Source organism: Gossypium hirsutum, chromosome A09 (genome assembly GCF_007990345.1).
Source record: "Gossypium hirsutum isolate 1008001.06 chromosome A09, Gossypium_hirsutum_v2.1, whole genome shotgun sequence".
NCBI lineage: Eukaryota > Viridiplantae > Streptophyta > Magnoliopsida > Malvales > Malvaceae > Gossypium > Gossypium hirsutum.
Genome location: NC_053432.1, coordinates 58,266,550 through 58,327,497, shown reverse-complemented (window position 1 = coordinate 58,327,497; position 60,948 = coordinate 58,266,550). Strand labels below are relative to the sequence as shown.

The 60,948-nt window shown below is 36.6% G+C and overlaps 1 protein-coding gene and 1 long non-coding RNA gene across 18 annotated transcripts; both read right to left on the bottom strand.

Annotated features, from left to right (window-relative positions):
* Positions 1 to 1,738: 1,738 nt before the first annotated feature.
* Positions 1,739 to 10,669, bottom strand: LOC107888981 (enhancer of mRNA-decapping protein 4). Of its 4 annotated transcripts, XM_016813259.2 has the most exons (14): positions 10,459 to 10,640; positions 10,152 to 10,260; positions 9,000 to 10,031; positions 8,850 to 8,899; positions 8,613 to 8,769; positions 8,285 to 8,503; positions 7,686 to 7,814; positions 5,973 to 7,535; positions 5,448 to 5,807; positions 4,754 to 4,873; positions 3,859 to 4,029; positions 2,538 to 2,702; positions 2,328 to 2,456; positions 1,739 to 2,211 (listed from the first exon to the last, which is right to left on the bottom strand). In XM_016813259.2, exons 3-14 carry the CDS (start codon positions 9,801 to 9,803, stop codon positions 1,906 to 1,908), a joined length of 4,173 nt encoding a protein of 1,390 aa, XP_016668748.1. In that variant the 5' UTR covers positions 9,804 to 10,031; positions 10,152 to 10,260; positions 10,459 to 10,640; the 3' UTR covers positions 1,739 to 1,905. The 4 variants fall into 4 exon arrangements, with proteins under 4 accessions (XP_016668748.1, XP_016668747.1, XP_016668749.1 ...); XM_016813258.2 differs by lacking the exon at positions 10,152 to 10,260 and having other exon boundaries at positions 10,459 to 10,669; XM_016813260.2 differs by lacking the exon at positions 10,152 to 10,260 and having other exon boundaries at positions 2,328 to 2,453; positions 10,459 to 10,669.
* Positions 10,670 to 20,587: 9,918 nt separating this feature from the next.
* Positions 20,588 to 26,111, bottom strand: LOC107888979 (uncharacterized). 14 transcript variants are annotated; one of them, XR_005901801.1, is made up of 8 exons: positions 24,888 to 26,081; positions 24,496 to 24,587; positions 24,237 to 24,333; positions 23,513 to 23,615; positions 23,253 to 23,320; positions 23,008 to 23,093; positions 21,961 to 22,081; positions 20,588 to 20,857 (listed from the first exon to the last, which is right to left on the bottom strand). It is a non-coding gene; the product is annotated as an uncharacterized lncRNA (long non-coding RNA). The 14 variants fall into 14 exon arrangements; XR_005901807.1 differs by having other exon boundaries at positions 21,961 to 22,076; XR_005901799.1 differs by having other exon boundaries at positions 21,961 to 23,093; positions 24,888 to 25,088; positions 25,491 to 26,080.
* Between the last annotated feature and the right edge of the window lie 34,837 nt (positions 26,112 to 60,948).

The following is a 60,948-nucleotide window of genomic DNA, read 5'->3' as shown; positions in this document are numbered from 1 at the left end:
AAATCCCACTTCTCGCAAGTAATTCTCGATCAACGGTGATGGAGGACCAAACATATTACGGGTGTAGCATTGCAACACCCGATCTATAGACTATTATAAAAATTTATAAAACAAAAATTAATAAAAATTGCACAAATTAATTAATGCAAACATCATAAATGAAAAAAAATCAAACAGTATTGAAATTGTAATTATAATTGCATAAATGAATAAAATATCGAATAGTATTGAAAATTTAAAATTATCACTTACCATTATCATTTGATCAACGGAGATGTGCTTACTATCCAGACGGATTAATTCTCCGGCCATTGCTAACACGATCGGATTTTTCTAATTTAAAAAAATTAAATTCAAAAAAATTTTAAACAAAGAATTTTGATAGAAATTTGATAGAATTTTGAGAAAATTTTAATGAAATTTGATAGATTTTTGAAAGGAATATTGAAAGAATGTTGAGAATTATGAGAGAATTGTATAAAAAATAATTAAAGGGAAAGGAATTTTGAGAGAATTATAGGAATTTGAGAGATTTGTGTGAAAAAATGATTTGGGAGAGTTTTATAGGTTTTTTTTTGGACCGTTGGAAGCCAACGGTCAAATTTTTGACCGTTACACTGGCAAAACGTTTCCCTGGGGGAGCGTTTTGCTGACACGTACTCTGAAATCGCGCTTACGTGGACGCATTTTCGTGGAAATTGGCCTAATCCAGTAAATAATGCAAAAAATGGCCCATTTCCATAATTATATTATTTAAATGGCATATTTGGGTAAAATGCCCAAAAGAAAGTATCTTTTACTTTATATATTAAAGAGATATTTTTTTATTTACAAATTAATTTTTTATATTTTAATATAATTTTTATATAATTGTAGAAGAGCAAATAAATAAAATTTATATTTTTTTCTAAATAAAATGTTGCTAACCCATTCATCTCGTGAAAAAAAAATTAAAAAATTGAAGAAGTTACTTAAATTTTCTAAAAAGAATATTGAAAATGAAATTACAAAACAAAATGAGTTTTTTTTAAAGCTTTTTAGATTTATTATCTTTTCATATTTTTGAAGATTTATGTTTTTTTATGTTTAAGATGAATAGCTTATTAAATAAACCAAAATTTGAAAAAATTAATTTATCCATTAAAGTTAACATATATAACTAAATTACTTTTAAATTATCTTTAAAAAATTATAAAAAATACAAAAAATAGATAAATATATATGATATGAAGATCTAAGTGTTCAAAGAAATTTCACGAAACTTCCACATCAAGTTAATGAAAGGTTAATTTTTATCATGGGCAACTTTTAAATGGTAAAAATTAAAAGGGTAAGTCAAGCAAAAAAAAAAGGTAAAAAAATAAATAAAAGATAACTATATATATATTTTTTTAAGAACTGAGCCAAAAATCATTATCCCTAAATTATTTTAAAAATTAATTTTATACTATCAATTAATTATATCATTTTAGTGCAAAACAACAACGAATAGCGAGATTTAATCAAAATATAATTGAAAATATCAAAAGTTCGTTTAAAGATAAAAAAATTAATAATTTATATTAAAATGTAAACACTTAAATGTTGTAGATGTAATTACAATTAACGTAAAAATAAATCGGAAACTGAACAAAAATAAACTCAAACCCAAAATAACCTAACCCAAACAAAATTGAATATGAAAAATTTCGAGCCATAAAGACCTGAACCCAAAAAAGAAATTCAAAACCAAAAAAGATTGAGAAGTAAATACGCTCTCAACTATTTCACACAAAATGGAACATACAACTGAATATACGAAATAATCCCCCATTTGTCTTTCCACTGCAAGTACCTAAATTTCTATATTTAAAAACAAAAATGACAAATAAAAAAAGGATGATATTCTAGCAAATTTGAACAAAATCATTTACCGCTTAACACACTGTTTATGACAAACTTAAGAACCCTGATGCTGGCGGATTCTGAGGCAGATGTAGTGGACATGCTTTGTAGATGATCCACTATCTGAGACACCTGCCTAAAGATTGGTACCACATGCACTGCAATTGTTGGATCTGATGGGATTATGGCAACTGCTACATCAGTCATCCATGCCAGCTTTCTACTTGTTTCCCTGTTGATATCACAAGCCAGTTGCTGAAAAAGTGCCAGCAATACTCCTTGGCTCAGTGAACATGGTTTCATTGACAATATCCCTTGTAGATCAACCTGGTTAATTCAATTCAAACCAATGTCAGGTCTCAAAGTAGAGCTTTCTTGTTATGTACAGTAAGGGTTGCAGGAAAATAATGTCAAAAGAGTACAACTGATCATTGGAACCTTACCTGAGAACACAACCAGGAAACTATTGAGACATCACTTCTATGCAAGGCAGAGGTGAATGCTTCATCATATTTCTTCTCAGCTATCATTCTTGACAACTCTTTTGTTGGATCTAACTGTGCCTCAGGCTGCTGTACACGTAAAACAGTCGGTGTGAGGCAGATAAACATGGACGATGACTGTCAGATTTACGAGAAACAGAGAGAGAATACCATCTCATGCAGATGAGCCAATGGCCCATTACTCAATTGTGTCACCAAGGGATTTCCTGCCTTGGAGCTGCCACCTGCTGCTGCTATAGCTAGAAGTTTTTGTTGTGCATTGGCTATTTCTCCACTTAAGCTTTGTGTGATTGAACTTGCAGAATTAATAGCATCCTGTAAATATAAAGCAGATTATCTTAAAAGACTTAAGTTGTACCAGCAAAGTCTATAATACAGGCAACACTTTACATAAATGTGAAAAATTGTCTTTGAACATTTCACCACCTTATTGGACATCATTAAAACTGGCTGTTGACTACCGTACATTACAAAACAACCATCCATTAATGAAGTGAAGTTCGACGGCTCATTCTATGCATGTCAGTATAACAGAACCAGGTTATGATCAGTGTTGTCAAGGCTTGTGCCTAGGCACACCTGTGCCTTGAGCTTTAGCATTATTCAACAAAAATGCCTCAGACCCTTCCAAGCAAGGCCCTTTTGATTAGGCACACGAGGCTTGTACCTAGGAACGCTTGGCAATAGCATAAAAAATCCACTTGATTGAATCTCCTTTAATTTCTTTTATTTTTCACGATCTCATTTGATATCTCTTTACTAGTTACAAAAGGAATCATGTCAAACTATATACTTCTCAATATTTGAGCATTCAGCAACAAACATTGACTATAAGGAAATCATGCATAGTGATCAATAAAAAATTTGCATGTTCTGTAGATAAACTAGACCATAATTTAGAGTTTACTATATATCTTAAGCTTTATATATCATATATACAGACTTGCTAAAACTAAATACATATATTGCGCTTTACTTCACTCAGGCTAGCACTTTTCTTGCACCAATTTAAGGGTTCTAGCAACTAGAGTGTGCCTTGCAGCCTTGACAACACTGGTTATGATATTATCTCAGTAGCAATCTAGAAATCTCCCATTCAAGCACAAATCCTAATATTGAGCATATATACCTACATTCAGATATTATCAAAGTAGTAGCAATCTAGAAACAAGATATTGCAGAAACATGTTCAGTCAAAGGCACCTCTATAACTGTATGAAACTCATTATGCAACATCATTTATTCTATGGCTATAAAAAATTGTAAACAGATATACTACAACTTATCCTAGAAAAGATATCAAGTCAGGAACATCTATAAAGTGCAGTAAAAATTATAAAAAAATGAGAATACTCAATTACATTTTATCATGATTAAGCTACTAAGGAAGGTAACCTTCGACAGTTTTAACACGCTAAAGTGAGAATTAAGTTACAATAGAAACCACCAAACTCTCACTAATCTACCATACCTTTAAAGCAAGGGCAAGGGAAGAATGTGAATTTTCAAATTGCTGCTGCGCAGTAGCTGTGTGTTCCATTAGCCCTTTCTGAAATGTGACATCAATTTGCTCGAACATAGATTTGCATGACATCTCAAATGCTGGAATAACAGAAGTTTCCAAGCTAGACCTTAGTGCATCCTGTGGATGAATACAGCATTTCTCTAATCAGCAGAACAACTTTATCTGACGTCAAATATTAAGATATATGAACATTCGTTCCAATAAAAAAAAGGTTAGCAGAATGTCACCAGGGAGGATGACCATTAGAGACACCAGAAACAATAAGAAATAACTAGAGAACTCAACAAGTTTTAGGACATTCATCTGATGGATTCTGTTATCTTCTTTAGGAGACACTAGGCAGGTATCAATTAACCCCCCCCCTTTTTTCCCCTCCTTTTCTATCAACTTTAAATGCAGACCAGTGTAAGTTCAACAACCTATATCCGCATAAACTAGAGAGAAAAATAGGAACAAGAGTTTCATGCAGAATGGAATTTAGAGTTATTTAGAGTTAATACCAATCCATAAAGGAAGCTTATACATTCGGTAGGGTACAACTGATATATTGAATTAGGTGATATTGGAGAGTACATGTAATAGTATTTGACAATAAGGGTAAACATCCCCACGAAGGCTATGAATTTCATTTATAACTGTCCATGAGACATTTGAATGCTTATTTGTCAAAGGAAAATACATTCACCAATCCCACTGATCTAAATTTTTATTATCTAGAAATAAGTTATTCTTATCAAACTCAAAATGACAAAAAGAAAAGCATTGGAAGAATCAAATGAATTTAATAAAGAAAAACACATAATGTAAGTTTTAAAAAAAGGATAGATGAACAAGAAGTCACCTGAAGTGCTTGCTTTCCAGAAGTTTGAAATTGTGCTTGAATTTGCCTGGCCATTGTCACCTCAAGTTTTGAACTGACTGACTTCTCTAAATGATTCACTGCCCTCTCTCCAACTCCTTTCTGCAAATACCCAATTAGAAACCCCATAATATAACTACCACAATTTTAGTGGCATAAGGGAATTATATACCATATTTGACTTCATTTAGAGGAGAAAAATTCACAACTATAGAATAAATCCGATTGATGAAAGAAAGCTACCACAGCAACAAATAGTGTAGAAACATCTGAGGTTTCACCAAATTTTACCCAGAAAGTAAAAGATAGGACAAGATGGAAAGAGATCATTACAGCATATTTCAATAATAAGATAAAGTACGTTTAAGATCACTCAGATTACCATTTAGCATTTGTGTTTTCCCAAAAAGTAAATATTTAGCAGTATGATATTTTTATTGTATTATTTCCTTTTCAAGAGATAACAAATACACTAACTACGAAATTCTTCCTATAAATATCACATTGACCCATGCCAAGAGCACCTGCTAACATTTCCCACAAGAAGATATAGTTGCTACATTTCCTATCATGTCTTCATTTATAATGGTGCATTTGTCCAAATAAATGAACACTTCACTCTTATAGGGCACCAAACAATCTAATATGCAAACAAAATTTGGATTTTTGGTTTTACCTGGAATGACTCTGTAATAGCAGAAGATATACTTTTCTCCAGAATAGGACTAATAGCACGAGCCACAACAGGGCCAACTGCAGCTATTTCCTTCTTTAAGGATTTTTCAAACATGGCTGGCAAGTCCTTATTTAAACAGTTGGTGATCAAGTTTGTTATCTGCTGCATGCGGTCTCTTTCTAACTTCTCTTGCTTTGCATTTTCATCCTGGAAACGGGCCCACAAAGCATCTGTATTTGCCTTTACAGCTTTCTCAATGCTCCTACCCAAGGATGCTTCCAATCTTTTCCCTTCTTTGTTAACAGGAGCAGAGACAATTGTGTTCATCTGCTTCTGCATTTCCTTCTGCATGCTAAGGGACTGCTTGGTGCAACAAAATCATTATATTAAGAAAATTATATCAAAAATGTTAACACGCACATGAATGCACATGTATAAAGAAGAGGCTCTATAATTTTTTTTTCTAAAAGAAAATTTTTTCTTCAAAAATTTGTTTATGTATTCTTTTTATTAAAAAAACCCTACCTTCTCAAGCAAGTCCTGCATGGCTAGCAATTGGGGCAAAAAAGCATCAGCTGACAGAGCCTTGGAACTACACCCTGGTTCATTAGACGTATCTGTGGAATTATATGCGCTTGCTGAAGGGGAAGATGCGATAGATACTTGAGAATTTTTCTTTTGCTGCTTTTTCCCTTTAGCAGAAGCTGGAGATGCAGAAACAATGACAGCAGTGTCAGTTTCACTGACCTTTGGAGGGACATCTTTAATCACATTCTGGTCATCCCCATCACCAGTATTAGTAAGTTTATCTTCTTGAACTGAAACACCCATGAGATTAGCTTGTTGAGCTCCCTCAACGCCATAACTTTTGGCACAAAAATCTCTGGCCATCTGAATGCCAAGATCCGATGCCTGAGAGTAGAATGCCTTTTCTTTGTTATCTGTAACAGTAGTATGAGGGCCTTGTGAACATTTAGTTTCATTAGTTTGACAAAGCCTTGTCTCACCAAGATTGTCAACTTCTACCTCTACGCTTTCAGCATCATTCTCGACAACATCTTCAACTGTTGCCTCACTGTCATTAATAACCTGACTAATCTGAGCATTCTCTGTCGATGAAGCCATGGTAGACAGTATCTCTGATGGTGTTACCAGATGGGTTGGATGTTTGAACACTGTATGAGGACCAGGAACAGTTGAAATGTCATTTTGGGTAATATCTTCACCTTTCTGCAGGTGACCACCAGAGTAGGGCATTTCAGCCTTATTCTCTTTGACTGTATCTACCTTGTGGTCAACAGAATCATGTGCTGAGTGGTTAACATGATCAGCACTTGGATTTCTAAAACCAGAAGACTTTTGTGATAACCCTGTAAGAGATGCACTGTGCATATTTTCGGCACTACTAGAAGACAGCAAAGCACTTGGCTTACTTTCAATGCCAGACACAGCACTCTCAGATATGAAATTAACATCTGAAGAAGCTAAATTTTGCATACAGCTCACGACTGCTGCACTTTCAGAGCTACTGGGGCTTATACACGACACTGAAATTGAAGGGCTTGGTTTATATCCATGAGATAATTCCAGAGAAGCAGAAACATCAGAGTTCATGGCATCAAAAACATGAGCAGCATTAGAATCAGTTTTATCCAAGTCTGCATTTTCCAGGGGTGGTGGCAGGCATTGAGACAAGTCCAAAGCATATTGCTGAATGGCCTGTGTTTGAACACAGTAGACTTGGACAGTATAGTCTCCACCTGGCAAACTATCACTTGTTGCAGTGAGACTCAATATGGGCATTGTGACAGTGAATTCAGCTATATAATCCATGCAAGTTGCAGCTGGATTAGGCCCATAGTCTATGTGCACAGCATATATGGCATTCTTCTTGGCATTTGCAAGCAGAAACAGGCCTGCATGGGGCAGTGCCACAACTTGATTAAAGAATGCATTGTCAACCTCAGACTCAGCAGAACACCTCAATTCCAATGTTTGGGTACACTGCCATAATTCACCATCACTGGGTAACAACCAGCCCTCTTCACCTGAAGAGGCCCATATCTTCACTTCACGGTTTAGTGGGCCCTAAAAGATTTCAAAATAGACATTTGGCATAATGAAAAGTGAATTTATGGCGCAGTACTAACACAAACGCACAAGTAATTTTCTAAATCACAAAAGCTTAAAATGGACATAGAAAATGTTCTATAAAAAGGAAAAGAAAAAGAAGCCTACTCCTGTGATAAGAACTATATGGTCAGGGCGATGCGGGGCAGTCAAGAATGTTGCTGAGTAAACAGGATGTCCATCATGTGGCCTCAACACTGCAAGTGGTAAGGGCTTACGATCTTCCCAAATTTTCACCTGTCACAGAGTTTACGGTTTCCACAAATATCATTACCTGATTGAAGAATGAATACAGATGGTCTGCTCGGAATTTAAGCACACTGCCTAATGGAACAACTGCCACAAGTCAAACCAAAATCTTTAATTTTCTAGGCCTTAAAAAGGCCAACGGCTGTCAACTACTTGATTTACAGTATTCCCACATCAATAATAGTTAATAGTTATAATGAGAAAATCGCTTTGGACAACCAAAAAACTTACATTAAAAAGGCTCAATATCCATAACTATAGTGATCATGTTAGCTGGAAATAAAACATTATCAGCTTTACATGTCATGTACAGCCACTATAGGAAAATCTTTGAAGAGGTTTTCTGTGTTCTAGATATGACCATCACTCAGTTTTCATTTCTGTTTTCAGAAGCAACTATATTAAGAACCAAAAGAGAGGAAATAAACCAGCAAATAAGAAAAAGTGTTTGTACAAACCGTGCCATCTACTGAAGCTGAAGCTAAACGGGTAGTCAACCATTGGCACATTGACAACTCTGTAACCTCACCATCATGTTTACCAACTGACTGAACCCCATCAATAAGCTTATCAACAGAGCAATTAAGAGGTTCCTCTGCTGTAAACCCTTCAAGTTTTCCAACTTTCATTGTATCAATTTTCAGGATACGATTTCCAATAGCAACCATCAAAATCTCCTGTTGGATAACATTTGTTGAACCTTTACGACAAGGAACAGAAAGTATGGACAGGACAAGCACATAATAGTTACTATTTGATAACATAAAATACAAACCGATTTATTACTTGTTTGTGAGGATGCCAACAGACTCGTGGATGTTTCAGTTCTTCTTGCCCCATGATCTGAATGGCAATAACAACTTTGCCTAAAATTTGCTGCTTATCTTCATCATCAGGGCCTTCATTGATCCTCCATGCAAAAACCCGGCCATCAACACTTGCACTGCAGAAAATGAAAGATGAGCACTTTTTGATGACACAAATGAAGTCAATTTATCCCATGAAATAGGTAGAAAGGAGTACCTGGCCAAAAGGTGGACATCCTCAGCAAAAAAGGCCATATCTGTCACTCTCTATATTTGGAGAAACAAAATGAATGAAAAGGTTGAGCTGGTAATAAGATGTTTCATAATAGGAACTTGATAATAGAAAAGTGGGTATAAAGAGATATACCTGAGTGTGGCCACGAAGCAAGGACCGGAGGGCGGTGTTGATGTTGAGGATACGGATATTCCCAAGCTTAAGACCATAGCAAATGTAATTCCTATTAACAGCAATCTGACGACCAAGAACAAGGCCAGGATCAGAAGCATACTTGGTAATGGGAGTGACCTCAAGTTGGGGCTGTACTTCACTGGGCAGCCTGACATGAATATCGTAAAGGAGATTGGTCCCAAAAAGATGCCTTCCCTTGGGGGCCTTGCTGCTCAACAGTCGGGCAGGTGAGGGAGAGGGCGAAGGGGCAGATGGGTTGACATTCATATTAAGAGGTGGGGCAGAAGGGACAGGAGCAGGAGCTTGTGACTGAGACTGAGTGCCAAAAAAGGCCATCAAAATGTCATTTCCAGAAGTAGGAGTGGTGGGTAGTTGGGGTTGGAGATGATAAGGAATAGGTCCAGAAGGATTAGGATGAGGATGCAAGGGGTGTTGGTGTTGAGGAGGAGAAGGGTAGTGAAGGTACTGGTGATGGAAAGGGTAAGGCCCAGTAGGAGGAGGGTAAGAGGAGGAAGGCGTTAAATAGGGAGGTGGAGGCGGCGTTGACAGTTGGGCTGGGAAAGCTGGGGATGTAGTCAGGTTGGTAGTGTTAGGACTTGGAGGAGTTGCCATGACGTTCATGTCTTGGAGATGCTGATGCTGCAGCATTGGGCTGGCACTGGGCTTAAACAGTTTGTTCAAATCGAACCCTCCACTGCCGCCTCCGCCTCCACTTCCACCGCCAATTTGTGGTTGAGGATTGGGATTCCCAGAGGAAGCCATCCAATTCAAATTCCAATTTCAAAAACAATGAATTAAGGAAGCGGGAGGACAGACTTGTATAAGATCTTACTTTATGTGGAACACAAGGAATAGGAGGATTTCATGGACCTGCCTGCTTCAATTCAGATTAGAATAGGAACTTTTGATATCCAATTTTGAATCTCTTGCTCCCACTCTCTTCTGGTGTGGGTGGCCCAGACTGGATGATAACTCAAAGGCGCCAATAACCTATAAAAATGAAACAACAAAGGTTTTCAGTTTTATCAGTTCAGTAATTAACTAATAAACCATTTCAGAACTGCTACAGAACCGTGAAAGAGCCCTACTACTAGCAAAAACGATACATACATTCAGTTGTATCAAGTACGCAATTTCCTCTTCATCTCACAACAATCAAAAGTCTTCTTCCCCTCAAACTAAAAAGCACTCTTCCTATACAGTCGCTTCAGGCTAACAACTTCAACAGATAAAATCTCAAAACATTTCTCATAATCTCATAAGCTCAGTATTTTAGGTAATATGGAAATTATATCAGAACAAAAGCTTATCAATTCGACTGCAATACGATCAAAGACAGTGAATAAAAGGCAATACATTGAATTGAAAGAAGGAAACATATTGAAATGAATAAATTAAAACCGATATCTTTTGCTACCTTATTTCCAGCGATTTGACCAGTGGAAACTGGACGTCGATCAGCCCACTGATAAATAATAACCCAAAAGGCAAATTAATCTGGCGGCCACTTTATTTCAGTTTCTTCTTTCAGCCGCCCCCCTTTGCAGATCCTTCTTTTCTTTTTCTTTTCTCCTTCTCCCAATTGCCTCTAGAAGCTTCTTTATGGCCTTTTGTCTTTTAATTTCACATAGTTAAAACATAAAAGTAAAACTAAAATAAAATTTGAACCAATTAAGAGCAGGTATTTTTTGTAGGTTTCTTTTTACTCGAATAATTTAGTTTTTTTTATATTAATGCTAGCAGTATTATTTATTTAATATTTTAATATATAAATTAGTAATAAATTAATTTTAAAGGGTAATTTTTAGGATCAAATTTTGTTACTAAATCAAGTACTTCCTTATGAATTTATTACTTTACTTTGATTTAATTATATTTAATCTTAGTGATTTTCAAATTTTAAAAAATTTGTCATGTTCAAATAATAGCAATTAAGTTTGTTTGTTTAAATTTTATCATTAGTCTTGTATTATGCATAAAGTTAGAAATTTAGTCCATGTTCTTCACTGGATCATTCTTAGCCATCTTAATGTAATAGCAGCCATTAAATCTATTAGCTATGTTTTTGCAAGTAATATGTGAGGATGGCAAATGGCATTACACATGCAATAATATGTTTCACGCATCGAATTTTGAAAATAACATAACTTAATGAACTTAGTAGTTACCATTTAATCAGGACTACAATTTTTAAAATTTTAAAGTACAAAGATTGAACATAACTAAATTAAAGTATATGTACTAAGTCCACAACTTATTCAAAGTATAGGGTCTAATAGCATAATTTGACCTAATTTTTAGCTACTCACATGACTTGTTTGGAGGAAAAGAAAATCATTTTCTTTTGCTTATTTTGAAAATGTTTTATTTTTTATTCATTTGTTAGTTTCAAGTTTAAATTTGTATTGATTGTTCTTTATTGGCTTAGTTCACGATTTAGTCTTTGAAGTATATCTATTTTCTCACTTTGATACCTAAATTTTTGTTTGTCCCAATTGATATCTAAAGTATCATTCACTTATGTTATTGACCCAAATTATTAACAAATGTTAAAAAAATTGTTGGCTATTTTGACGAATCAAATAACACCATGTGGCATTTTTAATAAAAATATATAAAACTTATTTTATTAAATATATGTAAACTTTAAATTTTTATAAAAATACAAATAAATATATAAAAATCAATAAATGAATATAATTAATAATTATAAACTCTAAATATATATATACATATATATTGGTACAAAATGAAAAGCATTACAGCAACTAGCCTACTCTAGCAATCTTTTTGCCATTAGCATCCTGATCAATTAGCAAAGATAATAAGTGTTGGAATATTTTCAAATATTTATAGTATCCCAATAACTATAAATGAATGGGTGTAATTAATCAAAAGATAAAACTTTTGGTCATTGGTCAAAAGTTATATCATTTGATTTTTTAAAAAAGAATTATAACTATTCAAAAAATATTATTTGAATAGTTACAAAATTAAATGAATAATTATTATTATTTATTTATTCATAAAGACACCTATTGAAAGATGTCTCTATGAAGAGACATGAAAATTCCTATAAATAGGAATGAGATTTCATTTGGAAATCATATCAACAAATTCTAATATTATTTCTTCTCTTCCTTCATTTTCTAATATTATTAGATTATTCTATAAAGTATTGCTGCAGAAATCCTTTGTAGAAATTGAGTTTTTGTTATACATTACTCAGTGCATAGTGGACTATTCTCGTCATTGCAAAACGCAAATAGTCATTGGCTTCATTGTATCTTCGAGGTTAATTTGCTTGGAACTCATTTGCACACTGAAGATAAGTGGGGGCGAATATAACCTTAAAGATAGTGGCTTGATACACGCCTTGGAGCCTGTCCTATTTCTTCTTTTTCTTTTCGAGTTCTGATCGTGTGTTCGAGTTTTTTCCTTACCGGAGTTTTGTAATAATAATTTTAAGGTTATATTTTATGATGACTACCACAACACATGAAAGTGGAACACTAAGGGAGTTGGCTTCCAACTTTGTTAAACTTGATCGTTTTGATGGTGGCAATTTTCGACGATGGCAGAAAAAGATGCACTTTTTGTTATCAACTTTGAAGATTGCTTATGTTTTGGATACTCCAAGACCTGAAGAGAATGAAAATGAATCTGTTGCTGCAACCCGAGAAAGACAAAAATGGGACAATGCTGATTACATGTGCATGGGCCACATATTGAATGGTTTATCTGATGGTTTGTTCGACACCTACCAAAACGACGTCACCGCTAAAGAATTATGGGACAAATTGGAGGCAAGATACATGACCGAAGATGTTACAAGTAAGAAATTTCTTGTCAGTCGTTTCAATAATTATCAAATGGTTGATGGTCGTTCTGTTATGGAACAATTTCGTGATATTGAAAAGATGCTGAATCAATTTAAGCAATATGATATGAAAATGGATGAAATGATTGTGGTATCCTCCATAATAGACAAACTTCCTCCATCTTGGAAAGACTTTAAAAGAAGTCTAAAACATAAGAAAGAGGAAATATCTCTTGAGGCTTTGGCAAATCATCTTCGTATTGAAGAAGAGTATCGAAAACAAGATCAGAACCTAAATTCTGAAAATGCCAAAGTACATGTTACGGAGGAAGTACAGACTACTAAACCATTCAAGAGAAAGTTCAATCAGACTGATAGAGCACCTAAGTTCAAAAAGAAACAAAAGGGCTCATGCTATCATTGTGGAAAGCCGGGACATTTCAAGAATGAATGTCGATTTTTAAAGAAGAAATCATCTTCTAAGGCTGATAATAACGAAAAGTTCGTTGCAATGATATCTGAAATTAATATGGCACAAGATGATAATACATGGTGGATTGATACCGGAGCAACCAAACATGTGTGCAAAGACAAAAGCATGTTCACAAAGTTCACACAATGTGAAAATGACAATGTCTTGTACATGGGAAATTCTTCCACCGCAACAATTAAAGGCAAAGGGTCTGTTGAACTACAATTCACTTCTGGAAAGGTTTTAACCTTAAATGATGTATATTATGTACCAAAAGTTAGGAAAAATTTAGTGTCTGGAAGTCTGTTGAATAAGTTTGGTTTCAAACTTGTTTTTGAGGCAGATAAGTTTATTTTGTCTAAGGAAGGAATTTTTGTGGGAAAAGGGTATATGTATGAAAGCATGTTCAAACTTAATATTATTAATAAGAATAAAAATACTATTTCTGCTTATATGGTTGAATCATTTTGTTTGTGGCATTATAGATTAGGTCATTTGAATTATAGAAAATTGAATGACATGTATAAATTAGATTTAATTCCTGTTTTTAATAATAATATTGAAAAATGCAATACCTGTATGTTGACTAAAATTACAAGAAATCATTTCCCTAAGGTTAAAAGGAAAACAAAATTGCTTGATTTGATACATAGTGATTTATGTGACTTGCATAATACTCCTACATTAGGTGGAAAGAAATATTTTGTTACTTTTATTGATGATTGTTCTAGATATTGTTATGTATATTTATTGCATTCAAAAGATGAAGCGCTTGATAAATTTAAAGTTTATAAATCTGAAGTTGAACTTCAGTGTGAATCATTTATCAAGTGCTTAAGATCGGATAGAGGTGGAGAATACTATAATCCAAGTTATTTTGAACTCACTGGAATTGTCCATCAAGTTTCAGCCCCTTACACACCACAACAAAATGGTGTAGCTGAAAGGAAAAATAGAGTCTTGATTGAAATGGTAAATTCAATGTTATCATATTCAGGTCTTGGACAGGGTTTTTGGGGAGAAACTGTTCTAACAGCTTGTCATATATTGAATAGAGTTCCTAATAAGGAAACTAAAATAACCCCCTATGAACAATGGAAGAAAAGGAAACCAAACCTTAATTATTTAAAGGTTTGGGGTTGTAGAGCTATTGTAAAAGTTCCAACACCTAAACGTAAAAAGTTAGGTGAAAGAGGAATTGAATGCATATTTATAGGTTATGCACATAATAGCAAGGCATATAGGTTCATAGTAATTGAACCAAATGATTCAATTTCAATTAATACGGTTATTGAATCAAGAGATGCTATTTTTGATGAAAATAGATTTAATTCTATATCAAGACAATTACAACCACAACAATTGATTCATTCTTCAAATGAGAATGAGATTCCATTGAAACAAATTGATAATAATGATGAATCTTGTCAAGAATTAAGAAGAAGTAAGAGGATTAAAAAGGTCAAAGATTTTGGACCAGATTTCATTATGTTTCTTGTAGAAGGAAAAGGTGAAAGTATATGCAATAAGATACCTTATTGTTATAATACCGAATCTGATCCTATTACATTTGAAGAAGCAGTGAAATCTCAAGACTCTGCTTTTTGGAAAGAAGCAATAAATGATGAAATGGATTCAATAATGGGAAATCAAACTTGGATCTTAGTTGATCTTCCACCAGGTTCCAAGCCAATAGGTTGTAAATGGATCTTCAAAAAGAAAATGAAGGTCGATGGAACCATTGATAAATTTAAAGCAAGGTTGGTAGCAAAAGGTTTTACACAAAGACAAGGTATTGATTACTTTGATACCTATGCTCTAGTAGCAAGAATTGCTACAATTAGACTATTAATATCACTTACCTCTATATATAATTTGGTTGTTCACCAAATGGATGTTAAAACTGCATTTTTAAATGGTGAATTGGAAGAGGAAGTGTACATGGAGCAACCGGAAGGATTTGTTGTTCCAGGACAAGAGCATAAGGTATGTAAGCTTGTTAAATCTTTATATGGGCTTAAACAAGCACCAAAACAATGGCACCAAAAGTTTGACAAGGTTGTTTTAGCTAATGGCTATAAAATAAATGAATCCGATAAGTGCATATATAGTAAATTTGATAATGGAAAGGGTGTTATAATTTGCTTATATGTAGATGACATGCTCATTTTTGGCACGAATTTGGAACAAATAGAAAACACAAAGAAATTCTTGTCAAACAACTTTGCTATGAAGGATATGGGTGTAGCAGATGTTATTCTTGGGATTAAAATAACCCGAGATGAAAGCACTATAGCTTTATCACAATCACATTACATTGAAAATGTGCTTCAAAAGTTTGATCTTTTCAACTGTATACCAGCATCTACACCCATGGATCCTCAATTAAAATTAGTATCTAATGCTGGTAGGAAAATTGATCAATTGAAATATGCAAGTCTAATTGGTTGTCTTATGTACATAATGACTTGTACAAGACCAGATATTGCATATGCTATTGGAAAATTGAGTAGATACACAAGTAATCCAAGTAGTTTGCATTGGCAAGCTTTAAATAGAGTACTTAGGTACTTAAAGAAAACTATTAACTATGGATTGTGTTATAATGGATATCCTCCAGTTTTAGAAGGGTATTCGGATGCTAGTTGGATTACAAGTTTGGAAGATCATGCATCTACTAGTGGGTGGATCTTCATTCTTGGTGGAGGAGTCATTTCTTGGGGTTCCAAGAAACAAACATGTATTACTGATTCCACCATGGCAGCAGAATTTATTGCATTAGCCGCTGCATCTAAAGAAGCAGAATGGTTAAGAAATTTGCTTTATGATGTACCTTTATGGCTTAAGCCAATTTCACCTATTTCTATCCGTTGTGATAGTGAGGCTACTCTAGCAAAGGCATATAGCCAAGTATATAATGGAAAGTCTAGACACATTGGATTAAGACATAGTTATGTCCGACAATTAATCTCTGATGGAGTGATCACTATTAATTATGTGAGGTCAAGTGAAAATTTGGCAAATCCTTTAACAAAAAGTCTTGCTAGAGATGCAATAAAAAGGACCTCAAAAGGGATGGGACTCAAGCCTATTAATTAGAGTCACCCATGATGGAAACTCGACTCAACGCTTGGTATAACGTCAAGTCTTGAGTTCAATGAGACAAAGTACATCATTAGTATGTGACTGTTAGCACTATAAATAAATCCATCCTAAGATTAAAGTGCTAGGTATCCGTAATGATAAGGGAAGGATGAGTAATGTACTCTTAATGGACCCATAACATAAATATGTTAGAGTGTTATAATTACGGGAACACTTTTGATGGGATCTACCTATGTGAGTGGAAGTGTGGCCGCTTCTAGGAGCTTAAGGGCTTGGCTCTGACAGCACTCATGAAAAGAAGACATAGACACATGGTTATAATAGTGTCCCTAGATACTATGCATTGACTGATGTTGAAATCATTGTGTGAGATGTGTTCAGTTAATCAAATGGAATAGTTGGTTCAAAGCTTAGTCTACCATACAATTTCGATTAACTTTAACATGTTTTCACTAAGTGAAGGTTCAATCGTAAGACACCTTTATTTATGCAAATTGATTTCCAAGAATATCAAAATCTAAATATTTTGAAAATGGGGGGAGATTGTTGGAATATTTTCAAATATTTATAGTATCCCAATAACTATAAATGAATGGGTGTAATTAATCAAAAGATAAAACTTTTGGTCATTGGTCAAAAGTTATATCATTTGATTTTTAAAAAAGAATTATAACTATTCAAAAAATATTATTTGAATAGTTACAAAATTAAATGAATAATTATTATTATTTATTTATTCATAAAGACACCTATTGAAAGATGTCTCTATGAAGAGACATGAAAATTCCTATAAATAGGAATGAGATTTCATTTGGAAATCATATCAACAAATTCTAATATTATTTCTTCTCTTCCTTCATTTTCTAATATTATTAGATTATTCTATAAAGTATTGCTGCAGAAATCCTTTGTAGAAATTGAGTTTTTGTTATACATTACTCAGTGCATAGTGGACTATTCTCGTCAGTGCAAAACGCAAATAGTCATTGGCTTCATTGTATCCTCGAGGTTAATTTGCTTGGAACTCGTTTGCACACTGAAGATAAGTGGGGGCGAATATAACCTTAAAGATAGTGGCTTGATACACGCCTTGGAGCCTGTCCTATTTCTTCTTTTTCTTTTCGAGTTCCGATCGTGTGTTCGAGTTTTTTCCTTACCGGAGTTTTGTACTAACAATAAGCTGTCTAGCGGTGCAGATAAAAGAATAACCCCAAGTCAAGATCTTGTGCCAAGTTAGCAAAGATGATATACACATCGATTTCCCTTTCTATGTATGTGTCTTATTTCAATCACCCTACTCTTGTTGACCTGCAAGTTCCATGCAATCTCAAACCAATGAGCCAAGTGGGTGAGTATCAACCACGCCATGTTTCAAAGTCATTACCCTGATCACAAAATCAATTTCAACTATTATATTAGATAACCTCTTCGCTTAGCTACATAATCCTTCTCTTACAGCCCAAAGCTCTGCATGTAAACTATTAGCACTTCCAATCTTACACAAGAAACCAGCTAACCAACTACCATGTTCATCTCGAATCAAGCCACCTGTTGCAGCACTTTGTGTCAACATTCGAATTTTGCCATCGATGTTAAGAATGTATGCATTTGAAGGTGGTTTTCTCCAACTAGCCTATCGCACAACAGTAACAAAGCATGTGATATAAATTTCTTCCAAACATTATAGATGTCCAAGGCGAGCCTCCTAACATAACCCACCACTTGCACAGCAAATTGATTTTGTCCTTGAAAAATCTCTATATTTCTTCCCTTCCACAGTCCCTATAAATGGCCACAAAAAATTCCTCCGAGGAAGCAGCAAACGCATTAGTTGTTCAAACCTACTGTTGTTTTTTACCCATTACTTGAAATCCATAATGAAGAAACTCAAATCTTATGAGAGAGCTTGAACCACACTCTAAACTTCCCTGGCTGCTAAACAATCTCTAAGAATATGATCTATAGATTCGATTGGATCACTACATCATATTCTTTCTATATCTTACTTGAAAAATATATATAAGAAATACTTAAAAACATTTAAATCCAATAAATTAGAAATGTAGTGACCCGATTTTCAATGGCGTCGAAAAGTGCGGTTTTTTGAATATCATTTTCATAAACTGTGTCCGTAAATATTAAATAGGGATATTTACAGAGTTAGTATATAGATATATTGAAATTCGGTTAAGTAAATAAGCCGAAATTGTAGTTAATTAAGACCCAAGTACTAAATTGTAAAAATTTAATCGCTATAGAGTTTTAATTAGAGAAAGGCTTAAGAACTTAGATAGCAATTATCAAGAGGACTAAAATAGCTAATAAACCAATTTAGAATTTTTTTTTAGTAGTTGAAGTAGGTGAATGTCGTTAAATTAAGTTAACTGAATATTAGTGCTTAATTAAGTAAGATTAAACTAATTAATTAAGCTTAATTATAAACTAATCTAGTGGGAATGGATGACAAACATCACCTTCTTCATCGTTTCTTGTCGTCCTCCATAGAAGAAAGAATGAAAAAGCTTGAAAAACCTAGTTCGATATTAAGCCACCGATTTCAAGTAAGTCTCTAGTCAGTTTTCTTTGATTTTTATAGATTTTTTTTGATCATGGGAGCTCTATTAGGCTTGTTAGAGTATGCCCAAAGACCAATCATAAAATGATTGTAATAACATACTTGTTTTACCTCGTTTATTAATATAAGGCATTGCAATTATTATTTCAGTTTCTTTTATGTGTGTATAAATAAATTGTTTTATAATAATGTCATAATTGTAAAAAAAAGCCCTCAACCTTTGGGGGCTTTTGGATATATGCCCCTAACCTTTTTTTTCTGAAATCGACCCTTCAGGTCAGATTTTTCAGACGTCAACCCAGTTGAAACAGTAACCCTCAGCTGACCGTTAGTCAACAGCTGGTCAAAAAAATTGGTCTACATGGCGTTCTAGTTGACTGATGACGTAGCTAACATTAAAATAAATAAGTTGACGTGGCAAAAAAATTAAACAAATTTAATAATCATAAAACAAAAAAAACCTTAAATCCCCAAACCCCTAAATTTGAAATTGTTTTCTCAATTTCTAAAATCCCCAAATTGTGAAATTTCCCAAATTCATAACCTCTGAAATCTTCATTGAATCCCTAACAATCTTCAAATCCTTAAATCTTGAAATCCCTAAATCGTTAGCATTTCAAAATATTCTTGAAATACTTTTACGAATCAAATCTTTGAATCCCTAAAACTATTAGAAATGAAAAAGCTTCAACAATCGTGAGTAGTTTTCGTAACCCAAAATCGAAAGGTAGGTGTTTTCTTATTTGGTTTGTTGAGAAAATAATTTTCTTTTTTGGTTTGATTTGTTGGTTATTTGTGATTTATTATTGCAATTTCAGTGCCACAATGTAGGGTTTGTTTTGTCGATTTTTTATGCGATAGTTGTCTTGATGTTGTTAATAAAACTATTGTAAAAATTGTAGATGGTTAATTGTGATTTATTATTGCAATTTTAGTGCCAGAATCTAGGGTTTGTTTTGTCGATTTTTGATGCGCTGTGGTCCAGATGATGTTGATTTCTGTTATCGAAGCAAAAAGATGTTAAAATTGTAGACGTGTTACTATTTTGTATTGTATTCAAAGAAGTGGTCCCAATGTAGGTAATGAGTTTTGTTTCACTACAGCAAAACTGACTTTTAGCGGCGTTTTTTAGGCCTTTAGCGGCGCTTTTAAGTGCCACTAAAACTATTTGCGGCGTTTCTCCCAGCGCCGCTAAAAACGCCGCTATTTCCAACGCCACTAAAGTTTGCGGCGTTTATTTGAAAAAACGCCGCTAAAGATCATGACCTTTAGCGGCGCTGATCCCAAAAACGCCGCTAAAGGTCCCACAAACGCCGCTAAAGGTCATGAAATTCAAAAAAAAAAAATATAAAAGTTGTGAAAAATATAAAAAATTTAAAATTCATTATCAAAATATTGAATGATATAAATACAAAAATTTTCTATTAAAATTTTAACTTTAAAACTAAATACAAAAATAAATCAATTTAAATTTAGAATTTAAAATAATAAATTAATAACACAATTAAAATCTAAAAGTTAGAACTCAAGTTATCTTAAATATTAAAATAAAAATAAAAATTTAGAATCAAAACTAAAATAAATAATAAAAACTAGATTAAATATAAAAATATCAATAAAATAAGACATTATAATGAAGTTACTTAAATGAAATAAGGAAATGCATTAGATTTGGCGACCTTTTCTCTCCACCCTTTCTGACGAGCTCTTATTTCCCACATTGCTGTTAATTTCATTTGAGCCGATAGTGCTTCTTCAGCTTTCTCCCTTACTTCTTCACACGTCTCCATACCCGAATTGCATTTGTCCGCTTCCTTTTGATATTATGATGCTAACTTCTTAGCCTCGAGTAAAAAAAAAACATTTATGTAAAAAATTATAACAATTAAGCATTAGTGACATACAATTAACGATTAAAATAAAATAAAATATATATGTAACAAATAAATTGTTGGTCAGAAAAAGTTGTAAAAAATGAAAAAAGGCATTTGCAATCAATCTTAAAATTAGAGGTGATCTAAAAGGCATAGAAAATCAAATGTAAAATTTCTTTGTATTAAGTTACTTTGTCCCATTTTCCAATAAATACATCCATCCATGACAAAGAAACAGGAAACTGACCTGTAAAGGAAGCATTGCTCAGTCATGCATTAATTAAAGATAGAACCATAAAATTAGCTTAATTCTGCTGGGCAAAATTGCCAAAGATCAGATAATTAACATTTCCAAATACCCGATTGCCATCTTTAATAAAAATGGAAACTTGGAACTTTGCAGGGCAAGTAGCATAGAGAATGCTAATACAAAGCAACAAACATAATAGAAAGAAAGGCTAACAACAGCTTGCCATGCATGTAAGCATTCATAAAACAGGCATGAGTTTCAACTTTCAATAAATAGCTGCATAACTACCAAGCAAAACCCCATAGCCAAGGAAATGCATAAAAAAAATGACACCTGGGACAAGTGGCTTTGGCAAAAAAAGAAAAAAAGAAAAAACAAAACAAAGGAACTAATAGCATAACAAGGGACAAAGAATTGATTGACACTACTATCATCTAAAAATTCAAAATGAAAGACATAAATGTAGAAGTTCGACATTAAATGACATAAATGCCAATGTTAAAGAAACTGGACCACAGGTTAAACCAGTTGGTTTGATTGTTTCTTATTTTATTTTTTATGTTTAAACATTAATTTAATGTAAAATAAATAGTTAATATAATTAATAGTTAACAATAATATGCATTTACCTTAATGGCATGGTCTTTAATTTAAGAAAAAGGGAAAAAAAATAATTGGTTTTTTACCTGTTCAATAAATAATGGCATGGTCTGTTTCATATTTTGTATATACTATATGGTATTACAGTGTTCTAGCCTCTAAAACCCTCCACTATATAAACATAATAAGGACAAAAAAGAAAACGCAAGAAAAAGATAAAAACCTTTTGTAATGTAATTCCAGCAGCTTCTCTTCTCTTTCCCGTTGCTTTTTCAGCTCAACCTCTGCCTTCATTTTTGCTAATGCTTCAGCAGCTAAGATTTGAGCTTCAATCTTTGCCTTTTCTTTGAAGGTTCAATCATCATCTATAAGATCTCAGGGCACACTATTGCCTCACAAATACTTAACCAACTTAAAACTACTACTACTAATAGAAACCCTGTATGCACCAGAAGGACTAATATTCCTAATCACTCAAAACATATCTCCAATTACCATTAAATATAGATATATATAAAGCCAACCAAACAAATCATTTCATTTCTCTCATTCAAAGATAACCTAAAGATACTAGCACATCAAACATGAAAGAAAGTGAAACTGTGGAATTTGGTTTCAAATTTATTATCACATAGGAAGGCACATATTGTATCATCCTGATAAGATTGGAATGGCAGACACAAGCAAGAAAACAAGCTAAGTTTTTTAACAGTTCAGAGATTAAAGTAGTTCAAAATCTATAATGGCAAGTAAAAAGAATTTAAGTGAACAAGTTATTTGATAGAGAGCTTCACTTCATCTTTTTAATTCCATTTGATGAGAGAATTAGAAGACCTTTTCGTTGTTAGCAGCCAAAATAAAACTTTACATGATCCAGTAGTGCCTTCTTCTGAGCTTTCAGAATATATAAAAACAGGGTTTATCATATTTCATGAATTAATGTTATCAAATTTCATTCCTGTGGAAACCACGTATATAAATAAAACAAAATAAGAATAAATTGTAATAGATTAATACATGTGATTAAAACAAAAGTACTAATGTTGAGGAAATAGATTGAGTCAATGATTGTTTTGAAACAGAAAGAGTTCGATAAGGACGATGTACAGGAGGTAAGATTAAAGTTGATTGCCTATCCATTGCCAATAGCGGTCTGCATTTGTTGTACCAAAGGGTTCATCGTTTTATTACCAGAGAAGAATACAAGCTAAGGAGAATTATTAGAGAAAGAGAAAAAAAAAATGAAAGAGATCATGAAAGCAAACCATACTTGCAGACTTTGGTGAATAAAATTTGGTAGCTGCATATCCAATGCTACAAAAGGAAATGCATACGTACATCATTAGCACGAAATAGCTGCAAAAAATTGAATAATAGTTCAGACATTTATACAGAGACCATACCAAAAGAGAATGCAATGCTGTTTTACTTTAGGAAAAGTATTCAGTCCTTTGCTGTAAAAGAACTGCAGAAAACCAAAATGTAGTACTATAGTAAAATACGATAATAGCATACCGCAGATCGTTGCTGGTTTAGACCACCATTGGCATCAACAATCAAGTAACCGCTAGAACCAGGAGACTCTGTATGTCAAAAAAAAAACTATCAAATAAACCGGAGCTCATTTCCTCCCTCTCAAGAAATAAATTTTATGTTCAACCCTACCCTTCATTTGTTATCCTTAACATGTAGGAATAATCATACAATAGCTGTTCCTAAACTCCAATATAAGTATCATGGAACTTTAAGAGAGAACCAATCTCGGTAAGAATTACCCATTATGCTCGTTCTGTACATGGAGAAATGATTTCTAGCCGTCAAATTTGGACAAGGTTTCTATACTTTCACCCTTCTTTTGTATTTCCAGACAGAGGACAACTGCAGCAAGAAGCAGCATTTTGAGCTTATTGAAGAAAGAAACATCTCATATTTAGATCCTATTAAAGGGACTGAAACCTGAAGGAGAAATTTATTTCCTAATCCAATGTCCCTCTTGTAGGAGGGCTTTTTATGTAGATCATTGATACAATAAACAAAGTGTGTCAAATTAGCTCTATCTAAGTCACCATATTATGATTCTGAAAAACCTAGAGTGGTCATTTTCAAAAACAAGTTTTTGCTATCTCTGTTGTGAGTTGTAACCGACACTAGCCTAATATAATTGAAGTGGAGAAAAAATAAAGGCATTAGCAATAAACATACATAAAGGCAAAATTTCTTATCAACATCATTTTCCATGTAGAATGTTCAAAACACCAACATTCATTATCCCCATCAAGCTTCTTTGCTTTCTAATTTCATGATCAGTTTCCTTATTACTACCCCTTTCTGCCTTGTCCAAGAAACAAATTTATTTTATGACAACTTTTTAAGAATTATGATTAAAGAAAAACCCATTCTAACTAAAAGCCAAAATTGTAAAAGAAAATCTAGTTTCACTTCACAAGCGAAATAAAAATAAAAACACTCCATTAACATAAAATTTAAGATTATTTTTACCAGCATTAATTTCATTCATTGCACGTTTCACATGCTCGTCAGGTTCTATGTCCACAATAAGTGTTTGAACAATCTCATACCCATAGGCAGACATAGCCTGGAAGAAAAACAAGGGGGTAACAGAATTCAAAACATATTTAAATGTCTGCTTCAAGATTGCAACAATTTAACATAACAAGGCCTTAGACCAACATGTGGGGTAAAACAACATGTGGGGTTGGCTTTCACAGAATGTGATGTACTTAATCAAATTGATTACCTTCTCAAGTTCTTCTTCAACAGCTTTAGCAATTTCAGTCTTTTGTTCAAAAACATCATCCAGATTTAGCTTCGGAACACTTGCTCTAATAACTAAATGTATTAAAGATCAGAAGAAGGGAAACGTTATAACAAGAATATTTATAGAAGTATTCGACCATTTTATTTCTTCATAATCACGAATTTTCCCTTCACCTCAAACAACATATCCTCCTCCACTTAAATTCCACCAGAAATAGAGTAACTGACAAAAGCATGAGTATTTATGCTAAAGTTGGAGAAACTAATAGAAGTACACAAAAACTGAAAGGCCATTTATATTCATCATCCTAAAACGTCTAAAAGTTATAAAGCAAATAAGTCAATAACTGAAAATTTACAACATATACAGACCTTAGTGTTGGTTTCACAACGAACATCCAACTGCTGCAATCTTAGCGACAGGTGGCCAGCGAGTTGACTTCCAAGAAACCAAGGTAGGCAATGGCATCCAGGTTCAAGAACATCCTCAAACCTACCAAATCTCTCCTTAATGGCTACTGTAGACTGGTCAACTTGTACACAACAGAAAAGATTACCCATTTGGATTTTGCTCTGAGAGTCCAATAGTGTATATATCAGTCTAAAAGAACTCAAAACAAATACCAGTACTATCTATGAATTAGCATATTCCAACATGCAACATAAGCGACAATCAATGGTTTTCTCCATTTGTAGGGCATAAATATAAACCTTATAACATGAAATTAAGATCATAAAAAAGGGTAACCTAAAAACAGAAAATACATCCAACAAAGTCATGAGAACAAAATAACCTTCCCAACTCAAACCCAATCAGCTTCAAGTGGCAATTTACAAGAAAAAATAAGCTTGGCAGATCACCACCTCAATTCATAAAAACCAACCCAATTCTCAAAATTCATGAAAACGGACCGACACACATTAACAAGCCGGAAATGTACAAAAGTGGCAGCAGCAACAAGTAACGGAGATTACGCCGGAAGTTCAGGCCGGAACCAAGGTTTTCACGGCGGACGAAGGACTTGGTCTTGGAACGCAGCCGACGGCGGCACTGCGACAGGGACAGAGTAAGACGAGGCTTCGGTGGCGATGGAGGTGGGCTTGGAGAGTTGTTGTCGCTCCCGTTACTGACATCGCTGCTGTAGCCATTGCTGCAACAGTTGCTGTTGTTGTTACTGTTGCTGTTATTGTTCTTGGGCTTCATTGCTGTGGCAATGTGAGCTGCCATGTAAATAGACACCCAGCAAAAAGGAAGCAAAGCTGATTCTTCTTCTTCGTCTTCTTCCTTTTTTCTTTTCTTTTTTCTTTTGTGGAGATTTTTAAAGTTCCTAAAGTGAAACTGGGAAGATTGTGGACTGATTTCAGGAGCTTTTCCAGGAAAAGTATGACAAATTTTGGAGGGTGTATTTGCAGATACGGCACTTGAACGATTCAACTGCAAACCAAAAGAAAAAGAAAAAGAAATTGAAGAACAACTGTATTAATAAAAAAACCATCGACAATTAGTGTAGGTGTATTGACTTTGTGTTGCTGGAAATGAGAAATTTGGGGGCAAATTTTGAGAGTTATTTGGGGGATTTAGGAATTAACGAGCGGGTAATCAAAAATTGGTGATTTTTTTGCGGCGTTTTTAGTAAAAACGCCATTATAACTTAATTTTTTGTGTTGATTAATTTTAAATTTTTTTTATTTTTAACATTTTTTTTATTTTTCTCTTTTTGAAATTTATTTTAATTTTGAATATTTAACTTTTTAATTGAAATATGGACTAAATTATTAAATATTAAATTTTTAATTTTTTTAAAATTTTTTATTTTTAAATTTTAAATTTTAAATTTTTAAATTTTAAATTTTTAAATTTTTAAATTTTATTTTTTGAGTTTATTTTTTATTTCAGTTTAATGTGTAATTGTAGACGTGAAATTCTAATTGTGGTTTAAATGTATAGTTGAAATTTTAATTTTGATTTAATCATACACATTTAAAAATATAAATACATCAATATATTTTTATATTGAATAAATATAAATATTTATGTATCCATGCAATATATAAATATAAAATGATGTTATATCAATAATTGTATAAAAGAAAATGAAAAAACGTGGAGACACAAATATATATTTTAAAAAGAAAATGAGTTACAATTAAAAAACGTGAAAACACAAATGAGTGTAGAGAATTTTCGTTCATATAAATAAATATATATTTTAATTAATCAGTATAGATAAATATCAAAATAGTATAAACAAAAAACTATAAATAAAATTTAAAGGTAAACTTATCATTTAAAACATTTTCCACAAAATATCCATTTAATCCATTAAACAATATAACACCTTATTAATATATAAAAAATATTTTTTATCAAAATCAAGATATCTATTATCGATAACAATAATTAATTATAGGGTTTAGGATTTAATTATTGAATATGATTCACTTGAAATTAACATACTATATACCCATGGCTATTAAACCTAAAACCATAAAACCCTAAACCATAGACCTTAAACCTTAAATATTAAACCGTAAACCAAAAAATAAATTTAATCAATATTAAGTATTGCTTCCATAATTTATTATGAACATAAGCTTTTACATTAATATATATGTATATACACATCAACATCCATGTGATGTTTTTTGGTTTAAGGTTTTAGAAGTTATAGTTTAGTGTTTAGGGTTTAGGGGTTTAGTATTTTAGGGGTTATAGATTAGTGTTCATAATTTTTTTGGGGTTTAAGGTTTTAGAGGTTATATGAATTTTAGCGGCGCTTTACCAAAAGCGACGCTATTGCTCCGACTTTTAGCGGCGTTTTACCAAAAGCGCCGCTATTACTCTGTGTTTTACAATTTTTGCGGCGTTTTTTGATAAAATGCCGCTAAAAACGTCGCTAAAACCCTATTTTCTTGTAGTGTTTTGTTATTTTTTAATGTTTTTTGCTTAGAAAATTGCTTGTTTATTCAAAGCAAATTATTTTTGCTCAGAAAAGATGTTAAAATTGTAGACTTCTGTTACTGCTTTGTTTGTTTTTTTAATGTTTTTTGCTTACAATGTGTTACTGTTTTTTGTAGATGTCATTAGATGATGAATATTATATTATTTTGCATGTAGGTGGGCACTTTGTAAAGGACCCATATGTTAGATATGTAGGTCGGGAAGTGATTAGGCTTAAAGAGGACCCAAATACAATATCTTTGTAACAGCCTAATTTAGACCCTAATTGGAACGGTAGTTTCGGGACTTCGAATCCAAGTCAGAAAAATATTTTAAAATTATTTTCTGTGTTTATTATGTGTGAATTTGTAACACCCCAAACCTGACCTAGACGTTATGGCTGAATCTGGCGATGTCACATTGAAGTGTTTTTCGTAAAGTGTGATATTGATGAAAACCCTCTATTTAACCTCTTTGTTTGATCTTAATGATGATTCTAAGACATGTCATTCATTTTCAAAATGTGAGTCATTGTCTAAAACTTATTCACATTAAAACGTTATTAATTTTTGAAATGTCGTTTACTGTGGAAGCTCTTATAACAGGTTGCGTATTCGTAGTATCTTTGATAAAACATTTATCTTTTTGAAAACCCATGTCTTTTCTTATTGCTAGTAGTTATAAACAAAAACAAATAAAAATCCCAAATTAAAAATAAAAATCCAAAGAGGCCATTATTACAGTAAAATACCCTAAATATTAAATTGAAATCATGAAGTACCATTTAAAATTAGATAGGTCATGTGGCCACCGCTGAGTCCTCCGTTGCATCGATCCGCCTATGTCTGGGAATTACCTATACAGTTAAAACAGGAGGGTGAGTTTATGAAAAATCAGTGTGTAATCCCATATAAGTAAACAGTCAGAAAACAAGTACAGTTTGGGCCTAAGCCCTTTTTAGTACAGTGACAATATCAGTTTGGGCTTTAGCCCATCTCAATACAGAAACAGTCATGTGTTTGGGCCTTGGCCCATTACAGTAACAATAATTATTGTAGTAACTGTTTAAATAGTATAAAAGTTCTACCCATCCAGCCTCTACACTTCATCACTGTCCAACCCTACACTCCATGTGAGGATATAATCAACCCACCCATCCCTACACTCCAGAAAGTACCGAATGTGACACTATACAGTAATATGCAGCTGGGCTGCCAATAATATAGTGTAACATCCCGATTTTTGGATTTATTCACGGTTTTCAATATTTTGTAAAGATTTTAAAATTTTGTATTTGGATGTGGAATTAATATTTTTAGTAGGTAAATGGGCTTATGGAAGGCCCATGTGTTGGCCAAAACCCGTTGAATTTTTGAATTTTTGGACTTAAGAGTTAGGGGTTCTGGCTAAGTGGCCCTTAAGTGGAGTGATGGGTAAATTGCATCACAAAAAGAGCCTTGGTAAAGTGGCCAGGGTGACGCCACTAGGCTCCTAAAAAGGTGGCGTGTGGAGCTTTGAGGGAGGCATGGGATCGATTCCCTGTGTTGACAATTAGATGCATTTATTTTTTAAGTGCAGGAGGGGTAGTGTTGGAGTCCAGGTGGATTCTGCTAAAGGAGAGTTTGGATCAGTCCAAACGCTTGGATTAAGGAGTGATAAGGGGAGAGATTTAAAGGATTAGGAATGAGGTTAGTATTTCGGCACCTAGGGTATTGAGTGGTGCCGTTTTCTTCTGCTTAAACACCTTAAGGTTTTTCTTTTCTCTCTTTTCCTCTCTAGCCGAAACCACCACCTCCCCTATTCTTCTTTTTCTATTTTTCTTCTTCAAAACCATTCATCATGCCTGCTATTCATCAGCACCTTTGCGGAAGTCGCAAAAGCCGAAATCCTGTGATCACTGCTTGTGCCGATTTCTTCAAAGCCAGGTCCTTCTATGTTCTTTTGTTTTTATTAAATCTACGATTATCTTTTCTTAGTCCTAGATACCTGACGGCAATTTTACTTCAAGGTTATAGTTCCATATTGTCATCTCCTTCATCACCCAAAAGCCGAAAAACCACAAATTTGGGGGCTTATAGCCGAAACTTCAAGACTTTGGGAGTCGAGTTCTACCGTCGTTTGATAGATAAATCTACACCAGATTGTGTGGAGATCAAAAAGGAGCAAGGGGTAAGTGTTCATCATCTCATATCTGGTCATATTTTACAAAGTTAGGAAAAGCCGAAGTCCCTAAAATCTAGGGAGGCTGTCGACTTGGGCATGTGGCTCTAAGGGTTTTTAACTGACGTTTTCTGTCAATGATTAGTGTCTTCTTAAGTGTTGGATTGAAGGCGTGGGTTGTTAGAGCAATCGGATTCGGAGCTAGCTATTGATTTTGGCAAAAGGTAAGGTTTCAAAGGCTTTTAGGGACATGGTTCGACCATGGATAAGTAGGTTGTGGGTTTAGTGAATATGGTTTGTAAATAAGAACTGTGCTAATCAATTGTAGGACATCAGAAGAGATCTCAGTAGCAGTCGTCGCGAATCAGGTGTGTACCGAACACTCTTCCTTAGTTCAACTCGGCAAAAGCCGAAATGCCGAAATTCCGGCATTTCATAGGCTTGTGAGTATGCGAATGCTCTCAAGACATAGAGTAATTGTTAGATCTAGCACCGCAAAGTGGTAAGTAAGTTCGTGTGACATTTTAGCATACTTTGGAAGAAGGGGCCAGATGGGCCAAAACTGGGCCCAATGGGCTTACGGACCAATATGGGTAAGAGATGGGCAAAGTAGCATGTTAGTTAGATGGTGGAACCAAATTGCATAAACCTGCTAAAAATGACTGAAAAAGCTTGTGTAGTTGCGTAAGTACGAAAGTACCCTTAAAGAGCATAATTACCGAAATACCCCTAGGGTTTGAATTGGCTAAACTGCATGATTGATTAATACTGTATTGTACATGATATGCTTTATTAATATCTGTTGCATGGGATTGGGGTATTGATGGAGGAAGTATTGAAAGTGGTTTATCCACGTACAGGAGGCTTTGCCTCAACTCACTGATATTTGAGCAGCGTTGCTGCAACTGTGGAGTGTAGGGCTGGGTGGGTTGAGATATTCCCCACATGGAGTGTAGGGCTGGTACGGGGCAGTGTAGCGGTTGGTGGGTTGAGTAGTCTCCCCAGTTGGGCTTGCATTCATTACTACTATTGTTACTTATGTTACTGAACTGGGCCTATGGGCCACACTGTTATGTTAAAAAGGGTTAAGGCCTTGCTACTGTATTCTGAAAAGGGCTTCGGTCCACTGTGTACTGTTATCTGAATAGGGCTTAGGCCCACTGGGCTCGAGCTGATTTGGGCTTTGGATGGGTTTTTGTATACACTGAGTTTTCCCAAACTCACCCCTTCCTTTTCCATCCTTGCAGGTGAGCCCTAGTTGGTGGACTTGGAGCTGGGCGGGATTTAGAGTGGCCATGAAGATTGATTGCCGATTTTAAATAAGTTTAGCATTTAATTTGGATTATTTTTATTATGCTCAAAGTTGTAATAAGGCCGCTCTTTTTAATTAATTTTATTTTGGGGATTATTAAACTGGTTAGCACTAGGGTTCATTTTATAAAAACTACTTGTTTTTAAAAGATCACGATGACGCGCAAAGTTTCCGCAAAGTAAATGTTTCTCCAAGAAAATAAATATTTTAAGCAAACGTTTTTCAACCTTAATCATTTTCTTAAAAAGGACATAACCAAACGGTTTTCTCCAAATTATACGAGATGTTAGAGTGTGGCAATGGCGGTGTGCATGTCTAGGATTGGATTCGAAGGGAGCTTGGTACTTAAGCAGTCCGACGGACTCACCTCCTCTCCTTCCTGGTTTCCTACCTGGTGCATAGCTTCCGTTCACTTTAACCTACTTTTAAAAGTGTCTTTTACAACACCAACTAAGTTTTTTCCAAACTAAGTAATACGGAATGTTTTGAACGCTTCGATGTGGCGTATCAGATCCGGTCATAACGTCTAGGCCGGGTTTGGGGTGTTACATATAGGCTCTAAGCCTTTCAGTACACTTCCTCTGATCAGTATAGAACCCATCCTTATGCAATGCATCATACAATCATGTCATGTCATATCATGGTATCATACATGTATCCAATACAGTTCAAATGGCATGCTAAGATACAGTCATACATATACATATATATATACATCACATAGGGGTATAATAGTCATTTAATCAATTAGGGGTCTAGATAAGCTTATGACCCAACAGTAGGTCCACAGTCGACTCGGGCGATCCGTGCAACCATAGCAATCAAATAGTAAAAATAGGCCCACGGCCCATATTGCGGGCCTATGTAGGCCTACACGGCTCAAAATGGCCTTGGCTATGTGGATCACACGACCTGGCCCAATATTGTCACACGTTCGTGTGGTTCACCCGTGTGGGGCCTATGTATCCGTGAAGCCCACACAACCCAATTCGGCCCAGCCCATGAAATCGCACATGGCTGGCCTTGTCAATCACATGCTCATGTTTAGTTACACGAACTACCACACGAGCGAGCGCATGCTCGTGTGGCGTCGTCGTTCACTTAATCTGGCTTTTGTCGATTTCTATAGTTGAGATTGTGTTTACACACCTTGTTTGTTTCCAACGCAAAAGCGCACCCAAAACTATCAACACCTATAGTCGACAAACAACGCCACAATCAATCCTAAATTGTAGTTAATTCGAAACCATGACACACAATTAATTTCATACCAATCGAATTAAAACAACCCCTTTTCAAAACACTTGACCAAAATATCAACAGCCACTTACCCTGCTTGAACAACCGAGGCCTTACACGCATAAATCATTGATAAAAAGTGATAACTAGCTCTTCGGTTATTACTTGCATTCCAGTCGAAACCCCTATTAACAGTTATTCACATGAACGGTTTGAACCAAAACAAATCACACACTTACCGAAAGCGTAGAACTACATAACAAGAAAGGGACAATTGAAAAATAAAACCAAAAAAAGAAAAGGGGTCAAAGCCACAACAATTTGGCAGAGGGTAGAAATGCAAAGAATGGAAACCATGAAAACAAAAAGGGATGACACAAAGAGGGAAGCAGAAGAAGAAAAGAATCGATAAGAGAGGAGAAGGGAATACCTGTCATGGGAATGGGCAAAGCCGAAGGGCACAAAAGAACTATAGCAAAATGCACCTAGCAATAATCGGTCAGGGAAAGAGCAAAAATATAAACAGCAGCCTTCGAAAGTAGAGAAAACTATCATCAAAATCTTCAGAGAAGTGAGAGGAGCCAAATTTTTTTGAAAACAGATGACAAAATAAAATAAAATCCCTTAAAAACCTCATAAAAGCCGTCCACTACATCCCCACACTCCTCAAACACTCAGAATTTTGGTCAAATTACAACTCTACCAAGACCAAGTAGTAAAAATAAATCCCCTTTGATTGCGTAGAGATTCGAGCCCCAGACCTCTCAGTCACTTAACACTCTACTTATCCACCAGACCAGCAGGCCCATTCTAACATATTTTACCCATATTTATTTATAAGCCTACTGACTAGAGATAGGGGTTATTCCATTAAAAACAAATTTTTTTCCCAAGTTAAGGCTTGAACCCAAGACTTCTCAGATACTCCCAGAACACTTAACCTTTGAAGTAGACAGATATTTTTGTCACAAACATACAAAAATAAATATTAAGGATTTTGGGGCGTTACAACTCTACCCCTTTAAAGAAAATTTCAGCCTCGAAATTTTACCTGGTCAGAACAGATGAGGATACTGCTATCGCATCGCATCCTCAGGCTCTCACGTGGCCTCCTCAGAGCTATGACTACGCCAAAGAATTTTAACCAGTGGGATAGACTTTTTCCTTGAAACCTTTACATCACAATCTACGATCTGAACTGGCTCCTCCTCAAAAGTCAGATCTGGCCTAACCTCAATCTCCTCAACCAAAATAATATACGCGGGATCAAAGCGATAACGCTTCAATATAGGGACGTGGAACAAATTGTGAATTCAATCCAAATCCGGAGGTAACTCCAACTGATGGGTGACCGGTCCTACACGTTTCAGTATGCGGTAAGGCCCAATAAACCTAGGGCTCAACTTGCTCTTATGTCCAAACCCCAGTACCTTCTTCCATGGCGATACCTTGAGAAAAATAAAGTCCCCTACAGAATACTCAATCTCTCTACGCTTTAGATCTGCATATGACTTCTGTTTGTCTAATGCTACTTTCAGTTGATCCCGAATCAGTCTAACTTTATCCTCGGTATTAGAAACTAATTTAGGGCCCAGAACACGCCGCTTGCCTAACTCAGTCCAACACGAAAGAGTGCGACACCTACGACCATATAATGCCTCGTAAGGTGCCATGTGTATGCTAGACTGATAGCTATTGTTATAAGCAAACTCTGCTAGCGGCAAGTAATCCTCCCAATTGCCTCAAAAATCAATCACACAACTCCTTAACATGTCATCTAGTATCTGAATCACCCTCTCTGACTGACCATCTGTCTGAGGATGGAACACAGTATTGAAGTCTAATCTCGTACCCAGAGCTTCATGTAATTTCTTCCAGAACCGATATGTGAAGCGAGGATCCCTATCAAATATTATTGAAACCGGTACCCCATGCAGTCTAAATATCTCAGACATATACAGTTTAGCCAGCTTCTACAAAGAGTAATCAGTACGAACTGGTATAAAATGGGTAGATTTGGTCAATCGATCAACGATAACCCATACTGAATCCTTCTTTGTAGCCGTTAGGGGTAGTCCACTAACGAAGTCCATGGCCATTCTCTCTCACTTCCAAAGTGGAATTTTAATTGGCTGAAGCAACCCTGAAGGTAATTGATGTTCAGCCTTAACCTGCTGGCAAGTCAGACATTTACTCACGAAGTCGGTAACTTCATGCTTAAGACCCGGCCACTAATATAACTCACAAAGGTCTCGGTACTTCTTATTTCTACTAGGATGCATAGCATAAGGGCTACTATGTGCTTCTCGCAGTATAGACTACCTCAAATCAGTATCTTTTGGTACACAGATTCTCCCATAGAAACAAAGCACCCCTTCGCTATTCAGTCCAAAATCCATAGTATCCCCACTCTCAACCTGTCAGAAACGAAGATCCAGTGATTCATCCTCAAACTGTTTACCCTTAATCTACTCAATCCACGTTGGTTTAACCTGAAGTTCGGCCAACAGACTACCATCATCAAATAAACTGAGACGAGTAAACATCGCATTCAGATAAATCATAGCCCTATGGCTCAGTGAGTCGGCCACCACATTGGCCTTACCAAGATGGTATTCGATCGTACAGTCATAGTCTTTAAGCAGCTCAATCCATCTACGCTGCTTAAGATTTAGCTCCTTCTGAATAAGGAGATATTTGAGGCTCTTGTGATTAGTGTAAATGATACATTTCTCACCGTACAGGTAATGCCTCAAATTTTTCAGTGTGAATACAACTATGGCCAACTCCAAGTCATGCGTTGGATAATTTTCCTCATGAGTCTTAAGCTGACGAGACGTATATGCTACCACCTTACCCTCTTGCATCAACACACATCCCAAACCAACATGTGATGCATCGCTGTAGACAGTGAACTCTTTCCTTAACTCTAGCTGTATCAAGACAAGGGCCTCAATCAGTACCTTCTTGAGCTTCTCAAAGCTCTCCTGTTGTGCATCAGTCCAGTTAAACGACACCTCCTTACGTAACAGCTTAGTTAAAGATGCTGCAATCAGTGAAAATCCTTTTACAAATCATCAATAGTACTCTGCCAGTCTCAGAAAACTGCAAATCTCAGATACAGTCTTAGCTTACTTTCAATCCAAAACTGCCTCAATCTTTCGAGGATCAACCTTAATCCCTTCAGTAAATACCACATGGCCTAGAAATGTTACCTCTCGTAACCAGAACTCACATTTACTGAACTTGGCGTATAGTTGTTTCTCCCTTAGAATCTGCAGAACCACTCAGAGATGTTCATCATGTTTATCCTCAGTCCTCGAATACACCAGGATGTCATCAATAAAGACCACTATGAACTGATCCAGATAGGGCTAGAACACTTGGTTCATTAGATCCATAAAAGCCGCTGGTGCATTCGTCAGTTCAAACAGCATCACTAGGAACTCGTAATAACCATAACGAGTCTTAAATGTTGTCTTGTATACAATAGTCTCTTTGACCCTCAGTTGATGGTACCCAAATCAGAGATCAATCTTAGAGAAAATTGAAGCTCCTCAGAATTGGTCAAATAGATTATCTATCCTCGATAGAGGGTACTTATTCTTAATGGTCAATTTATTCAATTACCGGTTGTAGCGCCCCAAAAATCTTGAAACCCAAAAATCTTGAAATTTTGAATTTTTTTTCCTTTTTGTGCTTAGCAATTCTAGTTAAGTGTTTGTTACGCGATAGTAGGCCTTGGTCAAGGTTTGAGTTTGAATCTAGGGGTAGAAGAAATTATAGTTTAATAATTAAAAGGACCTTGTTGGCAAGTAGTTAGGCTTTTAAATAAAGATAAGGGAAAACAACATCAAAAAGCCTTGTGGAAGAGTGGCTAAGTGACGCAACTTAGAGTGTAGGGAGGTGGCGTTAGTAGCTAGCAAAGAGATCCAAGGTTTGAATCCTAGCTTAGTGCTTTTAGAAGTTTAATTTTGGCCTTCTAGAAGGTTGGAAGTGGCGTGAAGATGGACTCCAAGGGGAGTGTTCAGAAGAGAAAATTAAGGAAAGGATCAAGGGGTTATCAGGGAGAAAAACGAGGAGATGAGAAGGGGGAAGAGATGGAGCCGAATGGAGAATTGAGGGCCAGGAAATTTGGCTATAGGGTCTATAAATAAGTTCTGAATGCAGGGTTTCCAGGCCAATGCTGAATTTCCTTCACCCTGTTACCAGAAACCCTTTTCCTTAACAGCCGAAAACCTTTTTATTTTACTCTCTTTTCCTTGTGCCAATTTCTATTCTTTCTCTACACAATTTTATTTATTTCACTTAGCTGATTCCTTCTTTTACTTTTCTTCTTTAATCTGTACCAAATAAACCTTATTCACCATACTAAGTTTAAAAGCCGAAAAGCTGAATCTTCTAAGGGCCAAATATTCTTCGATCGAATCTAGTGTAAGTGTTTGTTCTTCCAATTGGTTTTTCTAAGAATCTATTATGCTATTCTTTCCTCACTCTTTCAAATGAACTGTGGTAGGAAACTAGTATCAGATCTTGGATCTTATCTCTCTGCCGAAATTGCTCGTTAGGTGTTTACAGTTTTGGTAAGTATTCCTCTCCCATTGGCTAAGGTGGCCGAATGTTCATAGTTAAGGTAAGGGGACTTGTGTTGGATACGAGTCACCTATTATTCTGGTTTTAACAGTTAAGATTGGTGCAGATGTAGGAGTTGATCGTGGTTAATGATTTAAGAATAGGCTGTTATACTCATCGCGTAAGGTAAGGTTAATGTGAGGTTTCGGTTTTAGTAAAGATATGTATTAAGCATGAGATTAATTGAAGGGTTATATCATTTGTAGGTTGGTGATTAAGGGAATCGTAGCACGCTTGCTTACAAGATATGTACATACACTGCACACACAAGTAGATCGGCAAAAGTCGAAATGCCAAAAAGTCGAAATGCCGAAAAGTCGAAAGTTTGGCGGCGGTAGTCTTGCGAGTGCTCGAACACTCGTGAAGAGAAATTCGATAGGTTGTCTGAGGCCTATGGGAGATTCCATGTACTTGGGCTGCGATCTGGCCAACTAGACCAGAATAGGCTTAATGGGCCCGATGGGCTGTTGGGCCCATAATAGGAAAAATTTGATAATTGATGCTATGTGATAGAAAATTTGTGTGTGAGCATGAATATAAGGTTATTTCAGCCTAACGAGCCATATAAATGTGAATTGGGCCTGATGGACAATATAAATGAGATTTGGCCAAGTGGGCCATATGCATGTATGTAGGGGTTTTGGGCCTAGTATATGATAACTACATAAAACTTAATTAATATATTGCGACTGTGGACAAGTCATAGGGTTAAGGTGTGGCAACGGGTATATGCATGTCTAAGATTGGATATAAGGAGAGCTTGGTACTTAAGTGGTCTTAATGATTCACCTTCTCTTCTCTGGAATCCTACCTGGCGCATAGTATTCATTCGTCTTAGCTCACAGGATTTGTTAACGGGCCGAGGTAAGTGGAAACCGTATTAAAGAAAAAATTACTAAAATACCCCTAAGGGAGAAAATGACTAAAATGCCCCTAGGTGCTGAATGTAAATTTTATGGATGTGACACGCATATCTGTTGCATACATATGATATTCTGCTTAGGTTGCATATGGGTTGGGAAGTATGGAACGGAGGAAGTATACGAGGATCGCATGGTTGCTTGACAATCGTGGATCCATCGATGGCTTTTAAGCCCAATATGTAAATGAAGGTAGTTTCGCAACTGGGCTACCAGTGACGTGTCGGTTGGGTGGGTCGATATTTATATCCCCACATGATGTGACAGGGGATGGAGATAGTGTGTAGCGGATGAATTATTGGGATGGGATGCATTGCATGTTTGATGTGTGATGTTTTTTGAATGCTTGTTTTTCGTTGAGGGTTGTACACACTGAGTTTGCGAAAACTCACCCCCTCTTTTATTTTATTTTCAAGTGATGTTCAGTAGGAGGTTCGATGTTTAGAAGAACTTTGGGTGGCCAGCTAGCAAGACAATTTGGACTTTTTTTTTTCATTTTAAAGTATATAATTTGGTTTCAAAACTCGGGCTGTGAAGTGGGCCTTATTATTATTTGGTTTTTTTTACTTATTACTTGGATTTTAACAATATTTTGAATCGTAATCTTGCTATGCGGCACACCGAGTATCCAACGTTGAACCAAGTAAGTATGCTTATTCTTAAGTTTCTTTAAAGTGTTATACAGTAGATAGTTAAAGGGCTGCTTTAGATAATTTTGTTAGAATGGAACCAAAGCCCGTAGGAACTTGAAACTGTAGAGGATTTTCGAAAACAATCTTTTTCTTAAATATTTTCATAAAACATCGGGTTAATTATTAAAATAACAAAAACTTCATAAAATTTTTAATCCAGATAATGCGCGAATCAACGATGAGTGCTAGAAGAGGTGTAAGAGGCCGTGGCTGAGGCTACGAAAGTGTTAGGGCTGAATCGTCGGCATCGGGCCATATGCCTGATGTTGGATTAGAAGAGGCTTCGACCTCACCTGTGGCTGGGAATGGACCATATGATCAGGTCGCGGGAGATGCATTATCGCAGGCAATGCTGAGGATTTTGGAAAAGGGTCGCTGGGCCCAATAATGGCACTGGAAATCGGGGATCCATTCTGGAGTGATGTCGATCAAATGGGGCTGAGATTTTTAAGGTCGTGGCTGGTGTGACTCCTAATGTGGCAAAATATTGGTTGGAGGCCACTGAAAAGATAATGGATGACCTGGACTGTTCACCGGAAAAAAGTTAAAAGGAGCCGTATCACTACTTAGGGAAGAAGCCTACCAGTGGTGGCTGACGGTGAAAGAGGGCATCCAACTGGAGTGGGTCACTTGGGAGTTTTTTAAAGCTGCATTCCAAGGGAAGTATATGGGTGCAAGCTATGTGGATGCTAGAAGGAAGGTGGTGCTCAGCCACCAAGGGGTGGTTAGTTGCCGCAAAGGGGTCGTGGGCAGGCCAGGGGCGGTAATGGCAATGGACGAGGACGTGGAGCACCGGGCGGAAATGCAGGCCATGCTGAGATGAGATAGCTATCTTTGGTTTATGTTGCTCATAGGCGAGAAGATGGGGATGCCCCAGATGTGATAACGGGTATGTTCTTTATATATGAGTTACCTTACACAACATTGATTGATATTGGATCGACGCATTCATATGTTGCATGCAATATGACTGAATCTTTGGGTGATATGTTTGAAATTACTGCAAATAGGATGACTGTGATAAGTCCGTTAGGGCAGTCAGTAGGAGTGAATAAGTTGTATAGGGAGGTACCCTTAGTAGTCTAAGGGGTTACCTTTTTAGCGGATTTGATGGAGCTACCGTTTAGAGAGTTTGACTTAATCTTGGGAATGGATTGGTTGGTGAAGCACCGAGCCACCTTGGATTGCGTTGCAAAGTGAATGGTGTTAAAAATGACAGAGGATAAGGAGGTGGTGGTGATTAGTGAACCTCGGAACTATCTGTCGAATGTGATTTCGGCATTAAGGGCTGAGAAGTTAGTATGCAAGGGATGCGAAGCCTTTTTGGCTTATATTAGTAATACGGAGGAGAAGAGCCCTAATGTTAAGGAGTTGAGAACAGTCAGGGAATTTTCAGATGTTTTTCCCGAGGAGCTGCTTGGGTTGCCACCCAGCAGAGAAGTGGAATTTGGAATCAAGTTGTTACCTGGGACGGCTCCGGTGTCTATCTCTCCTTATCGGATGGCACAAAAGGAGTTGGTGAAACTTAAGGTAAAAATTTAGGAATTATTAGATCGAGGATTCATACGACCAAGTGTGTCTCCATGGGGAGCACCGGTGTTATTCATGAAGAAGAAGGATGGAACCTTGCGAATGTGCATCGACTATCGACAATTAAACAAGTTAACTATTAAAAACAAATACCTTCTACCAAGAATTGATGATCTTTTTGATCAGTTTAAGGGAGCGTCTGCTTTCTCAAAAATTGATCTGCGATTGGGGTATCACCAATTGAGGGTTAAGGAGGCTGATGTTCATAAGACAGCTTTCAGAACTCGTTATGGGCACTATGAGTTCTTGGTGATGCCATTCGGGCTGACGAACGCACCTGCCGCTTTCATGGATCTCATGAATTGGGTTTTCCAACCCTACTTGGATCGGTTCATGGTAGTCTTTATAGATGACATCTTGGTGTACTCAAGGGATGAGGATGAGCATGATGCGCACTTAAGGATTGTGTTGCAGACTTTGAGGGAGAAGTAGCTGTATGCCAAATTCAGTAAGTACGAATTTTGACTAAGGGAGGTTACTTTTCGAGGACATGTGGTGTCAGCTAAGGGGATTAAAGTGAATCCCCAGAAAATTGAGGCAGTGTTAGAATGGAAAACAGCCAAGTCAGTATAGGAAATTCAAAGTTTTCTGGGCTTGGCAGGATGCTATAGGCGGTTTGTTTAGTGTTTTTCAGTAATTGCTGCACCCTTAACTAAATTGTTGAGGAAGGGGGTACCGTTTGTTTGAACGGACAAGTAGCAAGAGAGTTTGGGAAAACTTAAAAACGTTTTAACAGAGGCGCCTATATTGATCCAGCCAACGCCTGGGAAGGAGTTTGTGGTTTATAGTGATGTGTTGCATGTGGGCTTAGGATGTGTATTGATGCAAGAAGGAAAGGTGGTTGCGTATGCGTCACGAAAACTTAAGACTCACGAGGTGAATTACCCAACCCATGATTTAGAGCTAGCTGTGGTGGTTTTCGCACTAAAGATATGGAGGCATTACTTATACGGGGAGAAGTGCATAATTTATTTGGACCACAAGAGTTTGAAGTACCTCCTTACCCAAAAGGAGCTAAACCTTAGGCAGCATAGGTGGGTGGAATTATTGAAGGATTATGATTGTACAATTGAATGCCACCTTGGCGAAGCAAATATGGTAGCCGGCGCATTGATTCGTTGGGCTAAGTCAGACTTGAGAGCTATGCTCGCTCGTTTAAGCTTGTTGGATGATGGTAGCTTGTTAGCTGAGCTTCAAGTAAAGCCAGTGTGGGTTGAGCAGATAAGGAGTAAGCAATTAGTGGATGAGACTTTGAGTGCTCGTTTTAAAAATGTAGAGAGTGGGGAGACATCAGACTTTGGGATAAATGGTGAGGGAGTATTGTGTTTTCGTGGGAGGATGTGTCTACCAAAGGATGATAATCTAAGGTAGTTTATTCTACAGGAAGCACATAACAGTCTCTATGCTATGCATCCTGGCGGAAACAAGATGTATCAAAATTTGTGAGCTTTATTGGTGGTCTGGACTTAAGCACGAGGTTATGGAGTTCGTAGGTAAATACTTGGTTTGTCAAAAGGTGAAGGCGGAACATCAGTTGCCCTCAGGGTTGCTTCAGCCAGTAAAGATTCCACTCTAGAAGTGGGAATGGTAACTATGGACTTTGTTAGTGGGCTACCCTTGACGCGTGCTAGGAAAGACTCAATATGGGTTATAGTGGATCGATTAACCAAGTCTGTCCATTTTATACCAGTTCGCACCGACTACTCGTTGCAAAAGCTGGCCAGGCTGTATGTGGCGGAGATTGTAAGATTGCATGGAGTGCCAGTATCCATAATATCTAATAGGGACCCACGTTTCACTTCGTGATTTTGGAAGAAGCTGCATGAGGCATTGGGTACTAGGTTGAACTTCAGTATGGCTTTCCACCCTCAAACTGATGGACAGTCAGAAAGGGTGATCCAAGTATTGGAAGATATGTTAAAGGGATTCGTGATTGAGTTCCGAGGTAGCTGGGAAGACTATTTACCGTTAGCCGAATTCGCGTACAATAATAGCTATCAAGTGAGCATTGGGATGGCTCCATACGAAGCACTGTATGGGCGAAGGTGTCAAACCTCAACATGTTGGACAGAGTTGGGTGAACGAAGTGTTTTGGGCCCTGAGTTAGTAGCCAATACTGAGGATAATGTGAGATTGATTCGAGATCGGTTGAGGGAGGCCTTGGATAGGTAGAAGCCATATGCTGACCTTAAGCGTCGAGAAATAGAGTTTGCAGTGGGGGACGTAGTTTTCCTTAAGGTCTCTCCTTGGAAGAAGGTATTAAGGTTTGGACGGAAGGGTAAGCTAAGCCCAAGGTTTATTGGGCCATATCGGGTTATAAGGCGGATTGGGCCAGTCGCTTATCAGCTAAAATTACCTCCTGAACTGAGCTAGATCCACGACGTGTTCCATGTTTCCATGCTGAGATGGTATCGCTTGGATCCTTCACATGTCATGGAATTGGAGGAAATCGAGGTCAGGCCAGTCCTAACTTTCGAGGAAGAGCCCATACAAATAATTGGTCGAGATGTCAAAGAACTGAGAAGGAAGTCCGTTCCATCAGTCAAAGTGCTTTGGAGGAATCAGAAAGCTAAGGAGGCTACTTGGGAACCTGAGGAAGTGATGCAATGTCAATATCCTCAACTAGTTGAATCAGGTAAAATTTTGAAGATGAAATTTCTTTTCGGAGGTAGAGTTGTAACGCCCTAAAAATCTCGAAATCTTAAATTTTTTTTCCTTTTTGTGCTTAAAAATTTCGGTTAAGTGTTAGTTACACGATAGTAGGTCTTGGTCAAGGTTTGAGTTCGAATCTAGGGGTAGAAGAAATTATAGTTTAATAATTAAAAGAACCTTGTTGGCAAGTAGTTGGGCTTTTAAATAAGGATAAGGGAAAATGACATCAAAAAGCCTTGTGGAAGAGTGGCTAAGTGACGCCACTTAGAGTGTAGGGAAGTGGCGTTAGTAGCTAGCAATAAGATCCAAGATTTGAATCCTAGCTTAGTGTTTTTAGAAGTTTAATTTTTACCTTCTAGAAGGTTGGAAGTGGCGTGAAGATGGACTCGAAGGAGAGTGTTCAGAAGGAAAAATTAAGGAAAGGATCAAGGGGTTATCAAGGAGAAAAACGAGGAGATGAGAAGGGGGAAGAGATGGAGCCGAATGGGGAATTGAGGGCCAGGCAATTTGACTATCGGGGCTATAAATAAGTGCCAAATGCAGGGTTTCCAGGCTAATGCCGAATTTCCTTCACCCTGTTACCGGAAACCCTTTTCCCTGAAAGTCAAAAACCCTTTTATTTTACTCTATTTCTTTGTGCCGATTTCTATTCTTTCTCTATGCAATTTTCTTTGTTTCGCTTAGCCGATTCCTTCTTCTACTCTTCTTCTTTAATTTGTACCAAATAAACCTTATTCACCATACTAAGTTTAAAAGCGGAAAAGTCGAATCTTCCAAGGGCCAAATACTCTTCGACCGAATCTAGTGTAAGTGTTTGTTCTTCCAATCGATTTTGCTAAGAATCTATTATGCTGTTCTTTCCTCACTCTTTCAAATCAACTATGGTAGGGAATTAGTATCAGATCTCGGATCTTAGCTCTCTGCCGAAAGTGCTTTTTAGGTGTTTGCACTTTTCATAAGTATTCCTCTCCCATTGGCTAAGGTGGTCGAATGTTCATAGTTAAGGTAAGGGGACTTGTGTTGGATACGAGTCACCTATTATTCTGGTTTTAATAGTTAAGATTGGTGCAGATGTAGGAGTTGATCATGGTTAATGATTTAAGAAGGGGCTGTTATACTCATTGCGTAAGGTAAGGTTAAGGTGAGGTTTCGGTTTTAGTAAAGATATGTATTAAGCATGAGATTAATTAAAGGGTGATATCGTTTGTAGGTTGGTGATTAAGGGAATCGCATCATGTTTGCTTACCAGGTGTGTACATACACTGCACACACAAGTAGATCGGCAAAAGCCGAAATACCGAAAAGCCAAAATACCGAAAAGCTGAAAGTTTAGCTGCGGTAGTCTTGCGAGTGCGCGAACACTCATGAGGAGGAAACCGATAGGTTGTCTGAGGCCGTGGGCGATTCCATGGACTTGGGCTGTGATCTGGCCAACCGGACCAGAATAGGCTTAATGGGTCCGATGGGCTGTTGGGCCCATAATAGGAAAAATTTGATAATTGATGCTATGTGATAAAAAATTTGTGTGTGAGCATGAATATGAGGTTATTTCGGCCTAACGGGCCATATAAAGGTGATTTGGGCCTGATGGGCCATATGAATGTGAATTGGGCCTGATGGGCCATATAAATGAGATTGGGCCAAGTGGGCCATATGCATGTATGTAGGGGTTTTGGGACTAGTATATGATAACTACATAAAACTTAATTAATATATTGCGACCGTGGACAAGTCATAGGGTTAAAGTGTGGCAACGGGTATATGCATGTCTAGGATTGGATCTAGGGAGAGCTTGGTACTTAAGCGGTCTTAATGACTCACCTCTTCTTCTCTGGAATCCTACCTGGTGCATAGTTTTCGTTCATCTTAGCTCACGGGATTTGTTAACGGGCCGAGATAAATGGAAACCGTATTAAAGAGAAAATTACCGAAATGCCCCTAAGGGCAAAAATGACCAAAATACCCCTAGGTGTTGAATGTAAATTTTATGGATGTGACACGCATATCTGTTGCATACATATGATATTCTACTTAGGTTGTATATGGGTTGGGAAGTATGGAACGGAGGAAGTATACGAGGATCGTATGTTTGTTTAACAATCGTGGATCCACCGATAGCTTTTAAGCCCAATATGTAAATGAAGGTAGTTCCGCAACCGAGATACCATTGATGTGTCGGTTGGGTGGGTCGATATTTATATCCCCACATGATGTGACGGGGGACGGAGCTGGTGTGTAGCGGATGAATTATTGGGATGGGATGTATTGCATGTTTGATGTATGATGATTTTTGAATGCTTGTTTTTAGTTGAGGGTTGTACACACTGAGTTTGCGAAAACTCACCCCCTCTTTTATTTTATTTTCAAGTGATGCTCAGTCGGAGGTTCGATATTTGGAGGGACTCTAGGTGGCCAGCTAGCAAGACAATTTGGACTTATTTTTTTTTCATTTTAAAGCATATAAGTCTCTGATTATGAAGTGATTATAGACTGAATTGTAATAAGGCCTCCCATTCTGTTATTATTTGGATTATTATTTTTATGTGATGTAATTATAAGAAGTTGAACATGGTTTCTTAAACTATAGTATCTCTTTTCTACGTTTCCATAACTAATTTTTTTAAAGTGACTTATTTCATCAAATCATATGTTTTGAACAAGTGATTGAAAGGAGTTTTTTTTTATAATTAAGATCAATGAAAACACAGTTTTCACTAAAATACTTCAATGTGACATGCTGAATCCGACCATAACGTCTGGGCCAAGATTAGGGTGTTACATGGTAATCAATGCACATACGTATAGATCCATCCTTCTTTTTCACAAACAAAACTGGTGCTCCTCACGGAGACACATTAGGGCGGATGAACCCATGATCTAACAACTTTTGAATCTAAGCTTTAAGCTCCACAAGCTCCTTCGGTGCCATTCTATAAGGGGCGATGGACACCGGAGCTGTACCAGGCAGGAGATCAATCCCAAACTCAACTTTACGATTTGGAGGTAACCTATGTAGCTCATCAGGAAAGACATCCGGAAAGTCTTTAACTGTTCTTATATCTTTAACAGAAGAAACCCCAGAATCTAAAACCCTAATGTAGGCCAGGTACGCCTCGCAACCCTTACAAGCCACCTTCTCGGCCCTTAATGCAGAAATCACGTTCGACAAGTAATTCCGACATTCCCCAACTACAACTACCTCATTTTCCTCCACAGTTCTTAGTACCATTCGTTTAGTAGCACAATCCAAGCTCACTCAATGTTTAACCAGCCAGTTCATTCCAATATTAAATCAAATTCTCCAAAAGAAAGTTCCATCAAATCCACCAAAAAGATAACCTATTGAACCTCTAAAGGAACATCTTTGAACAGTTTATTTACCCTCACCGACTGTCCCAATGGACTCAGTACAGTAACCTCACTCGTAGTGCTTTCAACCAAGATACCTAGAGTCTCAGACACAGTACAAGATATATAGAAGTGAGTATATCCTATATCTATCAGTGCAATGTAAGGTACATCATAGGTAAAGAACGTACTCATGAAAACATCCCGAGTATCTCCATCCTTTGGCGACGTGCAGCATAAACTAGAGTTGGTTGCCTCACCTCAACATGTCCAGCACCTTTGCCCGGTGCTCTCTGACCACGACCTTTCAATGGCTACTAAACACCCCTCGGCTGCTGTGTAGTACCCAAACTTATAGCTTACATCTGATCAGGCCTCCGTGGACACTCTCTGATACGGTGCTCCAATGATCCGCATTTCAAACATGCCTCAGTCCTTTTCCAGCACTCGTCCTGATGGCGTCTCCTAAAATCAGCATGGGGCTCCGGTCCAGCAGCAGTAACAGGAGCCCTAACTCTGACCTGCCATCAACTCTAGCCTTTTTCTTAGGCCTCAAAAAGGAGCTCGAGGGCTTCGAATCCATCTTGTTCCTACTTCTCTGCTTCTCACTATTCAGACACTCAGCGTGCTTCACCTCATCGATGATCTTCTCGTTATCAACTAATGCAACAAAATCTTGATCCTTCTGTGGAGCTATCAGAATCGTAAACTATCCCTAATACCATCCTCAAAATGAACACATTGCTCGTACTCAGTCGCCATCATCCCTCGCACATAGCGGCTTAGTTGCAAAAGTTCAGCCTCATGTTCGATCACTAATCTATTCCCCTACGTCAGATTCAGAAAGTCTCTCCTCTGGGTATCCACATAACTAGCACCCATGTAACACCCCGTACCCGAGACCGTTGTCGGAGTCGAACACGAGGTGCTAACAGACTTAATTCATTTATTTGCACAGTCCATTTTAAAAATTTCCAGACAAGCTGGCTAACTGCGTCACTGTCACCTTAAAAATCATATCTCGAGTTCCAAAACTTGAAAACCAATTCTGTAAATTTTTCCTGAAACTAGACTCATATGTCAATCTAAAATTTTTTTCCTAGAATTTTTGGTCAAGCGAATTAGTACATTTTATTAGTTAAAGTCTCCCTATTTCAGGGTTCGACTACTCTGACCTTCATGCATTACGACTTAGATATCTCCCTGTACAAGGCTTCAATACTTATGCCGTTTGTTTCTAAAGAAACTAGACTTGAAAAGGAATCTGTAAATATAGGTCATGACTTATAATTATCTCTGGTTAATTTATAGTGAATTTCCAAAGTCGGAACAGGGGATCCAGAAATCGCTCTGGCCCTGTTTCACAAAAACTTAAACATCTCATAAAATATGGCTCATATGATCGTTTCATTACTTTCATATGAAAATAGATTCATCAAGGTTCGATTACATAATTTATTCACTATTTAATTCCATTCCTACTATTTTTAGTGATTTTTCAAATCCACATCACTGCTGCTGTCAGCATCTATTTTTAAGGTAAACTTTACCTATTTCATGGTTTTCCATGGATCAACTAAAATTTTGTCATACATAGCACCAAAATGATCGTGATTAACCATTCCAATGGCTAATCGTTACCAACATTTCCATAACACTCCATGAACAACATACAAGATGATTATAATGCTATGCTCAAAATATATATAAGCCATTTTCGCATGGCTATCCAAATATATACAATACCGAAAGGTACATGACCAACAACAAAAGGGTAGTCCTATACATACCATTTTCAGAGTTCAACTAAAAGAGTACCAAAAGGGCTTTGATAGTGTGATTGACTTTGACTTTAACACTCCCGAATCCGATAGCTGACGAACCAAAATCTATATAACAAAGAATCAAAGAAACGGAATAAGCATTTAATGCTTAGTAAGTTTTGAGTAATGAAATCATGCACAACTGAAGTATAGCATTCATATGACTAAACGAATAATTTCATATACACATATTCTCACAATCATACCTACTTCACATTTCCAGCCCTTATATTCATACATAAGGAATCAACTTGACTAAAGGCCGGAAGCTTGTTAATCGATTGAGCGAATACTATTTAAAAGGAATCAATTATTCCAATGCATATACAAAACATACCTCATCGTTGGGGTTTTACGAGCGTATTAATTGAAATTATTACAGCAAGATTGCTCATTTCCAAACCAAGTACCTTCGGGAATTAGCCGGATATAGCTACTCACTCAAATGCCTTCGGGATTTAGCCTGGTTATAGTAACTCGCACAAATGCCTTCGGGACTTAGCCCGGATATAGTAACTCGCACAAATGCCTTCGGGACTTAGCCCGGATATAGTAACTCGCACAAATGCCTTCGAGACTTAGCCCGGATATAGTAACTCGCACCCTTCGGGACTTAGCCCGGTTATAGTAACTCGCACAAATGCCTTCGGGACTTAGCCCGATTATCATCCGAATATTCATGCACATATCAATAAATCATGACACATCTATATTTCATTTTCATAACTAGAATTCAAACACAAGTCAATTATCAAGCATTATCATTTTCGGCTCAATAGCTACATACAAAGAGCATGATTTTGATTTGCTTATAACATGATCTAATCGAATCATAATCTAAGTTCCATTACTCGAAAACTTACCTCGGTTGTTGTCGAACGATTTCAACAGCTATTCGACCACTTTTTCCTTTCCTTTATCAGATTTAGTTCCCCTTTGCTCTTGAGCTTAAATTTAAACAAATAAATTTATTTAATTATTTTTCACTTGGGCAATTCCATTCAATACATGTATGTCATACAATTTAAGTACAATGACCTTGTTCAATACTATTTAAACATCATGCATTATCGAATTTCATCAACACCATCTAACTTCATATAGAAACACATATCATCCTAAGTTGGTACACAAGTCAAATGCATCATTTAAATTGTCAAAGTCCACAATTTAGTCATATCTCTCTATCATAGTTTCTTCACTTAAACCGAATTAGCAAGCCCATATAGTCTTTGGCCGAATGCTATATAACCCAAGTCATCAAGAGTTTTATTATTTAACACCTTAGATATCCATAGCTAAATAGGTTATTTGTACATACATATATATCGTCCAAAACCGAACATAAGAATTTTTTCATATATCTAACATTAATTAAATTATTCAAAACCTCACTAGCAAAATATCATGTACTATGCCGAACCAAAAAAAAAGATCAAACACCTAGCTTATCCATTCAAAACACTTAACCGGCCTTTGACCAAGACTTTAAACAAAGTCTATGTTCGGCTATCACACATATGGACATTATTAGTTTAAAGTTTTAACAAGATTAATTTCTTTGATCTTAACCTAAATGACAACTCCCATTCTCCTTATTTCAACCGAATTATTCATAACATCAAGACTAAAATTTTTGCACCTTGAACTTCATACATTTATAAAAACTTTCATAACTTATTCGGCCTTATCAAGAACCATTTAACATGCAAGGAAAAATAATCATAGAGGAAGAAGTTAACATTCTAAATAGACTCAATTTTTGACCGAATGTACAAGGTGTCTCTAAGCTACTCATCCAAAAATCTTTACCCCATTCTAGTCATTCCCCTATTGTTCCCTACAACATGAAAATAGCCCCTAATTCCAACACTTAGTCATTCGGCATCTTGCTCAAATCACCATAGGAAATCTCAACTTTCTTGACATTACCAAGAGTGCATTCACAAATTAACTTAGCATAATATAAAGCCAAATCAACAAATTCAAAGCTTACCTCCTAACAGTTAAAGATGAATGCCGAATTGCTCTAGGTAAGTTTTCCCTTATTTTTCCTCTTTGTTTCGGCTTGAGAGAGGTAGGAGAAGAAGATGAACACCATCCTCTTTCTTCTCTTTTATTTAATTATTTCTAATATAAAACATTAACACAACATGTTTATAATATGTTATGACCCATAGCATGGCCGGCCACTAGCTCAAATTTTGGGTAATTTGACATGCAAACCCATCATTTTTATAACATGCATTAATAGGCCACTTTACATTTGCCTAGCACATTTCTAAATTTTCTCACATAAGTCCTATTTACTAAAATTCACTTACAATTAACAAAATTCAAATATGAAATTTTCACACATGCATATATACATATAATAAGCATCAAATATGACGGTTAATTATTTCTATGACTCGGTTTTGTGGTCCCGAAACCGCTTCCCGACTAGGGTCACATTAGGGCTGCCACAACTCTCCCCCACTTAAGAGATTTTCGTCCCCGAAAATCTTACCGGTAAATAGGTTTAGGTATCGTTCTTTCATAGAGTTCTCGGTTTCCCAAGTAGCTTCTTCGATTCCATGTTTGAGCCATAGCACCTTTACTAACGGAAGCCTTTTGTTTCGCAACTCTTTCACTTCACGAGTTAGGATACGAATCGGTTCTTCTTCATAACTCAAGTCAGATTGAATTTCAACCTCTGATGAACTAATTATGTGCGAAGGATCAGATCTGTAACGTCGAAGCATCGAAACATGAAAAACGTTGTGAATCCTTTCAAGTTCAGGGGGTAAAAGCAACCTATATGCAACTGGACCAACTCGTTCGGAGATTTCATACGGCCCAATGAATCTCGGACTCAGTTTGCCCTTACGGCCAAATCTGAGTATCTTTTTCCAAGGTGAAACCTTAAGAAACACTTTGTCTCCCACCTGATACTCAATATCTCTTCGTTTTAAATCCGCGTACGACTTCTGACAATCGGATGCTGTCTTCAGACTTTCACGAATTATTTTTACTTTCTGCTCAGCATCTTGAATCAAATCAACTCCGAAAATTTTACTTTCACAGAGCTCGGTCCAAAATAATGGTGTACGGCATTTACGACCGTACAAAGCCTCGTAAGGTGCCATCTTAATACTTGATTGAAAACTATTGTTGTAAGTGAATTCAATCAAAGGTAAATACCGTTCCCATGAACCACTAAAGTCAAGGATGCAACATCTCAACATATCCTCGAGTATCTGAATTATCGGCTCGGATTGACAATCGGTTTGGGGATGAAAAGCAGTGCTAAAATGCAGCTTGGTTCCCAAAGCTTCTTGCAATTTCTTCCAAAATCGCGAGGTGAATCTCGGATCTCTGTCCGACATAATAGAAATAGGTACCCCGTGTAATCTCACAATCTGAGAAACATACAATTCAGCTAGTTTATCCAATGAAAAATCCGTACGTACGGGGATAAAGTGAGCCGACTTAGTCAGTCTATCAACAACAACCCAAATCGCATCTTTCTTACTTGCCGATACTGGCAACCCAGATACAAAATCCATCGTGACTCGATCCCATTTCCATTCAGGTATCATGATCGGCTGAAGTAAACCCGTAGGCACTTGATGTTCCGCCTTCACTTGCTGACATATTAAACACTTCGAAACAAAATCGGAAATGTCTCGTTTCATACCATGCCACCAAAACTGACGTCTCAGATCGTTGTACATTTTTGTACTCCCCGGGTGAATTGACATTCGGCTACAATGAGCTTCGTTCAGAATCATCGAAATAAGTTCTAAACTTTTTGGAACACACAAACGACTTCTAAACCTCAAACAATCGTCATCATCAATTTCCATATTCGAAACACATTCAGCCCGTCTTGCGACCAATTCATCATCGACTTTCTAAGCTTCACGAATTTGATGAATCAACAATGGTTTGGCCTTTAATTCTGCTACTAACACATTGTCGGATAGAACAGACAAGTGTACATTCATCGCTCGTAAAGCAAATAGTGATTTACGACTTAAAGCATCCGCAACCACATTAGCCTTTCCCGGGTGATAGTCAATGACAAGCTCATAATCTTTTAACAACTCGAGCCAACGTCTTTGTCGTAGATTCAAGTCTCTTTGAGTCATCAAATATTTGAGACTTTTGTGATCCGAATATACATGGCACTTCTCACCAAATAAGTAATGTCGCCATACGATGGCAGCTAGTTCGAGATCATGGGTCGGATAATTTTTCTCATGTGGCTTCAGTTGTCTCGACGCCTAAGCTACAACTCGACCCTCTTGCATCAATACACAACCCAACCCAAGTAGGGATGCGTCACTATAAATGACAGACTCTTTGCCTGATTCGGGCTGCACTAGAATTGGAGCTTCAGTCAAATAAGTTTTCAGTTGATCGAAACTTTTCTGACATTTTTCCGTCCATTCGAACTTAACATCTTTCTGAAGTAGTTTTGTTATTGGTGTGGATATAATCGAGAAACCCTTTACAAAGCGTCTGTAGTAACCGGCAAGTCCCAAAAAGCTCCGAACTTCAGTAATATTTCTCGGAGGCTTCCAGTTAAGTATGGCTGAAATTTTGCTCGGATCAACTCGAATACCCGATGCAGATACCACATGTCCCAAGAAGCTAACCTCTCTTAACCAGAACGCACACTTACTGAACTTAGCATACAACTGCTTATCCTGTAAAATTTGCAACACTAATCCCAGGTGTTCAGCATGATCGGTTTCATTTCTCGAATAGACCAAAATAACATCGATAAACACAACTACAAACCGATCTAAATACGGTCTGAAGATCCGATTCATCAGATCCATAAATACCGCGGGGGCATTAGTGAGCCCAAACGACATCACTAAGAATTCGTAGTGACCGTATCTCGTTCAGAAAGCAGTTTTAGGTATGTCCGAATCTCGAATTTGCAACTGATAATAACTCGATCTCAAATCTATCTTTGAAAACACCGAGGCTCCCTTTAGTTGATCAAACAAATCATCAATACGCGGTAACAGATATTTATTCTTTATTGTCACTTTATTCAGCTGATGATAGTCGATGCACAACCTCATGGTTCCGTCATTCTTTTTCACAAACAATACTGGTACACCCCAAGGTGAGAAACTTGGTCGAGCGAAACCTCTATCTGTCAACTCTTGCAACTGAGCTTTCAACTCTTTTAACTCGGTTGGTGCCATACGATACGGAGCTATCAAAATCGGTGTAGTCCCAGGTACAAGCTCAATACCAAACTCTACCTCTCGAACAGGTGGTAAACCCGGTAATTCTTCGGGAAAAACATCCGGGTATTCACAAACCACCGGCACAGATTCAGGTTTCTTTTCAAACTCTTTGTCATCAAGTACATACGCAAGGTATGCTTCACACCCCTTTTCTTACATATTTCTGAGCCAACATTGATGATATTACAGCTGGCAACCCATTCAAGTCCGTAGACTCAACTCGGATTATCTCGTTATTTACACACCTCAAATCAATGGTTTTTCTTTTGCAATTTACAATTGCATCATGTACGGTCAACCAATCCATACCGAGGACAACATCAAATTCATCAAATGGTAAAAGCATCAAATCGGCTGGAAAACAGGAACCTCGGATTACTAGGGGACATTTCTTACACACTTTGTCAACAAGTACATAACGACCCAAGGGATTCGACACTCGAATTACGAACTCAGTAGACTCAACAAGTAAAGTCTTACTGGATGCTAAGGTTTCACATATATAAGAATGAGTAGAACCAGGGTCAATCAAAGCAATCACATTAGTATCAAAGAGAGTAAAAGTACAGGTAATAACATCTGGCGAGGAAGCATCCTTGCGTGCGCGTATAGCATAAGCCCTAGCAGGAGCACGAGCCTCAGATCTAGTTGTAGCGCCTCTAGATCCTCTCTGACCACCACTAGGATTTCTCGTGTTTCTAGATGGTCTACCTTGAGCAGTGGTAGCACCCGGTTTCGCACTTTGATTTACATTCTGTTTAGACAATCTCGGGCAATCTTTAATAAAGTGGTCAACTGATCCGCACTTGTAACAGGAGCGGTCATGGAATCTACAACTCCCCGAATGCCATTTACCACAATACTGGCACTCTGTTCTGTCTCAACGTTCATTTCCAACACTGGCGACTGAAGTGACTCGTGTACCCACAGGGGGTCGATCACGATCTCGTCTAGAAAAGCCCGAAGTGTCTCTAGATCGGCCTAAATCATCTCTAAATTTCTTCGATGACTGTTGAAAGGGCTTTCCCGAAGATCTCTTACGAAACTCCTTTGCTCCATATCAGCTTTTCTTTTCTCCTTACTGAGCTCCTCGGCTTTGCAAGCTCGCTCGACAAGTACCACAAATTCTCAGATTTCTAAAATGCCAACATACAGCTTTATATCATCGTTCAGTCCATCCTCGAAACGTTTACACATCACAGCTTCTGAAGAAATGCATTCTCGAGCGTACCGGCTAAGTCTTACAAACTTTCGTTCATAATCAGTAACCGACATGGAACCTTGTTTAAGTTCAAGAAATTCCTTCCATTTTTGATCAAAGAATCTCTGACTGATATACTTTTTCCGAAACTCAGTTTGGAAAAACTCCCAAGTTACTTGCTCTCTGGGCACAACAGAAATCAACGTATTCCACCAATAGTAGGCAGAATCACGTAGCAAGAAGATAGTACACTTTAGACACTCATCGGGTGTGCAAGATAGCTCATCGAGTACCCGAATAGTGCTGTCCAACCAAAATTCAGCTTGCTCGGCATCATCGCTGTCCGTAGCTTTAAATTCAGTAGCCTCGTGTTTTCGGATTCTGTCAACTGGGGGTTTATTTGACCTTATTTGGTCAGTTACCGAAGGTATTGTAGGTGCGGGGGTTGTATTAGTCGGGAATGGAGGTTGTGGAACAGCCGTATTAGTTCGAATGTATTGGTTGAACCAATCATTCATCACGCTATAAAAAGCTTGTCTAGCTTCATCATTCTGATTACTAGCAATAGGTTGAGAGTCCGCCGGCGCTATCCCTTGTGCGGGAGCAGGCGCTACACTCTCAAGATCATCAGCTACCGTTCGGTTGGGATCGGGATCCATTTCTATAAGGAAACACATTTTAACTTTCAGAAATCACCACACTATCAAATAAACACATAATGGCATGTATAGCTAGACCCAAACGTATTACGGTAGTCCTAGAATCGACTAAACCGTAGCTCTGATACCAAAAAATTGTAACACCCCATACCCGAGACCGTTGCCGGAGTCGAACACGAGGTGCTAACAGACTCAATTCATTTATTTGCACAGTCCATTTTAAAAATTTCCAGACAAGTTGGCTAACTGCGTCACTGTCACCTTAAAAATCATATCTCGAGTTCCAAAACTCGAAAACCAATTCCGCAAATTTTTCCTGAAACTAGACTCATATGTACATCTACAATTTCTTTCCTAGAATTTTTGGTCAAGCCAATTAGTACAGTTTGTTAGTTAAAGTCTCCCGTGTTTCAGGGTTCGACTACTCTGACCTTCATGCATTACGACTTAGATATCTCCCTGTACAGGGCTTCAATACTTATGCCGTTTGTTTCTAAAGAAACTAGACTCGAAAAGGAATCTGTACATATAGGGCATGACTTCTAATTATCTCTGGTTAATTTATAGTGAATTTCCAAAGTCGGAATAGGGGATCCAGAAATTGCTCTGGCCCTGTTTCACGAAAACTTAAACATCTCATAAAATACGGCTCATATGATCGTTTCATTACTTTCATATGAAAATAGATTCATAAAGGTTAGATTACATAATTTATTCACTATTTAATTCCATTCCTACTATTTTTAGTGATTTTTCAAATCCACATCACTGCTGCTGTCAGCATCTATTTTTAAGGTAAACTTTACCTATTTCATGGTTTTCCATGGATCAACTAAAATTTTGTCATACATAGCACCAAAATGATCGTGATTAACCATTCCAATGGCTAATCGTTACCAAAATTTCCATAACACTCCATGAACAACATACAAGATGATTATAATGCTATGCTCAAAATATATATAAGCCATTTTCGCATGGCTATCCAAATATATACAATACCGAAAGGTACATGACCAACAACAAAAGGGTAGTCCTATACATGCCATTTTCAGAGTTCAACTAAAAGAGTACCAAAAGGGCTTTGATAGTGTGGTTGACTTCGACTTTGACACTCCCGAATCTGATAGCTGACGAACCAAAATCTATAAAACAAAGAATCAAAGAAACGGAATAAGCATTTAATGCTTAGTAAGTTTTGAGTAATGAAATCATGCACAACTGAAGTATAGCATTCATATGACTAAACGAATAATTTCATATACACATATTCTCACAATCATAACTACTTCACATTTCCAACCCTTATATTCATACATAAGAAATCAACTTGACTAAAGGCCGGAAGCTTGTTAATCGATTGAGCGAATACTATTTAAAAGGAATCAATTATTCCAATGCATATACAAAACATACCTCATCGTTGGGGTTTTACGAGCGTATTAATTGAAATTATTACAGCAAGATTGCTCATTTCCAAACCAAGTACCTTCGGGAATTAGCCAGATATAGCTACTCGCTCAAATGCCTTCGGGATTTAGCCCGGTTATAGTAACTCGCACAAATGCCTTCGGGACTTAGCCCGAATATAGTAACTCGCACAAATGCCTTCGGGACTTAGCCCGGATATAGTAACTCGCACAAATGCCTTCGGGACTTAGCCCGGATATAGTAACTCGCACAAATGCCTTCGGGACTTAGCCCGGTTATAGTAACTCGCACAAATGCCTTCAGGACTTAGCCCGGTTATCATCCGAATATTCATGCACATATGAATAAATCATGACACATCTATATTTCATTTTCATAACTAGAATTCAAACACAAGTCACTTATCAAGCATTATCATTTTCGGCTCAATAGCTACATACAAAGAGCATGATTTTGATTTGCTTATAACATGATCTAATCGAATCATAATCTAAGTTCCATTACTCGAAAACTTACCTCGGTTGTTGTCGAACGATTTCAACAGCTATTCGACCACTTTTTCCTTTCCTTTATCAGATTCCTTTGCTCTTGAGCTTAAATTTAAACAAATAAATTTATTTAATTATTTTTCACTTGGGCAATTCCATTCAATACATGTATGTCATACAATTTAAGTACAATGACCTTGTTCAATACTATTTAAACATCATGCATTATCGAATTTCATCAACACCATCTAACTTCATATAGAAACACATATCATCCTAAGTTGGTACACAAGTCAAATGCATCATTTAAATTGTCAAAGTCCACAATTTAGTCATATCTCTCTATCATAGTTTCTTCACTTAAACTGAATTAGCAAGCCCATATAGTCTTTGGCCGAATGCTATATAACCCAAGTCATCAAGAGTTTTATTATTTAGCACCTTTGATATCCATAGCTAAATAGGTTATTTGTACATACATATATATCGTCCAAAACCGAACATAAGAATTTTTTCATATATCTAACATTAATTAAATTATTCAAAACCTCACTAGTAAAATATCATGTACTATGCCGAACCAAAAAAAAATATCAAACACCTAGCTTATCCATTCAAAACACTTAACCGACCCTTGACCAAGACTTTAAACAAAGTCTATGTTCTGCTATCACACATATGGGCATTATTAGTTTGAAGTTTTAACAAGATTAATTTCTTTGATCTTAACCTAAATGACAACTCCCATTCTCCTTATTTCAACCGAATTATTCATAACATCAAGACTAAAATTTTTGCACCTTGAACTTCATACCTTTATAAAAACTTTCATAACTTATTCGGCCTTATCAAGAACCATTTAACATGCAAGGAAAAATAATCATAGAGGAAGAAGTTAACATTCTAAATAGACTCAATTTTTGACCGAATGTACAAGGTGTCTCTAAGCTACTCATCCAAAAATCTTTACCCCATTCTAGTCATTCCCCCATTGTTCCCTACAACATGAAAATAGCCCCTAATTCCAACACTTAATCATTCGGCATCTTGCTCAAATCACCATAGGAAATCTCAACTTTCTTGACATTACCAAGAGTGCATTCACAAATTAACTTAGCATAATATAAAGCCAAATCAACAAATTCAAAGCTTACCTCCTAACAGTTAAAGATGAATGCCGAATTGCTCTAGGTAAGTTTTCCCTTATTTTTCCTCTTTGTTTCGGCTTGAGAGAGGTAGGAGAAGAAGATGAACACCATCCTCTTTCTTCTCTCTTTTTTTTTAATTATTTCTAACTTAAAACATTAACACAACATGTTTATAATATGTTATGACCCATAGCATGGCCGGCCACTAGCTCAAATTTTGGGTAATTTGACATGCAAACCCATCATTTTTATAACATGCATTAATAGGCCACTTTACATTTGCCTAGCACATTTCTAAATTTTCTCACATAAGTCCTATTTACTAAAATTCACTTACAATTCACAAAATTCAAATATGAAATTTTCACACATGCATATATACATATAATAAGCATCAAATATGACGGTTAATTATTTCTATGACTCGATTTTGTGGTCCCGAAACCACTTCCCGACTAGGGTCACATTAGGGCTGTCACAACCCATATACTTTCCCTGAAAAGTAGTCTTGAAAAACTCCCAGGATAGTCGATCAGGCTGAGTGCCCTCTTTAACCGTAAGCCACCACTGGTAAGCCTCATCTCCCAGCAGTGACACTGCACCCTTTAGCTTCTGCTCAGGGGTGCAGTTGTGATCGTCCATGATCCTTTATATGGCCTCAATCTAATGCTCAGCCACGTTAGGGGCAACTCCAGCAATACCCCTGAAAATCTTAACTCTATTAGACCGGATTCGTTTCGTAATCGACCCTTGGCCCACAACATCAGTATTGGGCCCAGCTACCTTCTCCAGTATTCGTAACATGGTTGGGGATAACGTGTCATCCCCAGTAGCACAATCTTGAGACCCAGTCTTAGTTATAGGTGAAGCTGGTGTCTCACTAGTTTCTAAATTAGGTATGTGGCCAGACGATGAGGACCCAGCTCGAGCACCTCTACGGCCTCTACCATGGCCTCTTGTACCCCGTCTGCGAGTACCTCTGGTGTTCATTATTGAATTGCGTTATATCTGTATTAATAGTTTTATGCATCAGTTTATAGTTCCAGTGTTTATTAACAGATATTTTATGAAAAATAGTATTAGTAATTCAGAGTTTGTTTTCGTAGATTTTAGTCTTACTACAGTTTTTAGTTTACCCTAACTAGCATGTTTCAGTACAGTCTACTACCTACAATAGTCTCAGTATTTCAGTTTAAATAAACAACAGTTTCAGAAGACTTACAGAATCGGCGCGAAAGACTCGGTGTACCACATATTCAGTAAAACATTTCAAAATACTTCAAATCATTTGAAATAGTTCTCTTAGAAATTCCAAATTTTAAACGAAACCCAAATCTACAGCCGAGTTTCGCAACCTGGCTCTGAAACTACTATATGTAACACCCCAAACCCGGCCTAGACATTATGGCCGAATCTAGCGATGTCATATTGAAGTGTTTTTCATAAATTGTGATATCGGTGGAAACCCTTTTTCTATTTAACCTCTTTGTGTGATCTTAATGATAATTCTAAGACTTGTCGTTCATTTTTAAAATGTGAGTCATTGTCAAAAATTTATTCAGATTAAAATGTTATTAATTTTTAAAACGTCGTTTATTGTGGAAGCTCTTATAACAGGTTACGTAGTCGTGGTATCTTTGATAAAACATTTATCTTTTTGAAAACCCACGTCCTTTCCTACTGCTAGCAGTTATAAACCAAAACAAATAAAAATCCAAAATTAACAATAAAAATCCAAAGAGGCCATTATTACAGCAAAATACCCCAAAAATTAAATTGAAACCATAAAATACTATTTAAAATTAGATAGGTCGTGTGGCCACCGCTAAGTCCTCCGTTGCACCGATTGTAATAGTCCGATTTAGGCCTAGTCAGAACAATGGTCTCGAAACACAAATCTAGAGTCAACTAAATTATTTCATAATTATTTATATGTTATAGCATGTTTTTAAGAGTGCATGAAAAATTTGGTGAGTTAATTGTGATGTTTGTGAGCCCAATTGTGAAAAAGGACTAAATCGCATAAAATGAAAAAGTCCTATTTTGATAGCTAAAAGTTTCAAATAGCTAGAGAATAAAAATTGAAGGTCTTTAAAGTTCAATTAGACCCTATTGTGATAGCTTGGCCAGCCATGAGAGATGAAAAGTGTGGTAAAGTCAACATTAGGTGATGTTGATGACATAAGGTGTATTATTATAATGCCAAAAAGCTTAGCTATCATTTTATTTTCTCCATCCTTTCTTTTGAATGAAATTTGGGGTTTTAAGAGCTTGAAATTTCAGCAACTTGAAGCCTTCACAAGAAAGTGATTTTAATGGCTTTTCTTGAATATTTTTGTACTTTTGAGACCCTTAAAGCAAGAGCTTTCAAATGAGGGTGCTATTTTGCAAAATGATTAAAAGTTTAGGGTTTTTACATGAAATGAATTGTAATTTTTTTGAGTTTTTATGGAAAAAATGAGTCTTGGGTGTCTTATAAATAACTTTTGTGAAAGGTGTTAGCATAAAAAACCTAAAAGGACTATTTTGCATAAGTTGTAAAATAGATGATAAATGTGTGATATAGTGGGAATTTGGAGTTTTTATAAGAGTAAAAAGGGTTCGTCTAGGCTTAATATAAGAAGAAATTAGATAAAAATAGATTTTCGGGCCTAGGGGTAAAATGGTCATTTTGTCAAAGTCTGAGGGCAAAATGGTCATTTTGCCAAAGATATGAATTTTCGATTGCTTAATTTTATTTAGTGACTAAATAAGTGCAGTTTGCTATTATAGATTAAGAAATACCGAGTCCGAACCTAGACCGGGTGAAAGCCAAGCAAATTGACTAAATCGACTAGTCGCCACATTCTGTAATCCGAGGTAAGTTGTATGTAAATAGTACAACTACATTAGTAATATATGTATTTGAATTGTATTGAAATTATTATAGCATAAATTGCTTGATT

Bases quoted from the DNA above. Each gene is read 5' to 3' on its own strand.
- LOC107888981 (XM_016813258.2), bottom strand. From the start codon at position 9,803: ATGGCTTCCTCTGGGAATCCCAATCCTCAACCACAAATTGGCGGTGGA. The intron at 5,808-5,972 runs GTAGGGTTTTTT...TGCACCAAGCAG, and splicing joins TGCAGGACTTGCTTGAGAAG to TCCCTTAGCATGCAGAAGGA. The intron at 2,703-3,858 runs GTATGGTAGATT...TTATATTTACAG, and splicing joins CCCTTGCCCTTGCTTTAAAG to GATGCTATTAATTCTGCAAG.